Here is a 72,089-nt window from a genome sequence, read left to right as displayed (position 1 = left end):
TAAGAGATTTCTGATTTGCTTACATTGAAAGGTTCAATTGGATCTACATCTCCTAAAGGAAATATAAAGTCAACTTAATGAAACTGGTATATTAGGATGTAAATGCATAGATGCTCTTGCAAATCCAAACCAAAGTTAGTGGCCAAAGAAGGTAGTGTTCCTACAGATAAAATGGAGATATCAAAGGCTCATGGGACGGCTGATTTATGTATCTCATACTTGGCTAGACATTGCATACTTTGTTGGAGTTGTAAGGGATTCATGCATGCTCCCTTGACAACACTACAAACTGAAAGAATTTGGGATAGATTTAAAATCTCTTCATCATCTGAGATCGTCACATTTCAAGAAGTACAGATTAGTCATAGAATTGCAGGAGCCTCCATAATTCCCTGGAGCATATCCACTCTACAGAGGGGGCAGGATAAAATCCAAGCTCTGATGTGCACCACTATTTATACAAATCCATAACCAAAGGCAGGATTACTGTGCTGATGGACCATATTTTTCATATTTAATGACATCATCAAATCTTTATTGTCGGGATATATGCACCTTTTTTTTTTCCTTACATATTGCTTTATATGTCATTTTTCTAATCTATATACATTTTTTTCTTTTAGTTTATTTCTAACTGTGGAAAAAAAAAGACAATTTTTTATGCATAATTTGTGAGGAGACCAAATGATAGACAACATGAAGAAATAGGTAAAAATGATACAAGACATAATTTATGAGTTGACAACTAAGCTCTCAACCCTACAAAAGAATATTGCATACCGCAAACAATCAACAGTCTTCTAGCGCAAGCATTCTTTCCAAATGATGTAAGATCTTTCATGTATTTCATAAAAACTTTTGCTATGATATTTAATCCATACCTTTTCTCTCCAGTAATTATAAACCAACTGGAAAACTGCATATCTTATGGACTGGGCTTGTATGGCCTGGCATTATAAGGAAACAAATAAACAATCAAAATAACACAACCAGAGGTTATCTAAAACTCATAGTTAAAAGTGACTGCAGTAAATGACAAAACATCGACCCGCAGATGGCTTAGATATATGTACATGCACAGACAGAAAGAAAGGGGGGAAAAAGGATCAAATACTGGTTACAAAACAGGGACTACTGTTTCAATGAATAAAATTGCCTAATGATCAAAAGCAACCAGCATGGAGCAAAGGGCATTAACTTTCATAACAGTTAAACATAGTTCCATGACAGATCATTAACAGGAATTTCAATGGATCAAATGGATAAATTAAAAACCAGTAATTTAACTGATCCACATATCACAAATATCTAACAAAACAATAAAAAATTAAAGTGTTTCAGACGAAGCCATACATACCATTTTTTGGCTATTAATCTGTGATGTAACAGTTAATCAGATGAAGCATAATGGGGAACTTATTAAATCATATTTTTCATCCCACCCTACAATTTTTTATTCAAAACAAACTTCTCATGATATGAACTTTAAGCATAATTGAAGGATCAGAAATCCTTCCAAAAACACGAAGAATGATCAAAAAGGGACATACCTAACAAGAGTAGCAAGATAGTTATATAGATCAAAGATGAAAAAAAATGTACAAAATATAGCAACAACGTAAAACTCAAAGGGGTAAAAAAATTCCTCAAAAATAACCATCTTCTTAGCTCCAAGTTTAGCAAATAGATCAGGAACATCATTAGCTAAACAAGGGGAACAACCAAAGTTGCTTACCAGAAGTACTTCCAAGGACCTCTCTCCAACTTAGAGACCCATGAAATTACTACAACAAAATCTCCCTCCACCAATAAATTGAAAATATCCAAAGTCCTGGCCTGCAATAAGCACTCCAAATGAGCTAAAATCTCTGCCACAATAGTCAAACCTCTCTTGCAGGTTTGGAAAAGGCTCTCAACACTCTAACGTGGTGATCCTTCAATTCCTAGGTGGCCTAGGTTACCAAGAGCCCACTCATCAAAGCTAAATGTGATCAAACTCATTAAAGGTGGAGTCTATGCTGAAAGCATCATGCAATCTTCCGTCTTTGATCTGCAAACCATGTTCAATCAAGTTGTAGAATATTCAAAGGAGTATCCTCAAAAGCTTTAGAGGAAGAAGTCCATGGGAAGGAATGTAAATGTATCAAATTCCAAATAGATTCTAAGGTCCTCCATTTGTTAAAAAAAAAATCTCACATTCCACTCCCTCTAAACTATCCATAATAAGAAGGCAAGCTACATGCCAAAAACCTTTCCTCTAGGAGTATCCCCAAATCCTCTAAAGAGATAAACAAGGTATCTTTCATGGTCTTGGGAGGAACCCAATCTACCCTAGCAAAGCTGAATAGCCTACTCACAAGGCTCAAGGTCACTGGCAATATATATATAATAATCAATTGAATTCCACTGCCTAGGCACATAACACAACAATCCAAGCTGAGAGCTTCAAAGGACTCCTCACCTTTAGCAAATCATTGCTGTTGAGTCCCAATTTAAGTCTGATAATCTCTAGTTACATCCCTAAGTGTTTTGTTAGTTTCTAAAGGAAAATACAATAGCCATGTAATGAAGTCCTTCCAACTCCTCCCCATCCCTTCTACCCACCTTAAAACTTGTAATGAAGCCCCCACTCTGGGCCCTAGTCAACATCTAACTGAGAGCTTCCATAATCAAAATGAACAAGGGGAAAGTGGATCCCCCCTACCTCGACCCCCTAGAACTCTGGAAAAAACAGGACCAAGTGCCATTAATGAGAACAAAGAAGGTTTCCATGGAAATACACCATTTTATCTATCTATCCACCTTTACCCAAACCCCATTTAGACATGATTACCAATAAGAAATCCCAATTAACATGATCATAAGAAAAATATCTATCATGTATATGTGGTGTATACATGGTTGGTTTTCCTATCTTCTTTCTTTTTCTCATTTTTAATTTCTTTTCCCCATTGCCCAAATATTTCCTCATTTCTCACCTTAAGTCCTAAAAGAGGTAAAATCCCAGCCCATCTAATTTGATTGAAGGCAACCACCCTAACATTGTATTAGATCAACAAAAACAAGAAGTATGAAGGTTACACCCTCGTTAAAAAGCCAAAGAAACAAAAAAAAAATTGAAAAAACAAAAAAAAAATTGAAAAAACAAAAACAAGCATTCAATCTTACCTCAATGTCCATACAAACCATATGATCAATCAAATCCAAGTATATTGTCTTTTCATTATAGCACCTACACACCACACAGCTATCTCATTTATTTATTTTAATTCATGATACTAACAGCAACCATACTGTAGATCAGCAATTGGAATACACAATTCAATAGATAATCAACAAATCTATACTAGAAATAGATGGGAGGACAAAAAAGTCAAAAACACAACAAATAGCATGGAAATTGGATTATGCACCTAAAGAGTGCAATGAACTTTCACCTCAGTAGCAGCATCAAGCTGTAAAAGTACAGGAATTGGTGAACCAAGTGTAGGTGTTATAATCCCTGCTCTTTCTCGAGCTTTATGATCCAATACTTCCAATTTGAAAATTAGACACTCAAACCTGCATGGACAAGAACACCAACATGATTGTGAGCAATAGAAGTAACAAATGGACAAGTAGAACAAACATAATGCAGTTGATTATGTTGGTGAAAGTTAAGATGTGCTACACTTGTATCAAAGGAGCTCCAACCCACTTGATTATGATAAATGACAATTAGGGCACACTAACTAGTGGTTAAGCCTATCAACCTCCAAAACAGTGAGATTGCATAGAAACAATAAAATTCAATCTATAATAAAACCTTATAATGTCCATCTAAAAATGTAAATCAGCATATTGTAGCAAAGACGGAGCAAAAACATCAGGGGCTAAAACATTAACAAATTGTAGAATCATTTAGGTACTTGCCAGTTCGATGGTACCTGATGTGAAGACTGTAGGTAAAGCCAAAAACATCAGAGGACTAACAGGAGTTTAGGTCAGTCTAAAGAGGGAAAAAAAAACCCAAGATCCATCTTGTTTCAAGTCAATCTGAATCCAAACTTGAAGCATCAAAGAAAGGTAAAATTCCATAGCTTAAATTCAAGCTGCTACTCAATCTAATATGATATCAGGAGAAGCAACATTTGCAGCCACATTGTGAACACTCGTACATGTCGGCTTGGATTCAGAATATATTGATGGAACCAAATTTAAGAGCCACATTTAATACAAGAAAATAAATGGAGATAGAGGGCATTGTGGGAGGTGGAGTAAAGGTCTAATAATGTTTCAGGTTAAGTAAGAAATGACTCAAACCAATTCTTAACCTTTTTCCTATTACTGCACAAACGGAGAACACATCAAGCTAAGCCACAATCAACTTGTCCTCAGCCAAAACGTCAATCAGGGCCTCAAATTTGAGATGTGGCAGAAACTCAACCAAACAAGTGTAAATAAAATCCCAAACTTCAAGCAACATAAGCAACTTTAGATAACCCTAGACTTCTCTTCCGTTGATAAGATATCATGGTTTCCTACACTCAGGAAAATACAATTAAATCCTACAAACATTTTTGAATCTGCAGTTGCAGCTGAAACTTGCTCAAACCTCAATTTTATCTAAACTCATGTTGCCACATAATGTATAATTTCATTTTTTTTTTTAAAACTGGGAAATAAAAATGTCGATATTGCAAGGTATGTAACACTTGTGACCACAATACACCAATGCCAAATTCCCTTCCACCATCAAGCTACAACTTCAATAGCCATCCCTATCCCAAACTGCTTTTGAGAATACTTGAATAATATCCACTAGTTTGTCTTTGATGATCCCTCCAATACACATCAGGCCTGGAGAAAGGATACACTCTAACAATATCAGGACCTCACTTTTGATTTACCAAACTTGCTTTTCAGTCCATGCATATGAATCTCAAGGGTACACCTATAAACTTCTGAATCACTGAAACTGAATGAGAAGTAAGAAACCAAACACCATCCCCCATCTTATATTTGTTATTAAAATCTTGGAGTTCTTTTCCCTCCACATCACCCAGATTGTAGCTAAAAAGGGCACATTCCCATAAAATCCATCCCTCACTTTATTGCCAACATTTTTTTTTATATATATATCAGAAAACAGCCTAAAGGATCTTTCCCGAAGAAAACAACCCACCACCAAAGCTCAAAGGAAGTCAAGGAAAGGAGGAACAAGTGGCTTATTGTTTCACCAATCTAAATAGGGGTGCATATGTCAGAACTAATGGCTTTATAAGGTCCTCCAATGGGGTATGCCATCAGTATTTGACCTACTCATGTTTTGGGCTAACATGTTTTAGGCTTATTGGCTTCTATTATCCTGCATGCATATATTTTGGGCTTATATTTGCAACAAAATAATTTTTCCCTTATTTTCATGCAGTTCAGGTGTTTTATACATTAGCTTAAATTTTTCCTCATTTCTAAATGGTTTAATTTTTCAAGAATTCTAAACCAAAATTTTAAGTCTTAAAACATCTCATCAACATTTAGCCAACTTATACGAGTCACTTCCCTAACTCCTAAAGATCCTATAACTTCAAGTCATTTCACAGAAAAAGAAAAGAACATGCAGAGTACAGAGTAATCATGTTTGATATCATTACTTTTCTGGTGCAAGAATCTTTCTTTCATTGTTGACCTCATGAAGCCAATCTTCATCCTCATTGTCCAAGTCATACTCAACAAACTCACCAATCTCAGCCCGAGCTACAAAATAGTTCAAAGGTTTAGTACTGTTTATCATTTGATACCCTGCCAAAAAGAACCCTTCAAACTTATTCCTAAATGAACAATAAAGGATTTCCCTACTTCACAAACCTCCCCTTCCACGTAAATATGATGTTGGTTGACAAAAAGTGCGGGAATAATCTCTTTCATATGTATCAACAACAACAAACTGTGGAGTAGGTATCTCAGGAGCCACTTTCTTGCTAGGAACCTGATGCACCTGAGGGACAAATATCCTTAAGTTAGTTCAAAAAAATTGACAAGCAACAGTTCAGTGAAAAACTCATTGAGAAGTTGATATAAATCCTTAACACACATTTATCTATGACAAATGTCACATGCATCATGCAACTATTGCAAAATAACATAAGTAATGGCACTATTGAACATCATCTAAAAACAATATATCCTCAGTGTTGAAGCATACAAGGTTTTATGGGAATGAAGGCTGAGTAGGAAGAAGTTGGTTTGTTGTTGAATCTAAATTCTCTCTCTTTAGAGGAGGTTGGAGGGAAGCTCTTAGGGAGAAAGAGGTGATAGAATTCTTTAAGGAATTTCATGAATTGGGTAGATTTGTAAAGAGCCTCAATGCAACGGTTTTGGTTTTGGTGCCAAAGAAAGGAGGGGTTGAAGACCTTAAGGAGCCAAATACCAATAACATGCTACAAGTGAGAAGACCCTACAAATCTCTTAGTCCTCATTGGTGCATTTTATGCAAAGGGAGTGGAGAATCAATTGATCATTTTTTTCTACATTGTTCCGTAACACTAGGGCTTTGGCATAGGCCCTTCAATGTAGTTAATTTGGATTGGGTTCCACCAAGGAGTATTGGAGATATTATGATTATTTCATTTAGAGGCTTAGAGAATTCAATTGGAAGCAAGACTCTTGGGCATATCACATGTATCACTATATTGTGGGTTGTGTGGCAAGAGAGAAATGTTAGGATTTTTTAGGAAAAGTGTAGAACAAAAGAAATGTTATGGGATCTTATTCATTTCTACTCCTCTTTTTGGGGTTCTTGTATTGCCACTTCGAGAGGAATTTCATTTAATGTTATTCTACATAGTTGGCTTTCGGTTTGTAATTCGAAAGGGGTGGACAACGTTTAAGAGAGTTTGATTTTGGTTTTCGAAATAGTTTCTACATGCTTTTATCGGTATTTCTCCTTGTACAATGGAGGAGCATACCCTTACTTTGGTCAGGTTTTGTACTTTGCAGGCAAGACGTTTCATCCTTCTCTTCAACTATCATAATCAATATATATTTTGTTTCTGATAAAAAAATAAAAAGTTTGGTGGGTAGCCTTTATAAGTTATTGGCTAAGGCGTTGGCCAATAGGCTTAAAAAGGTAATGAGCAAAGTCATCTCAAAATTCTTGATGTTTGTTTATAGCCAATGAAACAATTGACTCGATGCTAAAAAGTAACAAGCCCGAGGTGCTTTGTCAGCTTAATATTGAGAAGGTGTATGACCATTTTAATTAAGACTTTTCGCTTGCGATCTTAAACAAGATAAGATTTAGGCAGAGGTGAATCAATTAAATTAGTTGGAGCATTTCTTGACCAAAATTCTATGTTATTGTGAATGGTACCCCTTGCAGGTTTTTTCAAAGCTATAGGGATTGAAGCAAGGGGACCCACTTTCATTGTACTTGTTTATGTTAGCCATGGAGGCGCTCGACCTTCTTGAGAGGGCTAGGGAGGGTGATTTTTTATCAGGTTTCAAGGTGAATGGTAGAGCTTGAGAGGGTATGGAGGTTTCTCGTTTGTTGTTTGCTGATGACACTTTGGTGTGTTGTGAACCCTCTCTTGCCCAAATGACTTATTTAAGCTAGTTATGTGGTTTGAGGCCATTTCAGGTTTGAAAATTAACCTAATCAAGAGTGAGCTTATTTCGGTTGGGAAGGTGGAGAACTTGGAGTTGGTCTTTAAGTTAGGTTGCAAAGTGGGTGTGCTCCCGACCTCTTATTTAGGCCTTCCTCTAGGTGCCCCTCATAATTCTTTGGTTGCTTGGGATGTGTTGGAAGAAAGGTTCCATAAAAGATTGAAAATGTGGGAACGACAATATATTTCTAGGTGGAGCTAGTGCTTTGCAACAAAAGGAAGGTTTTTTGGAGACAAATTATAAGCGAAAAATATGGGGAAGTTGAAGGGGGTGGTGTCCTAAGGAAGCAAGTGATGACTACGATGTTGGATTATGGAAGGCCATAAGAAAATTATGAGACATAGTTAAGTGTAGAATATCTTTCTCTGTACGCAATGGGAGAAGGATAAAGTTTTAAAAGGATAATTGGTGTAATGACAAACATTTAAGCGTTTCTTTTCCCTCCTTATTTGCCTTAGCTAGTTCAAAGGAGGTTTGAGTGGCAAACTTATGGTCTCATTCTAATGGAAGAGGTGTTTGGACTCTTACATTCTCCAAATGTCCAAACGATTAGGACATTAAGATTGTGGAGCACTTCTTGGCAAGGCTACAAGATAATCTGATAGTTGAGGGAGGAAAGGACATGGTGTGTTGGTTAGAGATAAAGTGTGGAACTTTTTCTATTAAGCCCCTTTACTCTAGCCTGGAGGTGGGGAGATCAATGTCGTTCCCAATATGTAATTGTGTGGAATGCTTAGGTTCCACCTAAGGTGAGCTTTTTCACTTGGGAAGCGACTTGGGCAAAAGCTTTAACTCTTGATCAGCTACAGTGGAAAGGTTGGTCATTAGCCAAAAGATGTTTCTTGTGTTTCATTGACCAAATCCTTTCGCATTGCAGCAAGACGAGGGTGTTGTGGCAGCCTTTATTCGCTCTTTTTGGTATTTTTGGGTGATTCACTCCTCTGTTAGAGAGACTTTGTTAGGTTGGCAGGGCTCTTTTGTCGAAAGGAAGCGGAAAAAGGTTTAGGGAGCAGCTCCTTTATACCTTTTTTGTGGATAATTCGGAAGGAGAGAAACGAAAAATTATTTGAGAATGTGGAGCTCTCTGATCAAAGATTGAAAGTCTTGTTGTTGTATAGCTTATTATCCTAGTCCAAACTGTTTATCGGATAAAGATCGATGTCTTTATTTGATTTCATTGATTGGTTAGCTTCAGTTTGAGGGGAGTAGTTTTTTGTTTTCCCATCCCTTTTTTGACGCTCTTTGGTGGCCATTGTATACATCATGTGTACTTTGGTATGCCCCTTTTTGGCACTTCTTAATAATGTTCTTATTTATTTATCAAAAAAATAATATATCCTTAATGTTGGAAATTTTCTAGCCATTTCAATCTTTTAAAGTTATAGATGCAGGACTGTCAGCACAACATATCATTAATGGGAAGGACAGCCATAACAACCTGCACTTATTTGACAAATGTTTATAAGTAATTTAATGACATAGAATTGCAAAGTACTATAATCTTTTCCTAAATAGGTTGAATGGTGAGTACAATATTGTTTGCCTGAATGGTAATACATGGTTCTGGCCCACCTTAGTTGGAATCTGTTAATTATGCAGTTAAGAGCTTGCTGCAATTTGTTTCACGTTGTCAGCCTACTCTAGCAAATATGAACGAATAAAAAATCTCAGAGGCACACCACAATGAACATAACAAATGAGCTCATTTGGTAACATTATCATTAGTAAGAGCTTTTGGATTTTTATTTTGTTCCACACCCAGAGAATTGTGAACCAATGACTGTCTAACAACTGGAACACCCAAAGGAAAATTAATATGCAAACTAAGAGTATAAGCAATACCTCATTATCAGCCTCTGCAGCAAGGCGCAGTATCTGTGAATTTCGTGTGGAAGTTAGGCTATCTTCATCTTCGAAGTCCTTGACAGATTTTACAATTGGGAGCTTCTTGTGAATATCAAGAGGACGAGGCCTGAATGATAGCCTACTCATGTCAACTCAGCTCCAAATGAACCAGCTCTGAATTTGTTTTCATACCAACTCCATTACACTTTAACAGTACAGACAAGAACATATAAGAATAATGCAAAATTTGCTTAAAACCACAATAGAAAATACCAAAACCCATCCTCCATAAAAAGAGAGGAATTTACCCATTGACCATTTAAACAAAATTAACCATTGAGGGCAGAATTCTCAACACGCATGTCAAGCTAGAGGTAACCTCTAAGTTGTTAGTTATGCATGGAAAAAAAAAATTGAAAATGATCATTGCACATGTCATAAATTCATTTCCAAAGGCAATATTGCTCAATAAATTAAAACACGGCATTGAAATTATGAAAAAAAAAATAAGAAAAAAACTGTAAAAGAAAACTTATAGATCACAATTAAGATGAAAATTAGAGATTGCTTCAATATCCTAGTTGGTAATTGCACAAATACCTCTAAAACTATGAGTAATTATATTAATAACAAGAAACATTTACTTGTACCATATTATGAGTAATTGCACAAATAATGGAAGAAGTTTAATTATCCTCTATAAGCAATTGCAATCATATGCGAAATGTTTCTCTTTCATGTTATGAGTAATTGCACCAACGTGTTTAAAACAAAATAACCTAGGTTTTAAAAATTATATAAACCAAATTTTAAATTTGTTAAAAAAATAATTAACACAACATGTGATTAAAAAATAATTAACACAGCCATAAGTGATTCACTCTTAGGAATTAATAATTAGATTTTTTAAAATAATTATATTTGAGACTAATTTTAAAATAAATAGAATTTAAATATTTTAGTTATTACCAAACAATTGAATTAAAAGGAAATTGAAATAAGAAATATAGAAAAGTGCGCCAATATGAACTTCTGAAAGTGGAAAAAAAGTGGGCTAAGTGTATAAAAAAGGGGACATTGGGATCCTTGGTTTTAAAATTTATAGGATAATAGTATGGGCTGGAGAGCAGAATCTCATTGATATTATGGCCTTCAAAGGACAATGGTGGACTTTTAAAATGTGAAAGAGTGTGAGCTGAGCTTGCGAGAAAATGAATGGATACCTACTTTCAGAATTTGATGGGATAATGGGCAGTGGGTATGAAAGGAAGTGGGGGCCCACAATTTAATAAAACACTATGAGAAGCCCATGGTTGGTGGGAATCAAATGAATGATGAGACTGAGCTGCACATATGCCAGTGAGAGTGGACTACAGAGAATAAAATAAAATGGGCCCCTTTTTAATTAAAAAGGAGATAAACACATGTCTTGGACTTTTATTTTTTAGAGAAATTATGACAACAAGAAATATTAAAGAAAAAAATGAATAAATAAAAAATTGAATTAAATCTAAATTAAATATTAAACAAATTATATTAAAATAGAGGAAATTCTACAATGGGGTATTTACATGGAATAAATTAAAGAGAGAGAGAGAGAGAGATGTTAAAAAACAATTACAATCCTCACCTCGGAACTTCCACCCCCTCCCCTTCTTGTGTTTTTTTTAAATAATCATTAAATGTTTTAAATAAAATAAAATTGGTTTAATTAAAAAATTAATGAAAATAACGTGAGTTGGTCAGCCATCATTTTAGGATAAAAAAAAAGGAATGTTGGGATACTTTGGATATGGGAGTTTAAGACATGAAAGAGTGTGGGTTGGGTTTGTCAGGAAATGGAGGGGTAACTGGTTTCAGAATTTTATGGGATAATGGAAGGTGGATAGAAAATGATGTGAGGCCAAGAATTAATCCATTTGAAATATGGGCCACAATCATGAGACCAGTGTCTGACCACTTCCCAATTCTGTTAGAAGGAGGGGATTTGAGAAGAGGACCATCCCCCTTTATATTTGAGAATATGTGGCTAAAAGTGGAGGGTTTTAAGGATCTGTTGAAGTCTTAATGGGAGGGGGACAACTTTAATGGTTCTGCAAGCTTTATTTTGGCTAAAAAACTAAAGGTCTTGAAGTCTAAGTTAAAGGAGTGGAATAGAGATGTCTTTGGCGGGGTTGAATACAGGAAGAATTTGGCTTTGGATCAGATGGAGTTTTGGGATACTAAGGAGAAGACTAACAAACTGTCTTTGAAAGAGATGGAAACTAGAAGAGAAGCGAGGGAAGATTATAAAAAATGGGTTTTACTAGAAGAGATTACTTGGAGACAAAAATCTAGGGAAGTGTGGCTGAAAGAGGGTGACAAAAATACGGGTTTTTTCCACAAGATAGCAAATGCTCACAGAAGAAGAAACGATGTGAACTGAATTAGGATTAATGGTGTTTGGCATTCGAAGGAGAATGGGATTAGCGAAGGGATAGTAAATGCCTTTAGATCTCTGTTGTCCAATCCGGGGGACTGGCGCCCTCCTTTATCAAGGCTGCAGTGTGAAATGCTGGAGAATACGGATGCTTGTGCGTTGGAGGTGCCGTTCACGGAAGAGGAGGTGTATGGCGCGCTATTGGGATGTAGTGGGGATAAAGCTCCAAGGCCTGATGGCTTTTCAATGGCTTTTTGGCAGTTTGTTTGGGACTTTGTGAAGGATGATGTGATGAGTTTCTTCAAGGAATTCTATGCACACAGTAAATTTGTTAAAAGTCTAAATGCAACTTTTTTTGTTTTAATCCCAAAAAAAGTGGGGACTGAAGATTTAAGGAACTTTAGGCCCATAAGCTTAGTTGGAAGCCTGTACAAGTGGTTGGCTAAGGTTCTAGCCAATAGGCTAAAAAAAGTGGTTGGAAAGGTGGTCTCTAAGGCTCAAGGGGCTTTTGTGGAGGGTAGACAAATCCTAGATACAGTGCTGATAGCTAACAAAGCTATTGATTTGGTTTTAAAGACTAATGAGAATGGTATTTTGTGCAAACTTGACATAGAGAAGGCATATGATAATGTGGACTGATCTTTTCTTCTTAAAGTTATGCAGAAAATAGGTTTTGGGGAGAAATGGATAGTGTGGATTAAGTGGTGCATATCCACTGCAAGTTTCTCTATGTTGGTTAATAGCACTTCTAAGGGTTTCTTTCAAAGCTCAAGGGGATTGAGGCAGGGTGACCCTCTCTCACCTTATCTTTTTGTGATTGTCATGGAGGTATTTAGCTCCTTCCTTAAAAGGGTTGTGGACGGAGGTTTTATGTCGGGCTGTAAGGTGAAGGGTAGGAGCGAAGAGGGGGTTCAGATTTCCTACCTGTTGTTTGCTGATGACACCTTGTTGTTCTGCCAAGCTTCTCAAGACCATCTGACTTATCTAAGTTGGTTGCTTATGTGGTTCGAGGCCGTGTCGAGGTTGAGAATAAACTTGGAGAAGACTAAACTCATTCCAGTAGGGAGGGTAGCGAATATTGATGATCTCGCCTTGGACTTTGGTTGTAGAGTGGATAGACCCGTCCACTTATTTGGGTCTTCCCTTGGGTGCTCCGATTAAGTCAGTATCAGTGTGGGATGGAGTGGAAGAGCGATTCCGTAGAAGATTGGCCATGTGGAAGAGACAATATTTATCCAAGGGAAGATGAGCAACTCTAATATGAAGTACTTTGTAGAATCTTCCTATTTATTTTATGTCTTTGTTGTGCTTACCAAGTTCAGTTAGTCGGAGACTAGAGCAAATTCAAAGGGATTTCCTTTGGGGTGGTGGCAATTTGGAGCGAAAACCACATTTAGAAGATGGGAGTTGGTATGCTTAAGTAAAAAGAAAGGGGGTTTGGAGGTCAAATGTCTTTCCATCCTCAATAAGGCTCCTCTTTCCAAATGGAATTGGCGATTCACAAATGAGAGAGAGACTTTGTGGAATCAAGTGATTAGAGGGAAGTATGGGGAAGATAGAGAGGGTTGGTGCTCTCGGGAAGTGAGAGAGGCACATGGTGTGGGGCTTTGGAATAAGAATGGACTGGGAGTTGGTGGGTGCCCGGATTTATTTCAATGTTGGTAATGGGAGGAGGGTGAGATTTTGGAGGGATAGATGGTGTGGGGATTCCCCTTTGTGTCTTTTCCTTCCCTTTTTGCTTTGTCTATTGACAAGGAAGCTTGAGTGGCGGATTTTTGGGATCCCTCGGTTGAGGGGGGTTGGGGGTGTTGGAATCCCTGTTTTTCAAGAGCCCTAAATGATTGGGAGGTGGAGGAGGCGGAAAGATTTCTGGAGGGGCTTCACGGGAAGAGAGTGCTTGGAGATGTGGATGATATGGTGGTTTGGACCAAAACAAAGAGTGGCAAGTTCTCGGTCAAGTCTCTCTACCTTGCTCTAGAAGCGGACTGCAATTATTTGTTTCCCTCTACCTGTATTTCGAATGTGTGGGTATAGCCCAAAATTAGTTTCTTTGCATGGGAGGCTACGTGGGGTAAAGTCTTAACCCTAGATCTTGTTCAAAAAAGAGGATGGGCCTTGGTAAATAGATGTTTTATGTGTCTTGAGAATAAAAAGACAATAGACCATCTTCTTCTTCATTGTTCAAAAACAATGGTCCTATGGGAGTTACTCTTTACTTTGTTTGGGGTGTCTTGGGTGATGTCCTCTTCAGTTAGAGAGACTCTCCTTAGCTGGCATGGTTCTTTTGTGGGCAAAAAGCACAAGCAGGTGTGGAGAGCTGCTCCTCTTTACATATTTTGGATGGTTTGAAAGGTAAGAAATAGATTGGCCTTCAAGGATGATGTATTGTCAATCCAGATATTGAAATACTCTTTTGTTTATTCTCTTTCGTCTGAGGCTAAGTTGTTTATAGTTGAATGCCCTCTAACTATGGTTAATTTTATTAATTGGTTGGGATCCTATTAAGGTTGTTTTTTGGGTCAGCTGGATGTTGTTCTCCTTCTTCTTTTTCTTTGGCCCATTTGGTGGTGGGTGTATAGGTTTGTATACCTTGAGTCGCTTTTTTGGTATCTCTTTATATATGAAATTCTCTTTACTTATCAAAAAAAAAATAACCAACAAGTATCACTAATCAATTTTTTTTCCATGAGTAACAAGTATCACTAATCATTGTTCTCAGAAAGAAACAATCAATGCATCAAGTTTCATTCTTAAAGCACTGCACAAGATATCTTTTAAGAGGCACAAAGTGCCATGTCCAGGACATGTAGCACACAAATTTACAAATTGATAGAATCAGATTGAAGCAGTACAGCATGTAAAGGGCGCAAACTGACCAACTGAATAACAGTATCACATCCAGGTAGTTTCAGCATATGTAAGCTACGAAACTGACAAATGAAAGGCATGGTTGTCATAAAATCAATTAATCACTACACCAATCATCCAAATTAAGCAGTTATAGCATGTATTTCTACAAAGATCTCTAGAGCAATAAGCAAGATCCAATTAAACAATGCAAAATCAGCATGCAAACCAAGGAGTATGGAGATCATCTAGGATAATCTTATATCATATCATCTACCATATTTGCATGTAACCACTAAAAGCATAACTAGAATCACTGACTTCTAGAACCATACCTTGACATAATAAAAGTATATTAAATATCACCAACAGAGTAAACTATGATGTCTTCAGATGCATACCAAACAATGATGTCTTCAGATGCATACCATACATATAAGGTTCCTGTCAAAAGAACAGAAAATAATGAACCTATATGGAGATAAAAATCCATAAATCAAATGGCATAAACATGAACTTATATTTAAAAGTGATGGTGAAATCAAACAGCTTACTTTAAATGAAACAATATCTTCAGCTATACTTTAATAAGCTAGAACAGAAAAATTCCTGAAAGATAGTGAAGAAGAAAAGAGAAGTAAGCACATCCTATATGTTCTCAAGAGAAGGCCCACATTGCAAAATACAGCCTGATAAGCTTACCAATTTATCAAAGACGAAGTATATAAGCTAGGATGGTTATAAAAGTTACGAAAGGCGATTGAGAGAACCCCTCCTTTTGGATAAGGTAGCAAGGCTGGATCAGGTTATTGATTGGTCTCTTGTTCATGTGGATTAATGAAGCTTAAAATAGTTTTTTGGAATGTTAAAAGGCTGATTAATAACAGGAAAAGGAAGGCAGTTTAATCTTTGATCAGATAACAGAGGCCTCACTTGGTGTGCCTTCAGGAAACTATAATAAATGGGTTGTTTCTTGAGATGATTAAAAGGTTAGGGAGTGGTAAATTCTTGAAGTGGGATCCACTGACAGTGGAAAAGGTTGGTTGTCCTAAAATGATGGACAAGAGAACATAAAATAAAATATTAACGAGGAATAAGGCATACACCCATCACAAAAGAAACAAACCATTATCCAGTATCGTCATTAGTTTAACTAATACACCGACGACCACAAGGAGTAAAACATACCGTTTCTCCATTCCAATAAACCCAGCGTTCAGTTTGGATACCAAATCACTAAAAGAGCCAAAAAGAAAACAGTAAATCTTTACGGTTTAACTTTCTGTCTACCAAGAAATGAAAAGCACACCTATATCATGTCAAGCAATAAAGGTCATATTTCCTACAGCTAAAGGTACGTTTCATTTGATAGAGCCCCAAATAGTTAAAACCCTAGTATCTTAAACCCGTTTCTTTTCCCATCTTTCTACGTAATCAAACAGCCAAAAGAGAAGCGGCGTTTAATTTACTTGACATGCAACGGAAATTTCATAGTAACTTCATTTTCCACTTTGCATCTCCCGCATTCCCATCCCTAAATACTGTTGAGATTAAAAATTTGCTACAAATTAAGGAGATTATAAGTAAATAAACAAATTACCAAAAAAGGACAAAAACCCTATCAAGATGTTCCACACACACAACTTGACCTCGTTCTCCAAGTCGCACATCAAACCCTAAAAGCCCTATCCACTATCGACATCACCATTCCGCGTCACACAGATGATAAAAATGAATAAAAATCCAAAGTTCAGAAGCAGATAGAGGAACCATCCCCGCAAAAATGAGCAAAAAGTCGAGAACCAAAAAATCATCAAATTATTCCAATAAATAAACACACAAAATCAGAACCAGACTGCGAATTGAAATCAACCAAAACATGCACAGATTACCAAAAAAATACTGAAATAATAAACTGAGATATAAATTAACAAATTAACAAATAAAAAATTGGGGATCTTGGAAAAGCGGGAAGGATCGATAGATGAGAAGAAGAAATTAGGGTTTGAAGAGCGAGCTTGGGCACTTACAGTGGTGGATCGAGAAGTGGATGATGAATCTGTGCAAGATGGTAGAATTCTTGTAAGGCTGGTGGGAATCAAATGAATGATGAGACTGGGCTGGACATATGCCAGTGAGACTGGGCTACTGAGAATAAAATAAAATGGGCCCTTTTTAATTAAAAAGGAGATAAGCACATGTCCTGGACTTTTATTTTTTAGAGAAATTATGACAATAAGAAATATTCGAGAAAATTTTGAATTAAATCTAAATCAAATATTAAACAAATTATATTAAAATAGATGAAATTCTACCATGGAGTATTGGTTTCAGAATTTTATGGGATAGTGGAAGGTGGATAGGAAATGATGTGGGCCCAACAGTTAATCCATTTGAAACATGGGCCACAATCATGGGATGGTGAAGGGAGTTAAATGAATTGAAATGAATAAAATCAGGGGTGGGCTGAAGGCATTGAAGATGGGAGGTATTGATTTTGGGCCATGCATTAAGTGGAACTTTAATTGAAAAATTAATGGGTATGGAATTTTGAATAAGAGTGGGCCTTTACCTTGTAGACAAATGACAGAATAATTTGGATGACACTATAGTTATGGATTATGTATGCGGTTGATTGATCACACATCAGGTCGTCCAATGTTGTATGACTATTTGATTGTTACTCTATATATTTATTTATGATGAGTGTTACATGCATGATGAAGCTTTCTTTTTATTTTTGACTAACCATCCTAACACTTGTATTATATTATTACTCATTAAGTTATACTCACTTTGTAGTTCTCCAATATTTTTAGATGAGGACATAGTTGAAACATATACCAAGCATGTTCCTAAGGATGAACAACAAGGCAGGTGACCATTGTTAACCTTTTCTTTTTGTTTCTTTTTCAATAAATTGTTGACATGTAGTTATTTCCTTATATATGTACACATTTTGTAAGTGGCCCCTAAGGCCAACTTTAGTTTATCGAAAACTTTGTATATTGGAAGGTAATGAATATGTAGTTCCTTTAATATGCTTTCTTATGGTGCTCTAACATATTATGTCTAATTACAATATAATTTTCCTTTTATAGGATGGTATATCTGCATCGTTTTTTGGATTAGAGATAAGATATTACTTTGCGTGGATGACACCTATAAATAAGAACTGTGTAATTAATATACCTGAAAATGAATCATTATGATCGATTCTCAAAGAGTTGGATATACTTCTATTTGTCAATAGTACTTTTCAATAAAAAATTTAAACAAATACTAAAATCCATTCTTAAAAAATTACTTTTTTTTATCAAAAGCCTATCAAATATATTTTTTAAATTAGGAAGACTATTTCTTTTGTTTTAATGAACAAAAAATTGTTTTTTAAAAAATATATTAAACCTTGAACAAGCGGAATAATAAAACTTAATAAATGATATTGACACTTTGATACACATCATAGAAAATTTTAATCTAAATCCCATAGCCATTTTCATTAAAAAGAAGTGGTCCAGTGGATCAAAACTTAGTAGTGAGGAGTCTAGAAACCTCCTGTGTTGTTAATAGTATATACGCCTTGTCTGAAACACTTTATGTGATATTAAATGTTTTTTATACTTTAATTTCATTTTTGTATAAATTACACATACTCATAGTTGTCTAACCGACCACATATTTGCATTTTGTATTTCCTGCCGTTAGCTATTATGTAGGAATTTTACTTGGATACATTTTTCTGTGCGCTTGTAGCAATGGGCTTATGCTTTTTACATTTTCGCTAACTCATTAACTTGGCAATTTGTTTATCTCTCTCTTTCACATTTGTAGGTATCTGTTTGATTAATTGATTATCAAATTAATGTCTTCAAACTTAATGCGGTGAATTTTTCTGGACTAAAAAAAATGTTTACATGAAAGTAACTTAAATTAAATCATGTAATGATGCTAAATCAAATTTTGTGTCTGGTTTCTATAATTTTCCATGTTCTATACATGGAGAATTGGGAAATAATTTTGATCATTTGTGTTGTAGGAAAGGCGCATACCCTAACCTTATAGTGCATTCACCCAAGCGCCCATGGCGAACATAAGGGGAGTTGATGGACGCGGCCAACCCTCCGATCTGCCAACAATTTATGTGCTGGCCTGCTGCTCAGGCTGTAACCACATGAAGTTGCCCAAATTTGTCCCCTATTTGGCATGCAATCCTGCACACAGGGCTCCAAGTGCTGCAAATTCCTAACAAACAATAGGGTTTTATATGGGGTTGTGGGAAGATTCAATGAAATGCTTGATACTGAACTCTTTTTGTTATTGGCAGCTAATCGTAGACGTATATCCAGTTATGAAGCTCTCCAATCATCAACGAGGTAAGTACGACCTTTGTCTTGGTTCCAAACTTCCAATTGTCTTATTCTCGATTCTACAGGTTTCACATTAATGAAAGTTACTGGATTTTTCACGATCAAGGGATTGACTTGAAAAGTCATGTGGATGAATTGCCTATCGCATAAATCTGGTGTCCCCTTTACTGATGGTCAGTTATGTAATTAACGGAATCAACACATCGGAAATTGGAAAAATGCAACTGTTGGCCATCTGTAGATGCCTGTTTTTTTCAAAAGCACCCATTTGTCAGCTATAAATAACTCCTCGACTTGTTGATAAGGTCAGCATCCGGTCAATAGGTTAGGAATCTGTAACTGGGTTCCACTTAAATGTTGAACACATTTCGTATTGCATTCATGCTTCGGCTACCATTCTCAGAGAGAGGGAGAGAGAGAACGCGTTTCGTATTGCATTCATGCTTCTGCTACTATTCTCAGAGAGAGAGAGAGAGAGAGATTCCCTGTGCCCTGGACTTCAATCACATAACAATGGCAAATCGATTGCTCTCAAACCTTTAATTTCTACGAGGAAGAACTCTATGTATTAATTTGACTGTCGATTTTGATGAACTTGCCTATTCTTTCTGATTGTCCTAAGAAATTAAAATGTCACTCGTTGAAATGGTATCACTATTGATCAACCTTCGATTTGATACAAATCCAGGATTTCCTACGCTCCTGTGCCTCCTTCAACAGGAGTCTTCCTACGGATTTTGTCAGATTGGATGAAGATATCCTGTCACCTCTTGCAAGGTAGAAGCAGTTAATATACATAGGAGACCATGAGCTTGTGAGAAAAGATAAAAACTCCGACGTAATTGATAATTCAAACCTCTTAAGTATGTTGGGATTATGTGACACCTTAAGAGTTATTATCTTGCAGAATGCCTAAGAAATGTTCTGCTTCGTATCTTTCCCAAGTCGGTACTGATTTCAGGCTGAAGTAGACCACAGTGCGATTTCAAGATGAAGTAGATTGCAGTGCAAAACTCACTCGAGATTACAATCCTTGGTGTCTGCACAATGTCTTTTAAATGTTCTGCTTTGTATCATTCGCATCCCTCCCTCTCTCTCTCTCTCATATGTGTAAATTAACATTTCCAAGTTTAAATAAAAGAAATTTAATTTCTATTTTCCCATATAGCATTATAGTTGTCAATGAGCATTTCCTCTCTCACACAACACGGCATTAAAAAACTCCTCAAGTATATTGGTAGACATTTTGTAGAACCCCATGTTTATGTTGTGCTGCTTAGCAGTTCATACTTGCAAAAAGGGGCATTGCTGTGCGTTTTCTCAGGTCAGTCTGATCTACAGCAGTTTCCACTATAAAATACTACGAGGACAAAGACTAGCAGACTGTACAATTGAGCTTCCCATCCACACAAACCATTACCCACATCAAGCATAGATTATCTTATAACCCTCTTCTCCAAGGGGCTTTCTTTAGACTATAAAATGGCAGAAGCTCTTCTACAGTTATTAAAACGAAGAACGAGACCTCTCTAGCTACTTGCAAATCAGAAAACCTGTAAAGAGACTCCCCTAAAAATTAAAGCCCGAAGCCCAAGAGTTGTCAAACCAAGGTTCAAAGTATCGGCTTAGTCGTCGTATCTACCTCAACACTGGTTGTGACAAGTCTGATCATGAGATTCTCAAATATCAGTTTGAAATCATCAATTTTGTCCGCCATCAAAATTAAAGAAGAAGAAATATTCCAATTTAATCCAACTATGACATCCTTCGAAATCTATAAGATGAGAGACTAGAAGGATGAGGGCTCACTTACCTCACCACAATTGATAGATCATGGGAGTTTTGATGCTACTGGATGGTAATTCATTGACATTGACGCTAATTTGAGTGGACCGAACATCAGATTCCTTCAACTACTATGACCCTCAACTATGATTGGGATTTGGGGGAGAGTTTTGGGTAATATGCAGCATCAAATTTAATATTTGATAGAGTAATATTTGGTAATTTATATACAACATCAGATTTAATAAATAACAACATGGATAGTTTAGCATGTGACGTGTATTTATATGATAAAGAGATTATATTTACATTTGAATCAATTTTAAATTATTATATCATGTATTTTTTTTGTCTTTTAATATTTTAAATTACATTAGACAATCAATAATTATTTAAAACAAACTTTTTTAAAAAATCATAATTATAAAAATAATGATTTAATAACATGTTTATATTAGAAAATCAATAATTATTTTTATATGGTATAAATATTATATTTATATTTGGATCATTTTTAATTTATTATATCATATAACTTGTTTATCTTAAAATAATGTAAAATTAAATTACATTTGGTAATCAACAAATGCTTTTATAAATATTTAGACAATGTTAATTAATTGTGAGATAATTTTGTTTTATTAATTTTTTTACCTTTATCTTAAGAGATGTACGGCTTGGGAGTAAGAAGAAATCCAAGACCCAGCTGCTTCTCAAAAACCAGGCCCCAGGTTGCAATGGATAGCAGGGCAAAAGGTTTCGCCAGAAAATTTAGTTTAATTAAAATACCAACTTTTTTGTTTTTGTATTGCTACTTATTTAGATATGGTGAAGATGTTTGGAAAAAACTATTAATGAGGTTGCGGACAAAACCGGTTATGTTTGGTTCTCGGAAACTACTAAGAAAAGAAAAAAAATACATGGAAAAATGATTTTTTCATATTTGGTTGTCATATGAAAAATATAAAAAAAATCAAATATAATTAAATTTTATGTATTTTTAAATTATTTAATTTTTATATTAATGAGTTAAAATAAATAAAATAAATTTAAAACAAAAAATAATAATAATTTATTTTTTATTTTTCTTCATTTTTTCTTTCCTTCTACTTTTCCTTTATATTTTCTTTCCCTTACATTTTCTCTCGAATTTTTTGGGAACCAAACATAGCATTAATCTAACTATTTATGTAACTAAATGTATTTTCAATTTGATATTTATATTATTGTACAATTACTTGCAAAACTAATAATTTATTGCATTGCAAGTGCATCGTGTGTGCGCCTCAATAGCTAGTATGTGATAAAACATGATAACAAATATGGAAAGGAAAGAATGTACAGTTATCAAATCCAGAATCCAAAGAATACTACACAGTCACATGGCATTGGCAACAAAAAATTTCTTTATACTTTGATAAAAAGTATGTTAGGTAAACATAAGAATAGCTGTTCGAGCCTGATACTGGTCCTATAAATAACTTCCAAGTGAGTCCCACCCGATCCTCAAGCTTGAAATGGATTTTATAGGGCATCTAGCTACGGTATAGTGGATGCTACAACCTCCATAAAAAATAGACAAACCATTTATTGTACTCAAAACTCGTGCCCCAGAGAACTGTGGTGCAACATTGAAATTGGAACTCTGGGAAAGGTGATATCCATTTCTTTCTAAATAAATATAAATAAACTCTATCCATATTCAGGAAAAACACCAATGTTGGGACACAATCATGAAACTAGTAAGATAGTTTAGATAATTGTTAAAAAAAAGGTAAAAAAATTTCTGCAGCATTGAAGTCCAGGACATGCTCTCACTTAGTACTTGACCTATCCCAAGCTTTTCATCGCTAAATTCCAAAGGCAGAAACTAGGGAAAGTCACACCTACTTCAAAGATTTTTATACCACTTTCACATGAAGACAAGTATTAGGGGGGCAAATGTTCAATATCCATAGAAGGGAAACCAGATTGTGCTTTTCTCATTCCCCGGAGTAAACTCTTTGCAGTTTCTTTCTCCTGCAAAACACAAAAGGTCAATAGAGCTGAGGTAAAGTTTTTGTTGTCAATCGTTATTCATGAATTGTAAAATGGGTAATTAATCTTTATGTAAACAACACATGAGAAAAAAGGTTTATAAGAGAAACTCACTGGGCCAGTGTAATCAAGAAGACGGGTGCAATAGATCTCTGCTTCTTCAAATCTCTTCTGGGATTTGTAATATGTAGCAAGAAAAAGCAGAGCTTCAACCATATTTGGCCCTTCCCTCTCTTCAGCTTCCATCCTCTCTAAATCCTTTTTGTAGTAAAATGCAGCTTCTTCAGAACGCTTAAGCTCCTTACTAAGCTTTGCTAGCTGGTGCAGTGCTATTGCCTCTGTGTCATTACAATTTGCTGCCCTTTTGTAACACTTGATGGCATCCTCAAGCATTTGAAGCTGGTCAGTTTCATAGCACTGAGCCATGGCAATCCACAACCGAGAATCATTTGGCTGCAGGAAAACTGATTTTCGGAAGTAATGAAGAGCATAATAGGGCATAAACATCATCTCATATGCTTGTCCTAACCCATACCAGGCTCGATAATCACACGGATTTATATCTACAGCCCTTCGATAGGCATCAACAGCAGCTGGAGTGTTCTTCATCTCAACATACTCATGACCCATGAGTGTCCAAGCAGATAAGTAATTTTTGTTCAATTTGAGTGCCCTTCTAAAATACACAACTGACTTCTCATGCTGCCCCTTCAAACTATAATAGTTTCCAATAATGCAACAAGACTCGGGTCTGTATTTATCAGTCAAGAATACCCTGTGAGCAAGGTAACTTAAAGCAGAGAAACATTCCTTTGCATAGAGCACATTGGAATACATATCCATGTCTTCAACTCGATAAGGGTCATTCCTTAAAAGCTCATCAAATATTATTTCTACTTGTTCAAATTCCCTCAGACTGTACTGGGCTTTTGCAATCTGAGCTTGAATGTAGTTACTGAAACTAAAAGTGCCTTGTAAATATTCATACTTTCCCAAGGATTCATTGTGCATCCTGAGTTCTTGGTAAACACTGGCAAGGAAGAAGTCTTTCATCCAATGATTATTGAGATTAAGACTATTCAAAATGTCAATTGTAGTGCATAAGGACTGCAGCTCTGTCCAAGCATTCCAGTTCCAGGGGTAGCTATTCACTGACTCCACTAGTACTGTACGGGCAAGATTTTCGCTGCCTTTCTCTTTGAGCACAAGTCCATATAAATACAGTCCAAAGGGATCGACAGTGCCATTTTTGCGGAGCGTTGACAACTCCCTTTCCAGAGAAACCAGTTCATGGTTCACAGCATCACTCTTACCCAATGGTCCCTCAAGTTCTATCATTTCTTCTTCTTTGCGCTTTTCCCCAGCCTACATGAAGAACTTAAAAGTAGAAAAATAAGTAAATAGAACTTTTAGGAAGTGATAGAGCTATGTCTATACATCACCTCAACTGAATCAATATCAGAAAAGTGCAGCAGATTAAAATGCATTGGATAATGTTAAAGTATTTCTGTAAGGAGTGACATAATGTATTGGCAGTGTAAGCATGTGAACAGAACTATAACACCAATGATAAGCAGGTCAATCATAAGCAGGTCCAACTAGTAATTGCAGTCCCCAACATATTTAGAAGGCCACCCCTTTAATGAAAGTCATTCATGTAACAGAATGGTGTCTGAAGTAAATAAATCAGCCCAAATTCATTAATCAATTTGTCTGGACTCTGGAAATCTAATTAAAGGTTAAAAAGGAGTAAATTAAGAAAACAATATTCAAAGCCAGAGAAAGGAGACAATGGTGGATAGACATGGTAAATCCCAAAATCTAAGCTACATCCAGTTCATGCATTAGAACTAAAATGAAATATGCTTATACTAAAGTGAAATCAACTCATTACATGTCAAACAAGTCTACCAGATATAATGATCCCATGAACCTGATGATATATGATCAACAAAGAACTCTCAGTTAGTTTCACACCTAAGTTTCTCAGGTCAGCAGTCAGCGCAAGGGCATGATTACCCATGAACCAGACCTAACCAAATTACATCACAATGTTTGGTTGTGTGAAGATACAAAAACAATTTTGTATCGGAAATTACTGAAAATGCTTATTCTAAAGACACTAAAAAGAAACAGAAACTATCTACATATGGTATAGCTTTCAATTTGGTCAAGTACAATGCTACAATCAACTCATGGTTGGACATACATGGTATGATATCACAAATCTCATCAAGACATTTTTTTCTTTTCCAAAAACTAAATTTCAAATCCACCAATTGCATTACTTCATGCCTCTTATAGCAACAATATCAATCCTCACAAGTAGTACTGATTAAACATCTCTTCAGAATCTGCTTCACATGCCACCACCACAGGAGGTATGGATTGGCAATCTTATACAAAACCCTAATGTATTCCATAATTTTTTATGAACACACAATATATATATATAGCCTATCAGCGTGCCCCATTGGTTAGGGCAAATGTTAGGATGCATGGTAGAGGCGCACAGTCCTGAGTTCGATTCGTGCAATTGGTTGGTCATCCTATATTACCTGATGCTAATTGCGGTGTGCGCAGTCAATACATTAAGGTTTGGGTCCTTATGGAGAGTTTGAAGAGACCAACCATGGAAGGTTCCTTGGTAATCAATATATATATATATATATGTATGAGAATGAAAATATTTAGAAAGTGATATAGACAAGACACACCAAAGTATACAGGGAGTATACAAAGAGTCCTCAACAAAAAGAATAAAAAATAAAAGACACAATTCTATCTCTGACCCAACCTAAGCCCAACCAATCAACAAAATCCACCATAAACATAGATGCCTCCTCTATACAATGCCTTATGCAATCCAAAAACTTGCACATAAATAAATAGTTGAGCCCTTGCTTTGCATATTCCAAATTATCAAAAGTTTTTTGATTTTACTCTCTCCAAATAGTCCCAAAAAAAATAAAAAACATAAAGAGGCAATCGTCCACACTCTCCTCTGTCTCTTCCCAACATAGAATCCCTTCCAGCTGCATCATGTGTCTTGTTGAAGAGTAGATCACCCAAGCTATCCCAAACATGGAAAAGAACAACTAGCACAATATGCTAGCTAGGACGCAATGTAGAAGAATATAGTCAACGAATTGTCCTTTCTGCTTACACATATAACATTTGTTCGCTACAAACACACCTCTCTTTTTCAAATAGTCCAAAACCAAAATCCTACCCCATGATGCTTTGCATGCAAAAAAAATTCCCCACTATCGACAAAATCCATAGATACCAAATAATATTAGCTGGGCTCTGAACCCTTTGAAGCCAGGAAGGTGCAGAATGCTTTTCCTAAGACCTCACCACTTTTAGACTCCAACCAAACATTCTATCCTCTATTGCCTGTCTCACTATATGCTTTTGAAGAGTTCTCAGAAAGGTTTCCACCATCTCTAATTCCTAATTATGGAATTCCCCTAAAAATTAAGGGCTCCAAAGACCCCTCTCCCCAACCTGCTCTCATGCATCTGCTACCCATAAGTCTTTTGAACTAGCAATGGCATATAAGAAGGGGAATGAAGCTCTCAAAGGGGAGTTATCACACTGTCTATCAAACCAAAACTTTAACCTCCTTCCGTCTCATACAATTAAGTGAACTCTACTTTTAAAAACCTCCCATTTGTACCTTATTGCCTTCCTTGATCCTACACCAAAGCCTTCCTTTGCACACTGGAGCACCAACATCCCCTTTCTTTCCAAACTTGACAATAATAACTTGCTTCCATGGAGGTTCTCTTTCAGACGCAAATCTCCAAACCCACTTGTCCAGAAAAGCAGAGTTTAAAACAGACAGATTTCTAAGGCCGAGACCCCTTTTTTCTTGGGTTTGCAAACCGTAGACCAGTTGACTGATAGGGTTCATTTGACACTCCAATGCGCAAACCAACCTCAAACTACTGCCGGCTTAACCAAACTCAAACTGTCAGCGCACCAATTTAATTTTCATAATCAACAAACACCATACTGGAGCAATAATTCCTAATAATTAAAAAAAAAAATCCAGGTTTTCGTATGTAATATTTTTACCCTTTTTCTTTTTTCTGTGACATGGAATTGAACCTGGAACTTTCCCTTTCCCCATCCCAACCCCTGCCACCGTAGATAGCGTCCACAGGCACAACATAATGAAAGGTCAAAACCATGAAATGATAGATGAATGACCAATTCGAACCAAAAAAGATGATCAAACAAGCGTGAGACGAACCAGATAAAGAGCATAACATCGCAAGAACACAGCTTTCTTTCCAGTCTGATCACGAAGCACATGAGCAGTCCTACGGTACTCCCGGCAATCAAAATACGACTTAGCTAAAAGGTAGAAATCACCATCTACGGCTTCGTCCTCCTCCAGCACTGGTGTAGATACGTAAGACACGCCGGCGGTTGGTGTGGAAGCAATCTCATTAGTGCGAAATCTCCGGCGAATGCTGGAGCTACCTCGCTGGAATCTGGTGTGCGATGGTGTGAATTTGGCCGGATCCTGCTCGATCCCCACCAACTGCTCTGCCGCCCTGAAAACAGTGATCAAACAAAACCAAAATCAGCTCCGCTCCTTTTGGGTAAACACAAACAAACCTCAATATTACACTTCTAATTAAACAAAATCGTTTCTCTTTTCCTTTTTTTTTCTTCCATTTATGGGCAAGACCACAGAGATATGGATTCAGTAAAGGAGTTAGGGTTTGAAAGTATCGGGATACCATTTGGCAGCAGAGTAGAGGCAACGATCGCTTAGTTGACGAATTGCAAATCGGAGCTCGTTTCTGCAACTATCTTTTGAACTCATCGATCTCTCTCTTCCTCTCGCTCTCCCTCTCCTTTTCGATTGGTCCTCGCGCGCTTTTCCGTCTAACTCAAAAATCAAAATGTGGCCGTCTCTAAGGTGCGCCGGAGTGGATCTACGCGTCCCTGCCCGAGCTCTTCAACAGAATCAGACGCAGGGTTTGATCAGGGATCGACTTTTCTTCAAGTAGCAGTACCACTGACCACTGACCACACATGAATTTAAGCGCCATTTTATCATGGGAGAAGTATGCTTCATACACTAGCTACGAAAAATATACCCTTCTAAATTCAAACTTTCATATTTCAGCCCACAAGAAGGGAAACATTATTCTTAATGCGTGCAATTCAACAGTGTAATCTAAAGAGAATCCTCAAATTACCCTTTTTAACTTTTATCACAAGCCACTTCTTACGTATAACCCTTCTATTTTAATGTTCCGTTATCTCACATCTAGAAGCCTCGCACGTCACTACTAAACACCTATAGTACTCACTTTTTTTTTTCTTCTTTTCTTTTTTGTACACAAACATATTCTATAGTAAAACATTTTTAATTTCATTGTAAAATAAAAGAATAAGAAAAAAAATAATAAAAGAGAATAAACAAAAATCCTCAAAGAAAAGTAGAGTGAAAGAAACTGGATTAATTTTCATTAGAGGTCTCCTTTTTATAAGAAGTCACACAAAGATATACATCAATATAGATGATTATCTATAAGTTTTCATAATTCAATAAAATCTCATATTTTATAACACGCTCCATTTGACGATCATAAGAATATGTTTCATTAAAATCTTACTAAGAAAAATCCTAGTGAAGGAAAAAGAGTACAATTTTTTTTTTTTATTACTACAACTACCTCATTAAAAATCTTGCCAATAAAACTCAATAGAACAAAACTTGGATGAAATAAAAAATAGTACAATGTAGTGATATTCTTATTAATTGGCTCCCTCTCAAGTTGACATGATTATATTATCTTTAGTAGCGTAGCATGGAGATCTTTAAGTCAACGTATTCCAATGAGCTTCTTGAGTATTGCAATTGACAATGTATTTATGAATAGATATACTAAATTGCCACTTGATCTTACTCGTTGAATAGCATTTTGATTACTCTTCTGAAGTTGATGAATGTAAAAGAATTTGGGAAATATATGCTTAATTTTATCACCCTTAAATGAGTTCTTCTTTAATTTGTGCAATGCATACAATATTATATAATTTGGTAGCATTACCTCTGATGGAGGGTAGTCCACATGTTTCCATTATTTGCTTGATTGATATCCATGATAATGTCGTACAACCATAGATAAATACATACCTCATTTGAGATCGAGCTTTGTAAGGGTTTGAAAGATAGCTAACATCTACAAATTCAAACAATTGAGATTATGATATTTTCAAATAACATAGACTCATGTTATTGTAGTACATGATTGACTTTATTCCAATGTCTCTTAGTTGGTGCAAAGCTATATCTCGCAAGTAAGTTAACAAAAAATGCAATATATAGTCGTATATAATTTGCAAGATGCATCAATGCACCAATAACACTGTAATATGCTACTTCTAGACCAAGTAATTCTTCATTATCTTCCTTATGATGAAACAAGTCTTTTTTTTACTTCAAGTGAATAAACAACTATAGGAGAACTTAATGAATGAGATTTATCCATATGATGAAACAAGTCATTGTTCACTTCAAGTGCTTTAAGACTTCTTTTCTATATGTTGACTAATAAACTAATATTTCGTTTGAAAAGTACTTGATTTGTAGGTCGAAGCAAAAAAATTATTTTCCAAGATCTTTCATTTCAAATTTACTTTTCAAATAATCAACTATTCTTGTAAGCTCTTCAGGAGTTCCAACAAAATTCAAATATTCCATATATACTATAATAATTGTAAATATTTAACATAATGAATGTGCATAGACAAATAAGGTAATACATACATACTTCTTGTTTCAAATATTCATTGAAGTGATTGTATCACATGCCTTTGGATTGCTTAATTGATACAAGAATCTTTGTAGCTTAATTGAGTATATGCTACAATGTTTTAAATTTGTTGCTTCAAACATTTAAAATCCTTGAGGGATTTTCATATATATGTCATTATCTAAAAATCCATATAAAAATGCAGTAACGACATCCATGAGACGCAAATCTAGTCCTTCTAAGACTATTAAACAAATTAGATATCTAAATATGGTTGTGTCCATCATAGGAAAATATGTTTCCTTGTAATCAATATTAGGTCTCTACAAAAAACCTTGAGCTATAAGTCATATAGGTTTTATATCTCGTGATTTCATTTTTCTCATTGCACTTTATTATAAATACTCATTTATATCCAACAAGCTTAACAACTTAAGGCGTCTGGACTACAAGTCCAAATACTTCTAATTTTTCTAATGAGTCTAATTTTGTTGGGATATATTATTTCCATTTTAGCCAATCTTTTTTATGTTGACATTCATCTATAGTTTTTTGTTTGGGATCCTCATCATTTCTTATGATGTTAATAGTCACTTGGAATGAAAATATATTATCAATGACAAGAGTATTTCAATCCCATTTTTCTCCATATATAAGTAGATAATTGAGATTTCATCATTATCAAGTACTTGTACCTTTTCAGGAGCTATTATAAAATATGTGTCTTTCTTAGGGCTACTTGTTTAAATTGTGCCTCTTCAGGGGTTGCTTGAGATTGATTAATTATTTTAATAACCCATTTTATATGCGATTTCTTCAAGAGTGTCACTTTTCATATATTTTTCCTTGTGTTTGCCTCTTTAGGGTGTACCACACTTCAAGCGTGCCTTAAACTCATTATTTAATTGTCTTTTGGGGACATCAATTCCTGCTGGAATATTCTCAATCAGTGAAAATGATTTTGTCACTTTTTTTGCATCGATGAAAACATTTAGTAATTAATTTGCAAGTCCTTGCAAATGAATAATCTTTTGAACTGTTGGTTCACACTGTAGACCCTCAATTTTGTCCTTCGACACTTGCATTTATCTTAGGGGTGTCACATGCACCCAATTTTTATTTTTTTTATTATTTTTTTTGTATGGCACCCCATGGCCAACCTTTTTGGGCTTGATCGGTTTTCGAGCCTTGTGTAGGTTCATATGCGGTCTAATGTAGTGCGAGTGTGTAGTTCATTTTGGATGTCATCATGGCCAATTCCGTAGTTGTTCACATCATGCTAAAGGAAGTGAGGTCCCCAAAGTTTCACTTCAGCCCAAGTTCATAGGAGCAGGTTCGAATGAGACAAAATTTTCATCGAAATAACTAGTGATAGAACATGTCATAAAGACCTCATCCTTATAGAGTTGAAGAAATATTATTATAGAAGAAAAGTTAAAATCAATAGAAAAATACTAGTTATCGATGAAGACTTACCTTAAGAAGTTTTGTAAAAGCAATAAAAACATATATAACATCACAAAAAATATAGAAAAGATAATTTAAAGTTATATATTTCTTTAATATCTCACACATTTGATTTTATAAGTGTGGAGCAATTTATACATGAAATAATTAGGAAGTATTTCAATACTCAAACTAATTGTAGTGATAGATCAATAATTTTATTTAAACAAAAATTAATTTATAGATCAAAATTTCAAGAGAATATATCATGATTTAAACCATCTTGTTGTTTTCAAAACTTTAATTCAATCATTACAAATCCATTTAAATATATATATATATATATATTTATAAAGATGTAACAAAATATAAAAAAAATAATAGTTGAAACTATTGTAATTTCAAAATTATTCTTGAATAATAAAATTATTGCATTAATCAAAATACCATATGTGACAACATACAATAATATATATTATTTTATACAACTCAAAAATTTTCAATCATAAAAACATGTCTTAAAGAAAATTGACATGCAAAATCAAATTATTAATCATATGACCAAGTCATATATTTCACATGTATCCAAAACAAATAATCAAAATTTTCAACACATAATTTCATTATTAAATTTTCAACAAGTAAATCCAAATAAAAGATGTTATCCAAAATTTTTAAGATATAAGTACATATGTTATCCAAAAATCTCAACATTTTATATGAAACAAGCATATTTTACATTAGATATTGGAAAACAAAGATTAATCTCAATTATTATATCAAAAGATTATTGTGTATTAAACAACTAGAATAAAACCATATTTCAAAATACCACCTCTAACATAAGAATATTAAGTATAACTATCATACTTTCATGCGATCCAAAATTTCACATCTATATGTAAAAATTTCTACTAGTGATAGTATAACTTCTAATAATAAGAGTTCATAAAAAAAATATCAAGCACTCACCTGTTTGTATAGCTTGATATGCAAAATATTAATCTTTTAATAATATATAAATATTATCTATATGTTTGGTATCATAGTTTCAGACTATAATATATTTCATCATAACTTTTGGTTATATGAATTTCATAAAGTTGTACAAAATTGTTAGTTAACAATTTTGTTCTCTATAACTTTTAGCTATAAGAAAGTACATATTATCAACTTTGACATAACCTTTGATTAGTACAAAGAATATTAATTTTCTCATTTTCATAACTTTAGGTTATGAATAATAATATTTATATAACTTTTGGCTAAATAATATAAGTTTATAATAAAATATTTTCTTTCATATAGCTTTTGGCTATACAAGTTTTAACAATTATTAATTTACTAACTTTTTCTTCATAACTTCATACTATGAATAATTAAAATTTGAGTAATGTTATAATAACATTAAACAATCGACAATTATGTTATGATATAACTTTTGGTTATACAACAAAATTATTATTTTTTTTTTTTGTATTTTCTAGCTACATAGTTGTTCATTGACAATTTTGTTTTGTATAACTTCTGGTTATACAAGAGAATTAGAAATTATGTGCACAACTTCTGGCTATGAAAAAATTGTTAATAAAAATTATTTCAATAGTTCATGGTTATGAAAAATGCGTGAATACGAAATAAAAATTAAAAGCTAATATTTTTCATAACTTTGAGTTATGATTATTTTGTCAAAACAAGAAAATATGCAAATTTGTACAGAACTTCAGGTTATGAACTATTCCTTATGTAAATTTATGCATAACTTTAGGCTATGAGCTATTCATGTATTATTGGGATTGAGTCCTTAAAAGTAAGACATAATGTAACAAAGTTAGACTTAACTATCTTCTTACTATCTCTTTGGTGTATTTACAATGATTTTAGCATTCAACCCATGTGTCTTACATTGTACATGACTTAGGTGCATTAGGAGTTGCACAAAAGATGCAAATCATGGGTTCTTTGTAAGTAGATAAGTTGTTCACAGTTGGTTAATGGATTTGGGCAATCCAATAGAGACTATAGTGCACCACCTCTTAATTGGAGGGATGACTTATCTTGGTCGCCGGGATGAGTTTCCCATGGTGAGTATACTAGTATATGTGATGCACACTGGACATGACCTATGGCGAATCATGATGAAAGACTATCAATTTTCATGATTCACTAAGCTATTATACTACATGGACTTTAAACTTTGAGAGGATATTGAGTCTATGCCAAAATCAATAGGAGGTTTTGACCTATGGGTGAGACTCTAAAGTGATCATATATCCCTATGGATTAGGTCACTATTAATGGAGGTTGGTGGCAATAAGTATTCTCAACAGAGGCACCATGATATCTTATGTGATTGAGACAATGTGTCTCCTTAAGTGATCCAAAGGACATGTGATTATGAAATCTGTGACCATAGTAATTCTTTTCATGAAATTTGACATATGCTCATTGAAGTTAAAGTTTTTCATTTGATCACATAATAAGTGAGATCAGTAACTTAAGGATTTAAGAGGTAATCTTGATAGGTGATAGCACTACCTTGTTAGATTACGAACACCAGTTCATGAAGAGTCTACATGCAATAGATAATAGGTCATGGACCTGAACACTTGGTGTCTCGTTGTAATTACATAGAGTACTGGAGTGCAATTGACTCTTTATAGTGGAATGTTGAGTCAATTTCAAAATTTGATTATGAGGGAGCCAGTACTCTTATGGGTCCTAGTGGTCCCCATTCTGAGATCATATTCCTTGTTAGCACAACTTATGAGGGTTGGATAGGTTTTTAGTTCACTTTTGTGCATAAGGGCATTTTGGTAATTACATAAGGTTGCACAAGGATAAGTGAGTGGTATCTCTAGATTGGACTAATTGATTAATTAGGCCTTGTATGGTTAATTAATCAATTAGTAACTTTTTTGTACTAGATTAAGTGACCCAAGCCCATGGTGAGCTCAAGTCACTTAAGCCTAATAGGAAGCTCATAAATACCCCTATAAGGGTTAGGGTTTCCAAGTCTTGTCATTCTCCATTTCGGTTTAGAGAGAGAACCCTAACCTCTACCCTTGAGATCTCCACTATCTCAGTGCCTAGACACAAGAAAAAGTCATTGGGCGAAAGATCATGGTGTTTACAAAATTCATTATGACTTTGGAGTTATCTACATCGATTGGAATTGATCCAGGAACATCTGAATCAAAGGTATGTGACTTTATTCTCTAGATCTATGTTTTCTATTGTATCTATATTGTTTTTTTAATACCTGTTTATTTGTTGTGATAGATTTAGAGAACCTATGATAGATTTGCATGCACCCAACACAATCCAGGGCATGGGAACAAAGTAATCAGGGTTCCCAACATGTATAACTTCTAGTTACATGATATAATTAAAAGAACTTAAAAATTAATATTTTTCATAGTTTCAAACTATGATTATGTTGTCAAAACAAGAAAATATGTAAATTTGTACATAGTTTCAGACTATAAACTATTTTTTATGTAAATTTGTGCATAGTTTCAAGCTATGAAATATTCATTATGTAGATTTGTGCATAGCTTCAAGCTTTGAACCATTCATTGTGTGGATTTATACATAACTTCAGGCTATGGACTATTCATTTTTATAACTTCTAGCTGTATAATATTATTTTGTATAACTTCTAGTTATATTGTATAAGTAAAAACAAATAATTAGGAGTTATACACATAGTTTATGACTATGTATTTGTAATTTTGGATTTGTACATAACTTTAGGCTATGAATTATTCATTATATAGATTTGTACATAACTTCAAGGTATGAACTATTCATTATATAGCTTATGATCATATAATGTTGTTTTATATAATTTCCAGTTATATAATACAATTAAAAGTAATTAGAGATCATATGCATAACTTTCGGCCATGTATTTGTAATTTCTCATTTACCCTATAACTTCTAGTTATGAGGATTGTACATATTTTTCATAACTTCTGGTTATGAAAATTTTAATAATATAACTTATAATTATTAAATAATTAAAATATATACGATTACAAGCTTTTGACTTGATTATATGAAATATGATTTACATAACTTCTGGACATGAGATAAAGCAAATAAAAATTATAATAATAGCATACAATGCATACTACTTTTCATATTTCATTTGAAGAAAATAAAGTTACATACCTATAAGAAATTTTATAGATAAATTCTCATATTTTTCTATCTTAAACATTCTTCTCTTTTTCTATATACTCATAGTATCGTGTTGATAACGTGTTGTAAAATAAAAGAATGAGAAAAAAAATAAAGAGAGAATAAACAAAAATCCTCAAAGAAAAGTATAATAAAAGAAAATTGAATCAATTTTCAGTAGTGGTCTCCCCTTTTATAGGAAGTCACAAAGAGATATACATCAATATAGATGATTATCCACAAGTTCCCATAATTCGATAAAATTTTATATTTTATAACAAATTTCAAATTTTTTCATTTTTTAACATTAATATTTATTAATTTTGATCATTTTTAACACATTAAACACAAAATTATGATAAACAAATAATTAAATATAAACATAAATATATAATCAACATATAATAAAAATAGTATCCTGTTGTAAAGCAAAGTGAGAGAGAATAAAACATGAAAAAGAGAATAGAATGCACGAGAAAACTCAATAAAATTTCATTAGGGGTCCTTCCATTTTATAGAAAGTTACAAAAGATATTTATGGATAATCATTCACAAATTACCATAGTGGTACAAAATCTCATATTTTATAACACTCCTCCTTGGATGATTATAAGAATATGTCTTATTAAAACCTTACTAGGAAAAACCCTATGGGAAAAACCCTGGTAAAAGAAAAAGAGTACAATATTCTTTCAGATTACTATAATTGCCTTATTAAAAACTTTGTCAGTAAAACCCAATGGGACAAAACCTAGACGAAGGGAAAAAAAGTACAATGTAGTGATATTCTTATCAATTAGCTCTCCATCATGTTGACATAATTATATTTTCTCTAAAAGCATAACATAGAGATCTTTGAGTCGACGTATTCTAATGAGCTTCTTGAGTATCGTAATTGACAATGCCTTTGTTAATAGATCTACTAAATTGTCACTTGATCTTATTTGTCGAATAACAATTTCATCACTTTTCTGGAGTTAATGAAAGTAAAAGACTTGGGTGATATATGCTTAATTCTAGCACTTTTAATGTATCATTTTTTTAATTTGTGCAACTCGGTAGCATTACCTCTAATGGAGGGTAGTCCATATGTTTCCATTATTTTCTTGATTGATCTCCACGATATTATCGTACCACCATAACTAAATACATACCTCATTTGAGATCGAGTTTTGTGGGAGTCTAAAAGATAGTTAGCATCTACATATTCAAGCAACTAAGATTATGATTCTTCGGAATAACATAGACCCATGTTATTGTATTACATGATTGATTTTATTCCAATGTCTTTGAGTTGGTGCAGAACTATATCTCACAAGTAAATTAGCGAGGAATGCAATATTTGGTCATGTATAATTTGCAAGATTCATCGATACACCAATAACACTGTAATATGGTGCTTTTGGACCAAGTAGTTCTTCATTATTTTCTTTGGGATAGAAGATGTCTTTTTTCACTTCAAGTGAATGAACTATCATCAGAGAATTTAATAGATGTGATTTATCCATATGAAAGTGTTTGAAGACTTTCTTTGTTTATGTTGACTAATAAACTAATATTTCGTTTGAAAATCACTCGATCTGTAGGTCAAGGAAAATTTTTGTTTTCCAGGATCTTTCATTTCAAATATACTTTTCAAATAGTCAACTATTTTTGTAAGTTCTTTAGGAGTTCTAACAAAATTCAATGTTCCATATACTATAATAATTGTAAATATTCAACATAATGAATATGCATAGACAAATAAGGTAAAACATACATACTTCTCACTTCAAATATTCATTGAAGTGATTGTACCACATGTCTTTAGATTGCTTAATCGATACAAGGATCTTTGTAGCTTAATTGAATATATGCTACAATGTTTTCAACTAGTTGTTTCAGGCATTTGAAATCCTTCAGGGATTATATATATATGTCATTATCTAAAGATCCAATCTAAAGATCCATGTAAATATATAGTAACGACATCCATGAGTCGCAAATCCAATTTTTCTAAGATTGTCAAACAAATTAGATATCTAAATATGGTTGCATCAATCATAGGAGAATATGCTTCCTCGTAGTCAATACTAGGTTTTTGCGGGAAACCTTGAGCTATGAGTCACATTTTATATCTCGTGATTTCATTTATACCCAACAAGTTTGACAACTTCAGGCGTCTAAACTATAAGTCCAAATACTTCTCATTTTTCTAATGAGTCTAATTTTGTCAGGATGTATTCTTTCCATTTTAGCCAATTTTTTCTATGTTGTCATTCATCCATAGTTTATGGTTTGAGATCCTCATAATTTCTTATGATGCCAAGGTTTGAGATCCTCATAATTTCTTATGATGCCAATAGCCACTTGGAAAGAAAATATATTGTCAATGACAAGAGTATTTCAATCCCATTTTTCGTCATATATAAGTAAATAATTGAGATATCATCAATATCAGGTACTTGTACCCTTTCAGAAGCTAATTGTAAAACATATGTCTCTCATAGGGCTACTTGTTTAAACTGTGTCTCTTCAAGGGTTGTTTGAGACTAATCAATCATTTTAATAACTCACTTTATATGTAGCTTCTTCAAGAGTGCCATATTTCATATATCTTTCCTAGTGTTTTCCTTTTCTAGGGAATGTGTTTCCTTTTTAAGGTTTACCACGCTTCAAGCTTGTCTTAGACTCATTATTTAAATGTCATTCAGGGACATCAACTCATTATTTAATTGTCTTTCAAGGACATCAACTCATTATTTAATTGTCTTTCAGGGACATCAACCCATTATTTAATTATCCTTCAGGGACATCAACTCATTATTTAATTATCCTTGAAGGACATCAATTCATATTAGAATATTCTAGGTTAGTGAAAATGATTTTGTCACTTTCTTTGCATCAATGAAAGCATTTGGTAGTTGATTTTCAATTTTTTGCAAATAAATAATTTTTTGAACTTCCAATTCACATTGATTAGTACGAGGATCAAGATAAGTCAAAATCAATGCATAATTTCACGCCGTTCTTTTGGAATTGACTCTTCTCCCCCTAACAACATGAAAATTGTCTCATTAAAATGATAATCTGCACAACATGTCGTTCTATTTTTCAAGTGTATAGGTAGATTAGTCACTAAATAAAAACTTCTGGTTTTACAATGTACATCCATACGACCTTTTACCCTGGGGGACCAAGTTGGTCTTACAAGATTCTTCTGAATTTAGCATCGTATAAAGTGTCATTCACATGGAATCAAATACTATTAGTGACATAGTATAAGCTCTTTTGGAGCCTTTAATTAGGTTTCCATCACTTTATATAGTATTAACATTGTTTGTCATCAATGTTGTGCAATTATTGAGACAAGAGTTTCATCAAAATAACAAGTTATAAAATATGTCATAAAGACCTCACTTTAATATAGTTGAAGAAATATTATCATAGAGAAGAAGTTAAAATCAATGGAAAAATATTAGTCATTGATGATGACTTCACTTAATAAGTTATGTAAAAGCAATGAGAGCATATATAACACAATAAAACAAATATGAAAAAGATACTTTAAAGTTATATATTTCTTAAATATCTCACACATTTGATTTTGTAAGTATGGAGCAATTTATACATGAAATAACTAAGAAGTATTTCAATAATCAAACTAATTGTAGTGATATATCAATAATTTTATTCAAAAATATTATTATGATCTAAACCAATATGCAAAATATAATTCATAAATCAAAATTTCAAGAGAACATATCATGATTTAAAGCATCTTGTTGTCTCAAAACTTTAATTGAGATACTATAAATCCATCTAAATATATATATGTAAATATATAACATAATATATTGGGAACAATAGTTGAAAATCTTGTAATTTCAAAATTATTTTTGGATAATGAAATTATTGCATTAATAAAAATACTATATGTGGCAATAGGCAATAATATATATTATTTTATATAACTCAAAATTTTTCAATCATAAAAACATGTTATAAAGAAACTTGATATGAAAAATCAATTTATTAATTATATGACCAAGTCATATATTTCACATGAATTCAAAAAATCTCAATTTTCTAAATCAAAAGATTATTGTGTATTAAACAACTAAAATAAAAAAAAATTCCAAACTATCACCTCTAATACAAAAATATCATACTTTCATGCAATCCAAAATTCCACATTTATATGTAAATTTTTCTACTAATAACAGTATAACTTCTAATAATAGAAATTTATAAAAATTATCAAACACTTACCAATTTGTATAACTTGATGTACAAAATATTAATCTTTTGATAATATGTAAATATTATCTATATGTTTGTTATCATAACTTCAGGTTATAATATATTTCATTATAACTTTTTGGTTATATAAATTTTATAAAGTTGTACAAAATTGTTAGTTAACAATTTTGTTCTCTCTAGCTTCTAGCTATAAGAAAATACATATTAATAACTTTGGCATAACCTTTGATTAGCACAAAGAAGATTAATTTTCTTATTTTCATAACTTTGAGTTATGAATAATAATATTTATATAACTTCTGGTTATATATATATATATATTCATATATCTTTTGGCTATACGAGTTTTAATAATTATTAATTTACTAAATTTTTTTTCGTAGATTTAGGCTATAATAATTAAAATTTAAGTAAATTGATAATTATGTTATAATATAACTCTTGGTTATATAACAAAATTAAAAAAAAAAAAAAAGTTATGTATCTTCTAGGTACATAATTGTTCATTGACAATTTTGTTTTGCATAACTTCTGGTTATACAAGATAATTAGAAATTGTATGTATAATTTTTGGTTATGAAACAAATGTTAATAAAAAAATGTTTTCCATAATTTTTGTTGTGAAAAATAAGTGAATACGAAATAAAAATTAAAATCTAATATTTTTCATAACTTTGAATTATGATTATTTTGTCAAATAAGAAAATATGCAAATTTGTACATAGCTTCAAGCTATGAACTATTTTTTATCTAAATTTGTGTATAGTTTCAAGCTATGAACTATTTATGTATAACTTCAGTTACACAATATAATTAAAAGAAATTAAAGAAATAAAAAATTAATATCTTTTATAACTTTATGCTATGATTATTTTATCAGAACAATAAAATATTTAAGTTTGTACATATCTTGAGGCTATGAACTGTTTTTTTTATATATGTAAATTTGTGCATAGCCTCAAGTTATGAACTATTCATTGTGTAGATTTATGTATAGCTTTAAGGTATGAACTATTCATTTTATAACTTTTGGCTATATAATATTATTTTGTATGACTTCCACTTATAGTGTATAATTAAAAACAAATAATTATGAGTTATATACATAACTTCTGGCTATATATTTGTAAGTTTGGATTTGTATATAATTTCAAATTATGAACTATTCATTATATAAATTTTGACCATATAATGTTGTTTTATATAATTTCCAGTTATATAATATAATTAAAAAGTAATTAGGAATTTTATGTATAGCTTCCGATTATGTATTTTTAATTTTGTAATTTACCTTATAACATCTAAAGATTATTCATATTTTTCATAACTTCTAGTTATGAAATTTTTTTTGTATAACTTTTAGTAATTAAATAATTAAAATCTATAATTACACGAAATATGATTCACATAGTTTCTGGTTAAAAGATAAAGTAAATAAAAATTATAATAATATAATGCATACTGTTCATGTTTCATTCAAAGTGAATAAGGCTACATACCTATAAGAAATTTTGTAGATGATTTTTTTTTTTTTTTTAATCTTAAGCATTCTTGTCTTTTTCTTTTCTACCTCAAGTATTCTTATATTTTTCTATACACTTAGAGCGTCGTGCTGATAACGTGTTGTAAAACAAAGTGAGAGAAGAAGAAAAAAAGAAAAAAAGAATGGAATGCACTAGAAAACTCAATATAATTTCATTAGGGTTCCTTCCATTTTATAAGGAGTTATAAAAGATATTTATGAATGATCATCTACAAGTTACCATAGTGGTACAAAATCTCATATTTTATAACATATCCTACAAATAATATATTTAATAAATTTAAATATTAATTATAATAATACATTTGAAAATTTAAGGTTCAAATTTAAAATTCACGTTTTATCACTTAAATTTTTAGGATATAAGATTTTTTTATATAGATGTTAAATAAAATATTTATTTGTTTTGTAAATATAATTTAAGGTTTTATTTTTTATTTTTACATTTGCACGCATCTTTTAGAAAACCATATACATTCTTTAAAAAAGTAAAATAAAAGGGTACATCTAGTAAAAATGAAAAGTAAATTTCATTTGAGTTCAATCCTATTCTCATTCAATTTAATTTGGACATGAGGTTTCACTTATGTAGACCTTGAGATACATTTAAGACCTTCTCATATTTCATTTGACATAGTAGAACGTTGGTTACAATCTATAGAAAAATACTTACAAAGTTTAGAAAACTACATACATTTGAGTTGAGTTGAATTGGTCGCTCATTTGGCCTAATTTGGGTCTAACAAACAAATACATTTATTTGAGAAATTCATATGCCCTATTTCGTTCTGTAAAACATTGAATACATCCTTAAGAAAAATATGTTTATTTGATTTGAATTGAATAGTTCTCTCATTCAGCCTAATTTGAGTCTAAATTTTAACTTATGTAAGCCCCAAGATACATTTGAAGCTTGCCTTTTCAAATCTCATTCCATATGGTAAAACCCTAGGTACATTTTAAAAAAAAAATTCATATATTTGATTTAAGGTTAGTCTGACCTAATTTGAGTCTAAGATTTGACTTATGTATGCCTTGGAATGTATTTGAGGCCTTCCTTAACCTTATTTAGTATGGTAAAATCCTAGGTTACATCATTTAAAAAAATACGTACATTCTTAAGAAAAATATGTACATCCTTTAGAGAAATATGTACACTTAATTGAGGTTAAGCATGACCTTATTCAACCTAATTTAGGTTTAATATTTGACTTATGTATGCCTCAGGATGCATTTAAGCCTTCCAAAACTCGATCTAACATGGTAGAACCCTAGGTACATCTTTTAGAAAATATACATATATTCTTAAAATATATATATATATATATATATATATATATATATATATATATATACATACATCATAAATAAATAAAAAACAAACATTTTATTTGAGGGTTTAACATGATCTCATTCAACCTAATTTGGGGTTAACATTTGATTTATGTACGTTGTAGGATGCATTTGAGGCCTTCCTAGGGATATGATATCAAAACAAAAATCTCCTAATATATACAAGAAGTACACAACTCAAATTAAGAAACAAGAAATGCTAAACTAACATCAAAGTGGGATGAAACACACTAAACATACACAAGGTTCAAAATTGCCAACAAGTATGCAATCACAAAATAAAACCAAATAAAATAGCAAAAGAGGGATCATGTTCTAGGGAAAGGCTCATCTAAAATGCATGAGAAGTCTATAATGCAAAAGGTCAAAGGCATACAAAAGGGCCAAACTAGCAAGTTTACATAAGATATATAGAAATTGGACAAAATATAGGGAGTTACAAAAATAAATCAAAATAAAATAGTTAGAAATGGGATAAAATCAATAAAAAAATTATACAACATACTCAAAGTGTCTACAATACAACCCCAAAGCCTGGAGAGCCTAGACATGCATAGATCATCCCATATTTAATCAAACATATTATTACTCTATAAAACATATTATTACTCAAAAATAGGATAGAACAATAAGTCATGTAAAGATAAAGTTATTTAACAAACCTAGAGATGAAATAAAATCAAAACAAAAATTCTAAAATATATTTAAAAGTATCTAGAACATATGAAAAATATCTAAGGTCCCAAACATGCATCAACTATACTAGATTTCACTAAATATCATATTACTCATAGATAGGCCATGTCAACAAGTCATGTAAAGATGGAATTATTTGACAAGCTTAAAAATAAGATAAAAACAAAAAATAAAATAAAAAGTTACAACATTTGCAAAGTGGTTATAACGCATGAAAAATATCTAAGGGTCCTAAAAATGCACCAATAATCACAAATTTTGAATTACATTTCATAACATTAGACTGAAGTCAGCACAACAAGCAAGGAAAGATGAAAATAATTCTCAATCTTAGAAAACCAAAGCCTAAAACCTTATTTGAGAAGTTTAGAATATATGAAAAATACCATAAATAGGTAAAACCTCACAACGTTCCAGAGGTTATTATCAACGTTGAACATATGGAAAGTATCCAAGCAATAACCTAAGTGTAGACCCCCTCCCGGGGAGGAGGAGTTTTGGCCATTTTATTTTTTTGCTATCATGATGACTCTTCTGACCACCCCGGGTTTTCAGCTGAAGGAGGTGGCCAGATTAGATGGGAAAAAACGGAGGAGAAGGGCACGAAGTAAAAGGAAAGAGAAAGCTGGCTGAGGAGGGAGATAGCTTGAGCTGGATTTTTAGAGAGGATAGCTAGAGGAGAGCTTGAGTAAAGGGAGGAACGCATTCAGACTAGAGAGAGTGGAGAGCAGACCTATTTTAAGAGGACATTCTTTTTAGCTTGGGGCGTGTTTCTTTGATTTTGAGGTGAGTTTCTCTCTTACTTGGATTCCTATACTTCTCATCTCTTTCCCATTTGCTTGTTTCGCATTTGTTTGTCGAAGTTTGGGTGTGGATGATAATGGATACATGCTTAACTCCGTTGATTTCTGGATCATGCTCTTACTTTGTTGTTTTTGATCTCATTGTCATCCTTATGGTTTAGTATGGGGCTCGTATGACTTTGCTTTATGTATGCTGTGCTAACCCAGTTTCAGGATCCCACCTATTTTGAGCCTCCTGAGATGAGGCCCTATACGTTTGAGTGTGTTGCCTGTTATCCTACTGGTTCTATTCTCAGCATTCACTCTAACCTCTGTTCTTGTTTTCATCCCTATATTCTCACTATAATGGGAATATTATTTGGTCTGAGGTTTGAATAAAATGAGTCGAGCCATACCTATGGTTCTGGCTTTCCTGTTGATAGCTTGTGGCTAAAAGAAAAAAAAGGGGTTGATGGGGAATTACGACCAGCAGCTAGAGGCTTCTTGACCCTCTTCTTTGCCTGTATTACAGCCATTTGCATCGGAGCATCATCAGTATGTGGTTCTTATTTCCACTGCAGTAATTATAGCAATTACCAACCTACCCCACCTAAATACCTATAAACCCATTCATTCCTCTTACATCCGAGAACCATTGTGGTTTTCTTTTATTATTATTTTCTTGCTTGGGAATCATCACATGGCAATGAAGTCAATGGAAGTTTTTTTTTGTGGGCCATCCTGGAATGTACATGCCCATTTTTCTTTTGGTCTTACACGTTTTCATTCTAACCTCCAAGTCTTACTTTAGTTTATCTTATTATTATTATTATTATTATTATTTTCTAAATTTCATCTTCAAATAAATTTTTCAAAAAGTCTAGCTACTAAATTTAATTTTTAAAATATCATTTAAAAATAAATCTTCAAGAAATAATAACAATAATTATAAATTCCGGTTTCCAAATTCCAATCCCCAATTCCCATAATTCTAATTTTTCACACTTATTTATTTAATCATTATTATTTTCTTATCATTATTCCATTTATCTATTTATTTATTTCCTTTAAAAATCTCAATCATTAAAGTTCAATTTTTCAAAAATTTGTTTTTTTAAATTTAATTTTCAATCTCAAAAATTTCACTATTCACTATTCATCCGTCCAAATATCGTTTTATTAATTAATAACCTTATTCCATATTTACCTATTTATTTCCCTTAAAAACCTCAATCATTAAAATCTAATTCTTCAAAATTCCGATTTCCAAATTTAACTATATGAGATTTCAATTGTCCTATTTCCGAACTTAAGTTTCATTTCCTAATGTTCCGATTACCGTATTTACTCAATCACTCATTTGTTATCATCATTATTTTTATTACCATTTTATTTGTTCATTTCTAAAAAGTCCGTCTTCAAATGATTTTCGAGATTTCCAATTTTCATAAATCAACTTTCATAATTTCTACTTCTCAATTAACTTACAATTCTGATTTCTTTCAAAATTCAACTCCCAAAGTCTCAATTTTTGCAACTTAATCTTTCTTTAAAATCCCGAACCCTCAAATCGTTTTCAAAATTCCAACCTCTTTCAAATTCAGTTTTCTAAAAATTCACATTCTCACATTCAACCTCTAAGAGTCTGATCTTCAAATAAACTCTAAAACTCCAAATTTCTAGTGATTTTCGAGATTCCAATTTTTCAATTAAATTTCAAAAATCTAATTTTCTCCCGAACAGTTTTAATTCCACTTTGGTTTTCAAATAATCTTCTTTTTCTCTTAATTTTATATAAGCATGAATGTCATTTTCATAATTTCAGAACAATGGAATTTGTGAGATTAATTCGTGCAAGATCAATCGGGCTTTGGTGGGGGCCCCACATACGTGATTTTATGATTGATTGATTTGTTTGTCACGCGCGATTTATTTATCCTGCTCTCCGACATGCATGCTATTATTTCTTAATTGTGCACTAACCTCTCTTTTGATAGCGCATGGTGGCTCGTCGCCCAGGTACGCACCTATTTTCACTCTGATAATTGTCCAAGCATATTTTGATTCTCACGTGTGCATGATTTATTCTGGGTACTCATTGATCTACTCGTCCACTGCCATGATTGTTTCATTTTATTAGTAGAGACCCGACTTTAGGGACTTAGAGGGGTGCTACGGTCTTTACCGTACCTTCCTGATAAGTAACCTGACCTCCGAACCCGATCCGGTTTTTCACAGACCACCTATTCCAAAGTAAGGAGTCACACTTAGGGTTTTTCTTTCTTATTTTGTTTACCCTTTTAAAAATAAAACAAAAATAAGTGGCGACTCCAAGTCATTTTCATAATCAATAAAATCAAATTTTCAAATAAAAATCGATCTAGCCATCGAGTGGGAAACGCATAAGGACGAAATGCGAGGTCCACACTAAGCTTTGGATTCCCTGGAGAGTCCAAAGAATAGTTATGAAAAGTTTTTTTTCAATATAAAAAAATTAAAATTAAAAATATGATAATTATTTTGAAAACTTGTACATTATATAAAAATGCATAATATTTTAATGAAAAATACACCAAGAGAACTGTTCCTTTTTTATTTTATTTTTTAAAAATTCCTAAATAAAATTTTGTTACCGAGATTAAAATAGGTTTCCAAAAATTCATTGGATTAACAAATAACAATGATACTATAATATGATTTAGAGTGTGAAATTACACACAATATAGCCAAAAAGCCGGAGAGAAGGGTAAAATCCAATTGGGGAAAATGGCAGAATCGGTGGCTATTTCTCAGTCCTCTCTCGTGTTGCCTCATTTTGGAGGGCCTAGGGCTCTAACTGGTTGGCGCCAATCTTGGATTCGATTTAGGGCTTCTTCGCCGGTGATCTCTCACAAATCAATTGCTGGGCTGCGGCAAACCACTGTCTCCTCGGGGATCATTGCTAGCGCTGTCTCTGACTCTAAAGCGCCCGCCTTCATCGTTGAATCGGCAGGGGAAGAGATCGACGTCCAACCAGATACCACTGACAGAGCCGGTTCTGGTAGCGAGGGTGGAAACGGAGGCGGTGGTGGTGACGGAGGCGGTGGTGGTGACGGTGGCGGCGGAGGCGGTGGTGGTGGTGATCACGACAACGACGACAATAAGGGCGAGGGCGGATCGGACGAAAGCAATAACAAAATTGCCATGTCTATGTCCCAAAAGTTGACTCTGGGCTACGCTGCCCTGGTCGGAGGTAACTTCATTTTCTAGTGGATTGTGCTGGTGTTTTACTTGTGCAACTTCTTGGCATCCCTGTGCGCTGCGCTTTCTATCTGATTTTGATCAATCTCCTAACAGTCGGTGGAGTTATGGGCTATATGAAGAGTGGCAGCCAGAAGTCTCTTGCGGCAGGTGGACTATCAGCCTTGCTTCTGTATTATGTCTATACTCAACTTCCCACACGACCAGCTTTTGCATCATTCTTGGGGCTTGGTAAGAGATCGTATAATTCTTAATAATAATGTCTTGTTTGAGATCAGCATATAAGATTATCTTATGCATTAACGAAAAAGAGTGAACCCATTGTTAGCGTTTTCTGTAATTATCTTTTCCAGAATTGCTCATTCAATCTTACCGAGTATGAGAAGGCATTTTTTTATTAGCACTCTTGACATACTTTACCTGAGAGGAAAATTCAAAGCTGTATTTGCCTTCAAAATCAAGAGAGATGCTCTAACTCTCACATACGTTAGCTTTTCAGACTGTTCATTGCCTACAACAGCAGCGGACATCAACTCTAAAAAGTTATTCTCTTCCAAAGTTTTATCGCTAGGACATCTATCTTTAATCCAAGTGATATTTTTCTTGGGGAATCACAATCTTGTGTAAAGGCCTTAAACTTTAATTAAAGGTTGTTTTTTTTTTCCCTGTAAGATCAGTGAAAATATAAATTAATAAAAAGAGGTGCCAAAATAGCGTCCCCAAGTATACTTGAAGTATACACCAGCCACCCAAGGGCTCACCCAAAAGAGAGAGGGAGAGAAACACATCACTTACCCTTGCTTAGAACCTAACCAATCAATAAAGCTAACAAGGGAAATAAGTCTCACATCTACAAACGCCCTAAACCAAGACCACAAATTACATACAAAAGAATTTTTAATTTTATGGATCGAAATCCCTGCATTATCAAACACTAGCAAGTTCCTTTCTTTCCACACTATCCAAAAAAAACATAGGGGCCACCTTCCAAGCCTTGTTGCGGGCTTTACCCACAAAGGAACCATGCCACCTAGGGAGTGCCTTCTTAACCGAGAAGGAGAGAACTCAAGCCACACCAAAGAGAGAAAACATCTGTTTGTATTGTAACCATGATTATTGAGTTGATAAAGAGAAAATTCAAGTTTTAGGGAAAGATAGAATCGGTTGCACTTTAATTGGGAGTTAGGGTTAGGTTTTTTGTTGCACAGGTTAAAGGGTGATTAGGAATCGGTTAATAGAGGATTTGGTGTAGAAATAGGTGTTTTAGGGGTTTTGATGGTGTAATTTGTGGCTTTTGTCTAATACAACAAAATTGTGTAATTGCAATAGAATTAATAGAAAAGAACAAAAAATACACGAATACATATATGCATAATTATGCATATAGAATAAAGTCTTGATGCTATGAATTTTAAATTCAGAATTCTTTTGCTCAAAATACTGTATACAACGCTTTTGCCAAACTAAAAATTCCATTAACTATTAATCCAAGCCTCTAATTCAATCTAATCCTTTATCATCAACTAAAACCTAACCAAAAAGAACAAGTAGTGTGAATGATACTGCTATATTGATGTGGACACTAACATTAGTGTAAATTAAAAAAAAAAAAAGAATATTGAAAATTTCTCATATAACGATTAAAAGAAAAAAAAAACCACAAGCAGGCCTCTTTGGTAAATGATGATTTTATTTAGTTTCCTTTTTAACAATTGTTTGTATCTTAAGAATTAAAAACTATGGGCATGTTAAAAAGACTTTGAATTTTTGGCATTTTCAATTGTTTAAGTGCTTGCGCTTCTAAAACAAAAATATATATATTTTTTATTATCATGAAATGTTTTAAAGAATAGTTTTCATGAACATGCTTCCAAACATCTTCTAATTCTTTTTTCTTTGGACTTTGGAGAGTTGTCTTAGAGTCCGACTCTTAATCCCACTTTGTTTCCTTCTTCAACAAACCAGTTAAAGTAGCAGTGACCTTGGAGTAACCTTTTATAAAATGATGATAATAATTAGTTAAACCAAGGAAAGAACATAGTTTTGTTACCTTTGCAAGGGCAGACCAATCCCTTATTGCCTCCAACTTAGTCTCGTCTATCTGAATTTTCCCCTTAGAGATCTAGTTTCCTAGAAACTTTATTTGGGTCTAGGCAAATTCACATTTTTCCTTCTTCACGTATTGCTGGTGTTGTCTTAGCCGCTGCAACACCTTCCCAAGGTGAATGACGTGGTCATCTAGAATCTGACTGTAGATGACCATGTCATCCAAGTACACTACCACAAAACAGTCCAAGAAATCGAATAAGACATAATTCCTCAAGTTGCAGAAAGTAGCAAGGGCATTGGTAAGCCCAAACAACATCATAAGAATTCATTGATGCCATACCGTGTAACATGCAGTCTTCCCCTCATCCCTTTGTGCAATTTGGACTTACCGATACCCAAAATGCAAGTCCAGCTTTGTGAAGTAGGTGGCTTTGGATAATCTATCAAACAAGTCTACAACTAGTGGCATAGAATGTTTGTTTTTGATAGTTACCTTGTTCAAAGCTTGATAGTCAACAGACATGTGAAGGGTCTCATCTTGCTTCTTCTGAAAGAGCACTAATGCTCCACAAGGTGCTGTCAAGGGCTGGATCAGACCTGCATCCAGTAACTCATTTAGTTTCTTCCTTAATTCCACCAATTCCAGTGGAGTCATCCAACAGGGCACTTGTGCTGGAGGCTTAGCTCCCGACAACAACTCAATTCGATGGTCAATAAGTTGTCGAGGAAGGAGCATCTTAGGAAGTTTTGGTGGCATCGTGTCAGACCTTTGAGCCACATACTTTGAGTCAAAGTGTTGTGGTTGTTGTGCTGCTAGTGACACGCTGCATTGTCTAAAGTGGCACATTCTGTGTTGTGTTGGCTGCAACATGTCACGTTACTGCATGCAATCCCTCATGCCATTCCAAATGCTGTTCCACCTACTCCACTTAGGTTGCACACACTGCACTTGTTACATCATTCTCCGCCTTGTCTCACTCTTAAGGTCCTCATGGGTACATGCCAGCCCATGAGGCTTTTGGTGCAAATTCGTTTGAGAAAAGGTGCTTACAAAGCCACCCCCACCTGAAGATGACCTTCTCATATGCCTAATTCAGCTCTGATTGGGAACTTCCATTCCATGTCTTTATCCAATTGGTATTTCATGCAAAGCCTTCCATGTGCTCAGACTTCCTTACCTCACTGTTGCCAATAAAAGGGTTTAGCCAATGCTGTCAAAGTCCTTCCTCCATGCTTAACTTCTGTCTTGTTCACTGTAACACCTTTTCCAAACCTGCTTCTAACAACTCAATTAGTTGCTTCCTTGTATGTTGCTCCTTTATGTTGTTGTTGACCCTCTTTAGACTCCTATGGAGTTGGATGATAGAAAACATGCTTGTCTGGCCCTTCCCAGCAACCTTTCCCCTCAGAGCATTCACAAAGCACAACTGACTTTCCTCCAAGATCATTAGCCTATTAAGGTGAGGGAGCAACACCTTCTTAACTTGTAGAAAGAATTACATGCCCAAAATCACATCAAAGTTATCTAGGGGTATTGCTAAATGGCTACAGGTGCTCCTTCAATCTTCCACCTAAAAATGAACCTTCTTAGCAATGCCATCAATTTGCGTGGCTCTGCTATTCATGGCCTTGATTTTGCAGCCATCTTCCTCTAAATTCAACCCAAATTCGGTTGCTACCTTGCTAGCCACAAAATTGTGGTTTACACCACTATCAACCATTGCATTCCCCCTTTTTCCATTCACCAACAATGGCACGTCCATCAGCTCATTGTGAATAAAGCCCTTTGGGTGAAGAACATTCAACCATTGCAAAGGATCGACTTGTACAGTAGACTCATCTGAATTTGAGTCTCCCTTAGCATCAGTAGCCATGAGGGCTAACAATTTTCCCCTCCTTGGACAGTCTCTAGCATGATGAGGTCCATTTCAGATGAAACAACTTGCCATTTTGGATGTCTATTGCACCACCTCAGTGGTTTCCTCCACTTGTTTTAGGGTTGCAATTGACCCTGTTTCCTTCTAACTCTTTTTTAGGAGGTTTTCCCTCTACCCTCGACTTCTTTGTCCCCTCAGCTTTTGAGTTTTGGGTGGTGGAGATGGCATCGACTATCTTATAGTCCACTAAGCAATTTGTTGTAGCCATTGCAACAAGGAAATCTCCAGTCCACAATTTAGTCTGGGCTCACCCTTGCAACCTAGACATGAGGTTGAATAGTTTGTCTTCCTTGAACATGTTCTTGATGTCCAACATCAAGGAACTCAACTTTTTGACATATATTCTTGTAGAAAACCCATGTGCTTCAATCTTCTCAAAGATTCTCAAGCCACCCATGGAGCATTAGTGGGGAGGAATTGATCCCTCAATTCCTTTTTCAGAGTTTCCCATGTGGTGATATGGGACCTCCTTGACTCAACATCATCACTCATTCTCGTGTGCCACCAAAGTTTTGCATCTCCAGATAGATACATTGTGGTTATGGTCACCTGCTTGACTAGAGGGATATAGACAACACTAAAATGTTGCTCCATGTCTTACAGGAAGTTCTTTAGGTCCTTTGCATTATGCACCCCACTAAAGGGCTTTAGATTAGGTACTCGCACCCTGGCTGGGGTTGGTTTTGAAGTAGCTGGTGTTCCCTGAATGATAGCCCGCTTCAACAATGTGATCTCCCCTCAAAGGGACTCGATCTTGCCCTAGAATTCCTCAATGATGGCCTTGTTCTCAATTGTGAAGGCAACAACTCAATTCTTAACCAACTTATCACAACCTTCAAGTGCACGCCACTAAACACTAGGTTCATTGCAAGCCTTTGCCACTCTTATAGATAGAGTGGTGTCTGCATTAAGAGATCCTCCAACATGTGTCTCCAAGCGTGCAATTTGTTCACACATTGCCTCTAATGTGTTGGCATGCATGGCAGTAGGTGGCATGAGCATCACATGGCCTACACTACTAGCACGCATAGGTAGCAGGTGGCATAAGCCACTCCTAACCATGCTTTTGCCTATCAAAAAAATAAGCCACTCCTAACCAAGGGCACACACTCAGGCTTTGGACATATGGGTTAGGAGTGGTAGTGATCCTTGCCAAGCACGCACCCATGGGTATTAAGCCATGGTATATGGTGCAACCCGTGGGTGCAATGACATGGGGTGTGGGTACAAAACAAACATGAGTTGGTTGCCTTGGCTTGGACTCAATCTCGATATGGGAATGCACGTAAGCATGTTTAGCATGTCTAAGGGCTAATGGGGAGCAACATGGGTGATGAGCCGAGGGCAAGATTGGCACCAAGGCATGTTGCTAAATGTGTGGCCCAGAGAGGGCTTGGCACGCACACAAATTGCTTAGAGACACATGTAGCAGGCTTATAAGATGCAGGGCTGGTGCTTGAATGGTTGAGATGTGGACTAACTCATAAGGTAAGACACTTAGCATAAGTGTGGACTAAGTCACGAGGTAGGACACTTGGTAGGCTAAATCATGGATTGAGTCATGGGGCAAGACACTTGACTAAGCAAGTGGAGCATCCAAGTCTCTAAAGAGCATAATGGGTTGAGTGTCTTGGACATGTGGTAGCAGCATGAGCGGGGAAGACAATTTCAAAAGGATAAAGTAGTTGTTGAAGACCTTTGAAAGTATAGGCTTGTTCTTAGATATGTGGGGGTGGCTGGTGCCACCAACTTGTATAAAGAGGGCAAGAGTGCCTTCTCAAAGATTTGAACTCACCAAGCAAATTGTAGGAGTCTTGCTGGAAGGTTTTGTCTTGAATTTTATAGAGAATAAATAAACAAGTTGGGGGAATTTGACCCTATAATCTTGTGTGCTCTGTGGTTTTCTCTTTGTTCCAATTTAGTGTAGCCTCTCTTGGGCTGTCTTAGGGTGCGTTAAAGCATTGCATAGACACAAAAGTTCAAAGGAAGAAACGTGCTTGTGACAATTGCTCTCAAACCCTTCCTTTGTTAGTGTTTGTTGATTAGTTCCTAGTTTACCTTCTTTTAGTCACTTCAATTATGAAACCTATGAGTTCGATAAAACATTATAAGTCTACTTCCAAATTTTTCTTTAATAAACCTATTTGTATCCCTTTTAGCTAGTCCATTCTAATATTTGGGGTCCAACTTTGGATTATTTGGTTGTTATTTTAATTAGTTCATAGATGATTTCTCCCATATGACTTGGTTATATGTTCTCAAGGATGAAACCCAAGTATTTGATGTTTTTAACGCCTATGCTAAAATTTCTAATCAATTGAATGTTAAATTAAAAATTCCTATAGTTAACAATGTCCTTGAGTACAAACATTCACACTATTAGTGTTTCTTTGAGTGAAATGATATTATTCATCCAAATATTATGTGTTAATACACCTTAACAAAAGAGAATTATTGAAAGTAAGAATGATCTTATGCTTGCTATTGCTTGTGCCTTCATAGTTCAAATGACTATACCAAAGTTATGTTGGGGAGATGTTTTCATGATGACTCTTCTACTAAATGATCGTCTTCTCAAGTTCTTTATGGAAAGTCTCCTTTTCAAATGTTATTTCATGACCAAGAACCTTTTATCTTCCTCCCAAAGTTTTTGAGAGTGTCTATTTCTTGGTTATTCTCAAACTTAAGAAGGATATTGGTGTTACAATCCTACTTCATGAAAACACTTTCCTTGTGCTAATGCTACCTTTTTTTAAGGATGTACCTTATTATTTTATGGTGTGAAATGAATTACATGAGCCTTTTTCTTCCAAAACCTGTTAGTCCTATTCTAGTTCTTTTTATTCCTTCTTATCAAAGGTTCGATGTTCACAAATGACAATGGCATTCTCCTCTTAAAGGAGTGAAGTCCTCGTTGTCACCTCCGCCAATCCCTTGGTGTCCGTAATTTGGCTTCGGACCTCCCAATCACTATTTGTCAAGGTACACACTCATTTTAAACATCCTTTTTCCTTGCCCCCCTTTTTTAGAGCCTTCTTTACCTCTCTCTCTTCTATTACTTTTCCTAAGTCTTACAATGAAACTCTTTTTGGTCCTAGTTAGAAGCAAAAATGCATTCTTTTAAAGTGAAATCATGCCTTGGGTGTTGTTCTTAAGCCTCTTAATGTTCCAATTGTTGGTTGTTGTCGAGTCTCTACCATAAAGGGAAATCTTGATGATACATTTGATAGATTGAAGGCTTCTTTGGTGGCTAAATGATCCACTTGACCTATGACCTTGACTTATTTTGAGACTTTTTATCCTGTGACTAAACTAAATTTTGTAAGAATCTTGTATCTATTGCAACAAATCATAATTGGTCCCTTTGTCAAGTTGACGTAACAAAACGCATTCCTTTATGACAAGTTGAATGAAATAGTCTTCATGGCTTAGCCACTTGGGTTTTCGTCTAAGGGGAGTATGTTGTTTAATTTAAAAAGTCTATTTATATATTCAAACAATCTCTTCATGTATGTTTGAAAAATTTAAGCAATATAAGAGTATCTCATGGCATGAGCAGAACTCAATGGGATTGAAAGTTTGTTTAATCACTTGTATACAACTTTCATACTATAGATGTCGATAAGCTTCGTTATTTTTTGTGCATTGAAATTTCAAAATCAAAGAATGGTATTTGCTTGCCTCAGTAGAAGTTCATTCTTCGTTTTTGGAGAGAGAAAGCATAGTTTTAAAAGGCTCAAGGCGCACCAAAGGCGTGGGCTTTAGTGAAGTGAGGCGCACCCTATTTTACATATATATTTTTATATAATATAATCAAGTGCCTGAAAATTTTCCTCTATTTTCCCTTTATTTTTCCCCTTCTCTTCTCTTCTCCTCTTCTTCACACTGTTTAGGAGGCTAGGGCATTTTTTTTGTGTTTTATAGGTCCAAAACGAGGATATATTGGGTTTTGGAAGAAGAACATGCCAAAATGATGTTTATTTTGCCTGTTTTTGTTTTTAAAAAGATCAGACTCCAAAATGACGTTGTTTTGGCCCCTGTTCTTTTAAAAGAACAGACCAAACAACGTCGTTTTGGTCTTAGGAAATTAAAAAAACAAAACCCTTGTCGTTCTTCCTCTGTTGCTCTGCAACTCATCGCCAGAGGGTGAGAAGATGACCAAAAGAAGAAGAAGAAGAAGAAGATGACTACAACAGAGGATAGAGGTGCACCTGTTGGAGGTGTCACACCTGGCCGAGAAGTGAGTGCCTTGCGCGCCTAATCAGCGCCTCCGCGAAGGGGCCGGCCTGCAATCAGGCGAGGCGTCGGAGGGTGGCCTCACGCCGCTTGGAGCCTAGGCATGCCTTTCACAATTATGGAGACAAGTTAGCTTGGTGTTGATGCTGTTGTTATGTTTATTGAAGCTAATCAAAATTTGATGAATGATGGAGAGTGAGGGTATGAACCTAGATTGTGTAGGGGGCTCATGGGAAGGTTGATTTTCTTAACCATTACTCAACCATATATATGTGTTGTGTAGTCAGTGCTGTCAACCAATTTATGATCACTTTGAGTTTCTTACTTGAATGTAGTCATACAACATTGAAATATCTCAAGGGAACTATTGGTCATGGTCTTCTCAAATGATCCTCAGGACATCTTCATATTGAAGGATAGATTACCTCTGATCGGATGAAATCTTCCCATGACAGAAAATCAACAACTGGTTATTGCATTTTATTGGAGGTAATCATGTAACTTGAAGGAGAAGAAATAATTAGTTGTGGCTTGTTCTAGTTCATAGGTAATAGTATCAGAAAATAGCAATATAGAATGTGGATTAACTTGGTTGAAAACTGTTATGCAAGAAATTGGCATACCAGTATCAGATCCAGTTCCTCTCTATTGGTACAAGTAGTCATCCATATTTCTAGCAATCTCATTTTTCATACGGGACTAAAAACATATCAAAGTGCCATTCACTTGAAGGTGGGGTTAATGAAATCATTACCCCACTTATATGATGAAAGAACCAATTGACTGACATCTTTATCAAAGCCCTTTCAAAAGAACCCCATGACTCTATTTGTGACTAGCTGGGAGTTGTTACTACCTATTCTCCAACTCAAGGGGGAGTGGTAAGATGCAGAAGAAACTGTAGGAGAAATTATAGTAGAGATTGGAGGGAAGATTGTTGGAGCATTTTGATTTATGTAGGCTTATAAATATTCTTATTACTTATTCAGAATGGACAGAACTCGCTATTTTCAAGTTATCAACATCAATAATTATAAAAGAGTTGAAATGAGGCCTAACTGATTTGCTCTTGAATCAACTTGAGAATAGGCCAATAATTTCTGCAAATAGATCAACGAAAAGCTTAAAACCCAATAGCATCCTAAATTAGGACCCAATAGAGTTTGTCATTTTTTAACTGCCCAAAATCATGGGGTGCCTGAGATTAACATGGTAAAGTGCAATCTTCTGGCACAAGATCAGTGCCCACCTAAGTTTTCCCTTAAATGAGGGTGCTAGCCAAATGTTTACTTGTCAAATGCCCAATCAACAGTGCCACTGTCTGGAGGGTGACGGTTGAGGGTGGGGAAGTCCATAACTATCTGTGTGTAAAGAATAGCCTAACAGTGGAGAAGCAGCTGTGGAGAGAGCCCAGAGCATTGTGTATTTGGAGGTTTACTTCAGACCGGAAGGTTGAACAAAACTAGCCTGTTTGGGTTCTCAGAGTGGAGAAGCAGCTGTGGAGAGAGCCCAGAGCATTGTGTATTTGGAGGTTTACTTCAGACCGGAAGGTTGAACAAAACTAGCCTGTTTGGGTTCTCAGAGGCTGGTTTAGAGTATGAAGTAGAAGAGATAAACTGTGTCAATTAGAATATGGGTCCATTGTTCTGTCATGGAGAAGAAGACGCAGGGGGGATTTCTTCTGAAGATCAAGGAAGCTGCAAGGCTACCTTAATTAGAAGGGGGAAGACAATGGCCTTCCATTGGAACTTCATGATCTTTTCCATGTCTATCCTGTGTTAAATCTATAGATATTTGGGTAAAAAAAAAAAAAGGCATTCTTTGATCCCAATCTTTCTTGCTAGAGTGGCTATTCTAAAACTGAATAAAATGGTTTGGTTGTTGCAGCAGAATTTCGGGCTATGTTAGACAGTTTGAGAAGCTTCTACTGGAAGTTTGAGCAACTCTACTTGTACATCATTGAACCAAGTTGGTTGGTTGATAATTTAGATTCAAAGGTTATCAATGGTAGATTATTAATTATATGGAGCTGTGTATTTGAGATTTGGCTAAGAAGCAACAGAAGTTCTTTCAGAAGTCCTAAGATGATGCTAATTTATGACAAAATGAGCAAGTACTGAGTTTTCATATTTGCAACACAAAGATGTTCACTTTTTACTAATGGGCCCAACAACTGATCTTTTCACCCACATCGCTGGGACACTGATTCATCTTCAGTTAAGTTTGTTGCAAGTCTATGTTCACTAATTCATTCTTCTCCATTTCCAGGTCTCTCTGCTGCACTTGTTGGAGTGATGGGTTCTCGCTTCAAGAAGTCAGGAAAGCTGTTTCCAGCAGGTGTTGTATCCCTTGTGTCTCTTGTGATGACTGGTGGCTACCTGCATGGCATTCTGCGAAGTCTACACTGAAGATGCTTAAAATATGGATATGAAGGGTTGATGGTTTTAATTTGAACTATCTTGTCAGAGTCTTTGTCTATGCCTCTATCTGGTAGGTAGAATTGCTATGATAGAATATGGAGTTTAAACTTTTTATAGACCAGTGTTCAGAAGCGCCTTTTTGTGTGTTTGCGCGTGTGCGTGTTAATGAATAGTGACAAGTTCACCAGTTAGCTTATAATGTAAAGAGGAAGAAACTTGATGATTATAGGAACTGGAGGTGTGTTGAGCATTTGATAGTCCCAGTAATAAACAGAAGTAGTAGAGCACAAACCTACCCCATGATGAGATCTCATGAGCCATGATCAACCTTTTTGGAGGTTTGCGATTGAAAATGCGTCATCACTACTCTGAGAAGGTGAAGGTTCAGGATAGAAAGGAAAGAAAATGAAAACATGTTTCGGGTCTGGATGAGAAGAACGGAGGGTTCCAAGTAGAATGCCCATTCTATTTGGAACAATGTAAGTGTTTAACAATTCACACCAAGAAAATGGAGATAGAATGAATCAAGGCTACGCTTTTGAACTCCAGAAGTTGACAGATTGTTGGGGTGAAGCTGGTAAGGTGAAAAAGTACTCCAACGTTCATTAACTAGTTTCGGTTATCGAAGTTGGCTTTATGGTTCTGTATTAGAGGCTTTTGAACTTGCGTACAGAATTAAACACAAGGACTCCCAAGGGTTTTGGTTGTTAGTATGTTGCCCATTCTGATTGGTACTGAAAGATTGTGTTTTGTCTAGTGTGAAGAAAAAGATCTGAGCATCATAGTTGATAGCTTCAAATGGTTGAAAGCAGGAGTCTTGTGTTAACAATCACAAAAATAAATAGACCACCAAAATTAATAAGAAACAAATTATGAGGACGCTTTTTCTGTCTGGAGTCAGTCCTAGAAAGATAAAGGAATCGACTTAAAACTTAAAAGATTGCTCTAAAATGACATTCCCACGCAAATTTTTAATAATGCCATGTCAAAAATTGCTAAGACTATACACTTATATTAGGTTTATTTCTTAAAAAAATTATGGGAAAATGCAAGGAAAACAATTAGAGGAAAAACTCAAGGAAAGAGCAAAGAAAAATGAAAGATAGATTTGAAGTTAATAAATTATTTTTTAATATTATTTTATTTATTAATAATTTCAACATACTTAATTTTTGATTAATTTTAATTATATAGATATTGTATTTTTTTTTTTATGGTAAATCAGATGAAACTTTTAACCATTATTTATTTCAAAAGTAAATATACACATTAACAATTTTTCTTAACAGTTAACTGTTAAGGAAAAAATTGACATCAAACCTTGATTTAATACTTTGTCTTAACTTCAAATTTTTAATTATAAGAATAACATTTTAAATAAAGATTTTTACTTGTAATTTTCTTTTATTTCAAATAAGAAATGCTTCATTTAAAAAAAAAATCACTACTTTTGTTACCATGTTTTTATCTTAATTAATTTAATTATAAATAATAAATGAATTATATATATATATATATATATATATATATATATATATATATATATTATTAATGAAGCATAATTTAACTTTGCCTTAGAAATATCTCATAAATAGTACACAATAATCGACAAACCTAGATAATGTTTCATCATATTATATATATATTTTTTAATAAAAAAACTATTTAGAGTATGTTGGTTTCTAAAAAATAGTTAACAAATGTCAAATAAGTCCTTGATATGTAAATAAGTCAAGTTTTTTATTACATGCACATATTTAGTACTTAATTACATGCAAAGTATTTTAGATTAGTTTTGGTTCAGTTTCTAATTAGTTAGGCCAGATTTTTTTATTCCAAATTCTTCTTAAAAATTAGAATATTCATTCAATAATTTAAAACATTTAAATTTCACTTGATTTTTTTAAAGAAAAAAGTTAGAAAAATATAGTTGTGTGAATAGGAGAAATAGTAATTCAAGTCATTACTCATTATGTATCAATTTTGTTTTGTTTTTGTAACAATTAAATATAATTTGGAGTTTCAAATTCCTTTTAAAAAATATTAAAATCATTAATAAATTTTATAAATTAAGTCTTATTAATATAAATGTAATTATGTGTAGGTGAAACTATAGTCATTCTTGACCAAATTGAATTTCTAGTTGTAATTATGCTGATTTTAGTGTTCTAAATTATTTTAAAAAAAATTAATGGACTAGTTACTGAATCTAGTTTATTAAGATTTGCTTTATTTATAGTGTATTTGGCTAATGAGAAAATTTAGAAAAATCCGATTTAATGTAAAAGAAAAACAATAGGTTTATTTTGGACCAATTTTTATTCATAATTTTTCAATATTAATTGTGTTTGAGTTTCAAATTATTTTTAAAAATTATTAGACTCATTAATAAATAAAAAATATTAATTTTTGTTGGATTTAGAGTTCATATGCCTTGGGAAAAGATTCACAAAATTATGGTTATGTGTAAAGAAGAAAATAACAAAGTCATTCATAATGAATTTTGCTTTGTGACTTTTTACTATTTTAAAATATTACTTTCTAATATTAATCAGATTGGTTTTTAATTTGGTGATTTTATAGTACTAATTAAAATTTTTTTTTGAGTTCAAATTATTTTTAAGAATTAGTAAATTATATGAATCAAGTATTGCATGATTTTAAATTTATTTATCTAATAAAAAAGTTAGAGAATTTAAAGGAAAAGAAATTTGGGAAAACATGTGTTATATTATATTTGATTTTTTTTTCATGGGTGGTAGAGAGAATAAAAGAAAAAGATATTGTGTGCCACTTTATTTACTTTTTATGGTTTTTATTTTTTATTTCTTCATGTTTTTCTTTTGTTTTTAAAAACATGTGAAAACAATATTTAATTATTCTCTTAAAATTGTTTTTTACTTTATTTTTAATAATTGTTTTTAAAGAACAGTGACTAAACAGTTCTATAAATAAACCTATAATTTTTTGAAAAATAGTTTTCCATTTTTTAACAACAAAAAATTGATTTTAAATCACATTTCCTAGACTCTAACTAGCTTATAATGTTTTTTTAGCTAATAACATTCTAGGCATGAGAGTAAAATAGAAAATAATTACCTTAGAGTATTTCTTTATGAAATAACATTAGTTCCTTTATACTTATTCTATACCATTTAGAACATAAGGAATCATAGAGCTTTTTCTACTAAAGAACAACCAATTCAAACTATCAAAAACTCCTCCCTATGCTCTATCTATCTGGGTTTGATAAGGAAATCTTTAGATGGTTATTCTATGTAAATTCTAAATTTTGTTGACCGGTCAAACTCTTGCTAATGAAAGCAAGGTGTTTCAATTTTTATTTTTATTTTTTTTTAAATCTCTCCATCTAAAATGTCTCCTTGACATCTTTGTATGCTCTTTGTATACCTTGGTGTGTGTTTTTGTTATTAGGTATTGTAAATAATATTATTATTTTCCTATAATATTATCTATAATACCTAATAAAATAATAATATTATCTACAATACCTAATAAAATAATAATATTATCTACAATACCTAATAACAAAAATGCACACCAAAATGTGTTGTAAAACAAGAGTAAATGGAAGAACAAAGAAATTGAAATGTTGGAAATGATTTGTTCATTCCATTAGTAGGTCTCATTTTCATAGAAAGTTGGGAGGAGGCTTATGACAACATTTAAGATATATTAGGAATCGAATGGTCATCCATCCTAATAAATTTCCATAATAAATTCCTTAGTTTATAACACTCATTTTTTGATGATCATAAGAATATATCTCATCAAAACCTTACTAAGAAAAAAAAACCCAATGGGAAAAACCCTAGTGAAGGAAAAAGAGTACAATATTTTTTAAAGAATTTATTATCAAGACTGCCTTGTTAAAAAGCCAGCAAAACACATTGGGACAAAACCTAAACAAAGGTAAAAAGAGTATAATGTATCCATATTAATATCCTCATCTTGATGTGGATATAATTATGCTTTCTTCAATGCTTCAGTTTATAGGTTTCTTAACCTCTATATTTCAACGTTATATATATTAATTTTTTTTAAAGTAGTAGATGATATTACTTTTGGGAATAAATTTATTAGATTATCACATGATCGAATCTATTGAATATCAATTTCACTGTTATCTTAGAGCTTATAAGTATAGAAGAACTTAGAAGATATATGCTTAGTTTTGTCACCCTTTATAAATCTTTTTTTAATTTGTGCAATATAAGCAACATTACTTTTATGTAACTTGGTGAAATTATCTTTGATGAAGGATAGTCCACATGATTGTTGAATATGTTAGATCATAACCTTAATATCTTTTATGGAGGATAGTCCACATGATTTTCTAATATGTTAGATTATATTTTAAGATAGGGCCCTTAAAAGTATGACATAATGTAATAGATTTGGAATTCATTATTTATTTAATGATATTCCAATTTCACTAATATTTATCTTTATTTCATGCATTATATTTTATGAACATTCTCACCTTGCATCTCTTGCATTGTACATAACTCAGGTGCATTAGAAGTTGCAAAGAAAATTCAAGCAATGGGTTTCTTGCAAGTAAATGACTTGTTCATAGTCGATTCATGGACTTAGGCAATCCATTACTGGTTGTAATGCACTACCTCCTAATTGGAGGGATGACTGGTCTTGGCCATCAGGATGACTTTCCTATAGTAAATGCACTAGTGTGTATGGTTATACATTGGATAGGACCTACCGTGAGTCATGAGGTAAGACTATCGAGTAATCATGCCTTCACCAAGTTGTTATGTTGTATTGTTTCTCAACCTTAGGAAAATATTGTGTTAAGATAGAACCATTAAAAGAATGACATGATATAATAAATTCTTGGATTTTATTATTTATTTAATAAAGTTTCAATTCACTTTTATCTATCTTATTTCCATGCATGTAAGCACTTTGACTTGCATCTTTTGCATTGTACATGACTTGGGTGCATTAGGACTTGCACAAAAGATCCAAGTTATGGGCTTCTTATAAATAGATGACTTGTTCATAGTCAATTAATGGGTCTAGACAACCTATTAGAGGTTATGGTGCACCATCTCCTAATTGGAAGGATGACTAGTCTTGGTTATTGGGATAAGTTTCCCATGGTGAGTGTACTAGCGTGTATGGTTACACATTGGACAAGACCTATGCTGAGTCATGACTTAAGGCTGTCAAGTTTGTTAGCCCAAGGGTTCTCTTAATCATGTTTTGATGATAACAAATCATGGTTAAGTTACTAATTGATTTAAATTATAAAGAATTTTAGGTGTTAGTTTGGAAATTCATCAAAGGACTTAATGGATGCAAGATCAAGACTTTTGAAAGACCTTTAATCATAGAAAACATATGTAAGATGAATGCATGGGTGCACTTAAGATTTACATATCATTTCATGCATCTTTGAAAAACTCGGTCTATGCTTTAAAGTTATATTTCCATCATAATCCGAGATTTATTAAATGAACCTTGGACAAAATATTTCAAAATTGGCATTTAATTTAACCTAAAGACCTTGCTTAAGTACTAGAAGCAAAAAGACCAGAAAAAATAGGTTTTTGGGCAAAAAATGGTGAATCGATCGAGACTCTGGCCAAATCGGCTCAACCAACTAGGTACCGGTCAACCAGTTGCCTTTTCCCGGTAGAGATTCGGTTGAGAGGTTCAAAAACACTTTCTCTCTTTTAGTAGCCTTTCTTTCCCGGTCGAGGTCCGGTTATGGGTAACGATCACCTGCCAAACATTAAATGCTTTAAGGGCAAGTGAACCAGTCGACCCCCAACTCGATCGGTTGAGGCTATTTTTTGGTTTTTTGGCTCCTGAGGTTAGAAACCTATAAATAAAGAGCTCCACTTCATTTATGAGTAAGATAAAACATGCATTTATTTGTCTACCCACTTGTTCTTGCCTTAAAAGCTCTCATTCTTTTCTTGGTGCATTAAATCTCAATTTGCATACTCTTTAGTGCACCTTTGTGATTCATCCTAACCTTGAGTTATATTTAAGCCATTGTTGAGCTAGGTTGAAAGACTTAAACTTGTTATTTGAGTTGTAAAGCCTTCAAGTGAGTTGAGACTTGAGGAGATTGTGTAAGAGCCCATTGGAGTCGAAATCCAAGTGTAAAGGTGATTAGAAGCTTGGTTGAAGCTTCAAGTTAGTGGAACTCTCACTCGGTTAGGAGCTTGAGGAGAGTGGACGTAGGCAAGGAAGTGTCGAACCACTATAAAACCTGGATTTGATTTCTCTAACCTTATCTCTTTTTATTTGCTTCTCTTGTGCTTAAATTTGTGTTTAAAAAGATTTTTTTTTTTTTTAATCCCAATTCACTCTCTCTCCCCCAACCCCCCCCCCCCCCCCCCTTCCCTTCTCTTGGGTGTTTTCTCTTTTAAGATTGGCCTTTATTTTCTCAAAGTAGTTATGACTTCACCAAGTTGATTTGTTTTGTTGTTTCTCAACCTTTAGAGAATATTGAGTTTGTGCTAAAGTTAGTAGTGGCTTTAACCAACGGGTGAGATCGTAAGTTGATCATATATTCCCTTTCGATTGGGTCACTATTGATGAAAGTTGGTAGTAATAAGTATTCTCAATAAAGACACCATGATATCTCTTGGGATTGAGATAGTGTGTCCCATTGGGTGATATTAATGAGGTGTGTTCATGGAAACTATGGTCATAGTAGTTCCTTAAGTGGAACTTGACATAAGCTCTTTGAGAGTTTAGACATGTCAATTGAACACACAATAGGATGATTTGTAACTCAAGGATGGTAGAGGTAGTCTTGAAAAGCTGCTAGCTTTCACCTTGTTAGACTATGGACACCAACACATGGGGAGACTAAACACAATGGATAACAGGTCATGAATCCGAGCACTTGGTGTTTCATTGTTATTTACATAAGATACTGGAGTTCAGTTGATTTTTTATAGGGAAATGTTGAATCAACTTCAGAATTGGATTATGAAGGATCCAATATTCCCATGAGTCTTAATGGTCCCCATTTTGAGCTCATATACCTTGTTGGCACATGTTATGAGGGTCGGATTGTCTCTAGGTTCATTTTTATGTATAAGGGCATTTTGGTAATTACGCAAGGTTGCACAAGGGTCTTTGGATTGGGCTAATTGATTAATTAGTAGACCTTATTGGATTAATTAATTAATTAAGACCCATTTTGGGCTAGATTAAGTGACCAAAGCCCTTAGTGGGTTCAACTCACTTAAGCCTAGTAGGGAACCTATAAATACACCCTTAGGGGTTAGAGTTCTTATAGTTTTTTCTAAAGAGTCGTCTTCCATCTCTAGAGAGAGAGAGTTATAGCCTCCATACTCGTTTCTATCCCCACTAGAAGTGTGTCAAGATCAAGGTTTGAGTTATCGGATGGAAGACTTCGGGTTTATGAGACTTTTACAATTTCATTTTTCATTTTCACCACATAGATTTGATTCGAGAATATTTGAATCTAAGGTATGGTTTTCGTAGCACTTTTTGAATTCATTTAAAGTTCAAAAATGCTATTTTTCCATTGTGCATAAGATTTAGAAAAGCCTAGAATAGTTATGCGTGTTCCTAACCTGATTTGGGCTTGCGAAATGGAGAGATCTAGGTTTTTCCTATCATATTGAGTTTGTGTTAAAATTAGCAGTGACTTTGACCTACGGGTGAGATTAGAGATGACAATGGGGTGGGTTTTTTCGGGTACACGTCTCGTCCCGCCCCTAATGGGACAGAGTTCAATTTTAATAAACAGGTTTGGGACGGGTTTGAGATTTTTTTTAAAAACCTAGGGCGGGTTTGGGTATTGCCCTGCCCATCCCACCCGTCCCACCCCGTCCCGATTATATATAAAATTAATTTTATAATTTAATTTAATTTAAAATTTAAAATTAATTTAATTTATTTTTTATTTTACTATTTTTAATATATAGATAATAATAAAATATTTTTAATAAAATAAGTTATAAAAATATAATAATTTAATTATTTATAAAATATATTTATTTTAATGTAATTAAAATTAAAATTAAAAAAAAAAAAAGTTAAACGGGACGAGTATGGGAATTTATCATACCCTGTCCCGCCCCACCCTGTCCCGCCCCACCCTGTCCCGCCCCATTTAATTTTTTAAATGGGACGGGGATGAGAATTGTTTTGAATAAACGGGGCAGAGTTGGGATGGAGGCGACCCGTCCCGTTGCCATTTCTAGGTGAGATTCTAAAGTGATCATATATTCCCTATGGATTGGGTCATTATTAGTGGAAGTCAACAACAATATGTATTCTTAATATAGACATCATGACATGGGATTGAGACAGTGTGTCCCATTGGGTGATCCTAAGAACATGTGTTCACATAAACTATGACCATGGTAGTTCCTTAAGTGGAACCTGACATTAGCTTGAGTGAGTTAAGATATGTTAATTGGCCACACTATAGGATGATCTAAAACTCAAGGATGGTATAGGTAATCTTAAAAGGTTAATAACTTTCCCCTTATTAGATTTTGAACCCCAATTCATAAGGAGATTGTACATAATGAATAGTAGGTCACAGGTCGAAACATTTAGTGTCTCATTGTAATATGCAGTGGGTATTGGATTGCAATTGACTCTTTATAATAGGATGTTGAATCAACTTCAGAACTGGATTCTGATGGAGCTAGTACTATCCCATAGGTCCTAATGGTGCATGTTTGAGCTTATATACCTTGTTAGCACATTTGATGAAGATTGGATCGACGTTAAGTTTACTATGTGCATAAGGACATTTTGGTAATTACAAAATATTGCATAGGAATTAGTAGACAACATCTTTAGACTAGAATAATTGATTAATTGGAACCTTATTGAGTTAATTAATCAATTAGGACTTTTTTTGGACTATATTAAGTGATCCAAGTCCAAGATGGGTTCAAGTCACTTAAACTCACTAGGAACATTATAAATACCCATTATGAGGTTAAGGTCTCATTCTTCTTCCATTCTCCCCCTTCACATTCCAAAGAGAGCCTTACCCTCCATTTTTAGAGATTTCCACCATCTTTGTGTCAAAGCTCAAGGACGAGTCATCGAGTGGAAGATCTCTAAGTCTTCAAGATTGTCTTCAATATTTGGAATATAAAGTTTGGGAACATTCAAACCTAAAGGTTAAAATTTTAATTCTAAAGATCATTTTTCAAAAAAATTGATATTGTTTCAGTTGCATTGATCTAAAATGCTAACATCATCAATCTTAAGCATACATATTCACAACTTGCTTCATGAGTTGCAAGTATCTCTGAATGATTTGAAGAGATGACTACCATTGTTTGTTTAATTGATTTCCATGATATTTTTGTACCATCATAGGTAAATACATACTTTTTTTTAGATCGGGCTTTGTAAGGATTTGAAAGATATATAACATTTACATGTTTAAGTAAATGAGATTATGATCCATTTGAATAAAATAAACTCATTTAAGTTGTTCCACAAAGATATCATAGTACATGTTTGACCTTATTCCAATGTCTTCTAGTTGGTGTAGAATTATATCTTGCAAAGTAGTTGATAAAGAATTCTATATTTGATCATGTACAATTTTCAAGGTAAATGAGTGCACTAATAGCACTAAGATATGGTACTTTTGGACCAATTGGTTCTTCAGTAGCATCTTTAAGATGATTTTTTTTTTTTCACTTCAAGTGATCAAATAACTATTGAGGAGTATAATGAACATGTTTTATCAATGTGAAAGTGCTTCATGACTTTCTTTGTATGTGTTTACTTAATGGATCAATATTTCAATTAGAAAGCACTCGATCTATAAGTCAAGACAAAATTGTCTTTCCTAAATCTTTCATTTCAAATTCTCTTTCCAGATAGCCAATTATCCTTTTAAGTTCTTCAAGAGTTCCAACAAGATTCCAATAATCCACATACACTATAATAGTTGCAAATCTCGTTGCATTGATGAATAAATTATTCATTATTCATTATCATTTCCTTAGTAACTATTCACTGAGATAGTTATGCGTCTAAATTGCTTTCATCAATACAAGGATTGTTATAACTTAATTGTGAACATATTATGAGGTTTTAAATAATTTGTTTCAAATATTTTAAATTCTTAAGGAATTTCATACATTTCATATTGTAAATTATTTGCTTCAAACATTCGAAATCCTTTAGGGATTTACACATACTGTTAGCACAAGGGTTTTTCTAATTGTGTTTTGATGATAACAAATCATTATTAAGTTACTAATTAGTTTGAATTATAAAGAGTTTTAAGTGTTGATTTGGAAATTCATCTAAGGACCTAATGGATGAAATATCAAGACTTTTGGAAGACCTTTAATCATAGGAAACATATGTAAGATGAATTCATAGGTGCACTTAAGATTTACATATCATTTCATGCATATTTGAAAAACTCAGTTTATGCTTTAAAGTTACATTTCCATCAAAGTCTGAGATCTATCAAATGAACTTTAGTCAAAACGTTTCAAAATTGGCATATAATTTTACCTAAAGACCTTGCCTAAGTGCTAGAAGCAAAAAGGACCAGAAAAATATAGGTTTTTGGACCAAAAATGGTCAATTGGTCGAGACACTGGCCAACCGGCTCAACCGGCCAGGGTACCAGTCGACTGATTAGCCCCCCAGTCGAGGTTCGATTGAGAGATGCAAAAAACACTCTCTCTTTTCCAGTAGCGTTTCTTTCCTGATCAAGAGATTTGCCTTCCTGATTGAAGTTCGGTCAAAGATAATAGTCACTTGCTAAGCATTAAATGCTCCAACGGCTAGTGAATTGGTCGACCCCCAATTCGACCGGTCGAGACCGTTTTTTTTTGTTCCCAGGGTTAAAAACCTATAAATAAAGAGCCTTATTTCATTTATGAGCAAGATAACACCTACATTTATTTGTTTACCTACTTGTTCTTGCCTTAAAAGCTCTCATTCTTTTCTTGGTGCATTAAATCTCTATTTGCATATTTTTTTTAGTGCACTTTTGTGATTCATCCTAGTCTTGAGTTGTATTTGAGTCATTGTTGAGTTAGGTTGAAAGACTTAAACTTATTATTTGAGTGATAAAGCCTTCAAGTGAGTGGAGACTTGAAGATATTGTGTAAGAGCCCATTGAAGCCAAAATCCAAGTGTAAAGGTGATTAGAAGCTTGGTTGAAGTTTCAAGTTAGTGGAACTCTCACTCGGTTAGGAGCTTGAGAAGAGTGGACGTAGGCAATGAAGTGTCGAACTACTATAAAATCTGAGTTTAATTTCTCTAACCTTATCTCTTTATATTTGCTCTTTTTATGCTTAAATTTGTTGTGTTTAAAAAGATTTTTAAAATCCCAATTCAACCCCCCCCCTCTCTCTCTCATCTCTTGGGTGTTTTCTCTTTTAAGATTAACATTTATTTTCTTATATATATATATATATATATATATATATTAATATTTATGGATCCATATAAATAAATTGTAACTACATTAAGAAAACATGTATTAAGTCCTTTTAGGACTACTATATAAAAGAAGTAATCATTAATAAGTTTTAAGTCTATTTAGATAACTTTTTTCCACTTTGATTAATGATTTTTTTTACCTTTTTTTTCTTGGTTAAGATCCTCATCATTTTTAATGATGTTAAGTCACCTTGGAAAGAAAATATTATTTTGATCTCATTTCTCTCACATAAATGATCTATGTAGATCTCGCTATTTTTAGGTACCTATACTTATTTAGGGGTTACATACCCTTTTAGGAACCATCTACCTCTTCAAAGGATGTTGTATAACTTGTTTCCTTTTTAGGTTTATTTATTTATGCTTCTTTAGAGTTATTTATTTAATCAATTTTGGACTGATCAATCATTTTATTTTTCTTTTTAATATTGTAGCATACTTAGGAGGACTAATTGTGGTCTCTTTAGGAGCACTGATATTTTCATGTGTTTTTTCCTCATGCCAACCTCTTTTAAGGAATCATGGTTCTTTGAATAGACAAATCTATCCTGCTTAAGGCATATCTTCGATTTATTTACTATAGAATTTGTTGATCTATCTTTTAGGGATAATAACACATGTTGTAAGGTTTACATCTAATATATGTAACTTTGTTATTATCATTGTGTCAATGAACATATCTTGTAATTGATTTGCAAAACTTTGCAATTGAATAATTCTGTGAATTTCTAGTTCACGTTTATTTTAAGATGAAACAAAATTGATGCATTCCAAGCGTTTTATTATTTTTATATCGTTTTTTTGAAACTAACTTTCCTCCCCCTAATGACAAGACAATTGTCTCATCAAAATAACAATTGATCCAATATGTCATAACATCTCATAAGGATTAATAGATATTATCATAGATAAACAAGCATCAAACAAATAAATCTTTGGGTTCTTTTAGTACCATGTGAGGACAATTATTTGATGGTTCATTGTTAACCTTAGAGGACCAAGCCGATCTTGCAAAATCACATAATACTTCATTTCAAAAAAACTTATGATTCATCATAATATAATTATAATACAATACTTACCATAGGTGACATTTTTTGTCAATTCTTTAGGAATATTAGGAATGATTCACAAGGAATCTTGTTCTATCAAGTAATAAAATAGTAGCTTTTTGAGACCTATAAATCAAGTTTTCAAGCCTTGATTTGTATGGTTTCAGGCTGTTGTTGCATCGTTTATGAGACAATTATTTAGGAGTTTATCAATTCATTTGAAAACTATATAATTTCATATATAAATGAATAAAAGAATATATATATATATAAACATTTTCACAAGAGAAATCATCACCATTAAAATTTGTCATTATTTTTGTTGACAAATAAACATACCGGATAAAGTTAACCAAGATTTTGGGTATACCATGGTACAATGTCTAATCACTATCATACTTAGATGACAAATTACAAATATAATAAACAAGGGATTACATCATTACAAAAGGGAAATTATTATAAAATTAATATATAAAATTTATTATATAGGTTTCGATCCACATTATAAATGCAAATGTTGTATTCTCCAAGGAAACATGATATTGATATTGAAACTAATATCCTTATAAAAAAAAATAACAATTACCAATAAAATCATAAATGAGAAATAATTTCTATACAAATTTGGATTATTATATTTGTATATGGCTTCTAACTATGATAAAATGTGGAATAATACATTTTTGATAGCTTCAAGCTATAAGAAGGTTTAAAATATCTATACAATTTTTTTAATATAAAATATGCATAGCTTATGACTATATTTTCATAACTTCTAATAATAAAAACTTTAATATCCATTTATCCTTTATAATGGATATTGTTCACTAATATAATGAATTTTCGTTCAAAAATAAAAAATAACTAATTTTTCATTCTCCATATTTATGTTGTTTGTATCACGTCATCTAGAAATAGGAATGAATGCTTTGTCCAATAAATTTTGATTTAATGCCGAACGGAAAAAAAAAACTTTTGCGCATAAGACTACTTACACCAATTTTATTTCTTTCATGTGTATTTGCATTGTCAACTTGAAAACTTCTAAAAGAGAATAATTGTGTTCTCTCTCTCTCTCTCTCTCTCTCTCTCTCTCTATATATATATATATATATATATATATATATATATATATATATATATATATATATATATATATATATATATATATATATACATGATTTCATTATATCATTTGTATTGTGTTTAAAAAAAAAATACTTAAAAAGGTAAAATATTAATTATATTTTTTACATCAAGTTTGTTTATCATCAAAGTCAAAATTTGGGTATGAGGGTGAATGGTTCAATATGTGACAACAAAGAGCTAAAGATATTGCAAAGAGTAATTTTTATCATGGTTTGACAATACTTGCATGTGTTTACACCATCAAGCTTCTTTCAAACTATGGGATATTTTAATAGCAAAATGATCCTTGTGTTAATGAAGCCTTTAAATTATACTTGTTTTCCAATCTATCAATAGATCTTTATAACTGCTCAAGTGTGTTGCCTACACTTCGACAACTCTCTTATCCAATGCAAGAACAAACTAAAATTAAATTCTCTAAAGAAGGAAGATAGTTGAAATAGTAGGTATCATATGCAATGAATAAGATTTATAGGTCAAGTATTGGTCGCTTACACTAGTAATGAAGGTTAGGACAATGACTATAAATGATTTTATGCCATTTAA

The 72,089-nt window shown here is 33.5% G+C and overlaps 3 protein-coding genes across 16 annotated transcripts in view; 1 reads left to right on the top strand and 2 right to left on the bottom strand.

The window, feature by feature from the left end:
• LOC100264813 (uncharacterized) overlaps nucleotides 1-16,953 on the bottom strand; it is a 23,883-nt gene extending 6,930 nt beyond the window's left edge. Inside the window, exons 1-9 of one of the 13 annotated variants that reach the window (XM_059738791.1) lie at nucleotides 16,786-16,908; nucleotides 15,944-15,991; nucleotides 15,310-15,364; nucleotides 15,091-15,199; nucleotides 9,487-9,694; nucleotides 5,848-5,977; nucleotides 5,634-5,736; nucleotides 3,438-3,561; nucleotides 882-947 (exon numbers count right to left, since the gene is read on the bottom strand). In XM_059738791.1, coding sequence (XP_059594774.1) covers nucleotides 882-947; nucleotides 3,438-3,561; nucleotides 5,634-5,736; nucleotides 5,848-5,977; nucleotides 9,487-9,636 — 573 coding nt within the window. In that variant the 5' untranslated portion in view covers nucleotides 9,637-9,694; nucleotides 15,091-15,199; nucleotides 15,310-15,364; nucleotides 15,944-15,991; nucleotides 16,786-16,908. Of the gene's footprint in view, nucleotides 1-881; nucleotides 948-3,437; nucleotides 3,562-5,633; nucleotides 5,737-5,847; nucleotides 5,978-9,486; nucleotides 9,695-15,090; nucleotides 15,200-15,309; nucleotides 15,365-15,457; nucleotides 15,891-15,943; nucleotides 15,992-16,355; nucleotides 16,375-16,785 lie in introns of those variants that run through there. The other 12 variants (XM_059738786.1, XM_010654764.3, XM_059738787.1 and 9 more) reach the window with 12 other exon arrangements.
• Nucleotides 16,954-22,554: 5,601 nt separating this feature from the next.
• Nucleotides 22,555-28,105, bottom strand: LOC100249407 (anaphase-promoting complex subunit 8). Its single transcript, XM_002266930.4, has 4 exons — nucleotides 27,705-28,105; nucleotides 27,209-27,515; nucleotides 23,062-24,312; nucleotides 22,555-22,929 (listed from the first exon to the last, which is right to left on the bottom strand). The coding sequence occupies exons 1-4, from the start codon at nucleotides 27,788-27,790 to the stop codon at nucleotides 22,840-22,842; spliced, it is 1,734 nt and encodes a 577-aa protein (XP_002266966.1). The 5' UTR covers nucleotides 27,791-28,105; the 3' UTR covers nucleotides 22,555-22,839.
• Nucleotides 28,106-46,653: 18,548 nt separating this feature from the next.
• LOC100244242 (protein FATTY ACID EXPORT 2, chloroplastic) lies at nucleotides 46,654-58,111 on the top strand. 2 transcript variants are annotated; one of them, XM_002266977.5, is made up of 3 exons: nucleotides 46,654-47,211; nucleotides 47,316-47,450; nucleotides 57,710-58,111. In XM_002266977.5, the coding sequence occupies exons 1-3, from the start codon at nucleotides 46,746-46,748 to the stop codon at nucleotides 57,847-57,849; spliced, it is 741 nt and encodes a 246-aa protein (XP_002267013.1). In that variant the 5' UTR covers nucleotides 46,654-46,745; the 3' UTR covers nucleotides 57,850-58,111. The 2 variants fall into 2 exon arrangements, with proteins under 2 accessions (XP_002267013.1, XP_019076851.1); XM_019221306.2 differs by lacking the exon at nucleotides 57,710-58,111 and adding an exon at nucleotides 54,106-54,182 and having other exon boundaries at nucleotides 46,690-47,211.
• The last annotated feature ends 13,978 nt before the right edge of the window (nucleotides 58,112-72,089 follow it).

Source organism: Vitis vinifera, chromosome 7, assembly GCF_030704535.1.
Source record: "Vitis vinifera cultivar Pinot Noir 40024 chromosome 7, ASM3070453v1".
Classification (NCBI taxonomy): Eukaryota; Viridiplantae; Streptophyta; class Magnoliopsida; order Vitales; family Vitaceae; genus Vitis; species Vitis vinifera.
This window is presented reverse-complemented; position numbering and strand designations above follow the sequence as displayed.

What these genes read in the sequence shown, in the direction of transcription:
- LOC100249407 (XM_002266930.4), bottom strand. Translation starts at nt 27,790, where the DNA reads ATGAGTTCAAAAGATAGTTGCAGAAACGAGCTCCGATTTGCAATTCGT. An exon ending in CTCTACTCTGCTGCCAAATG is followed by an intron (nt 27,516 to 27,704) that starts GTATCCCGATAC and finishes CACTGTTTTCAG; the next exon opens with GGCGGCAGAGCAGTTGGTGG. An exon ending in TTCTTGATTACACTGGCCCA is followed by an intron (nt 22,930 to 23,061) that starts GTGAGTTTCTCT and finishes TGTGTTTTGCAG; the next exon opens with GAGAAAGAAACTGCAAAGAG.
- LOC100244242 (XM_002266977.5), top strand. Translation starts at nt 46,746, where the DNA reads ATGGCAGAATCGGTGGCTATTTCTCAGTCCTCTCTCGTGTTGCCTCAT. An exon ending in CTACGCTGCCCTGGTCGGAG is followed by an intron (nt 47,212 to 47,315) that starts GTAACTTCATTT and finishes ATCTCCTAACAG; the next exon opens with TCGGTGGAGTTATGGGCTAT. An exon ending in TGCATCATTCTTGGGGCTTG is followed by an intron (nt 47,451 to 57,709) that starts GTAAGAGATCGT and finishes CTCCATTTCCAG; the next exon opens with GTCTCTCTGCTGCACTTGTT.